The sequence below is a fragment of the Ruditapes philippinarum genome, unplaced genomic scaffold, assembly GCF_026571515.1.
Source record: "Ruditapes philippinarum isolate M1 unplaced genomic scaffold, ASM2657151v2 ctg569_1_1_1_1, whole genome shotgun sequence".
In the NCBI taxonomy this organism is placed as follows: domain Eukaryota; kingdom Metazoa; phylum Mollusca; class Bivalvia; order Venerida; family Veneridae; genus Ruditapes; species Ruditapes philippinarum.
Genome location: NW_026855503.1, coordinates 10,270 through 71,217, shown reverse-complemented (window position 1 = coordinate 71,217; position 60,948 = coordinate 10,270). Strand labels below are relative to the sequence as shown.

Here is a 60,948-nt window from a genome sequence, read left to right as displayed (position 1 = left end):
GTGATAGTACATACTCCTAAATCTATTAATGAAGCGCTGAAAGTCCTGTTTATAATTTATGGAGGTAACTTGTTGAGTCACTAGTATAGGGTATGGAGCCTATGTGGCAAAATGGTTAAGATCAGTGATTTTGAAAAAAAAAACAAAAAACAGTGGGATTTAATCCTTCTAGGTAATCTGAATGCTTTCTTATGATGAAACTATCAACATAGTTTACTGTGGAGTGCCAGTGCTTCTACATGGGTGATCACCCATGACAGACCCCCCCCCCCCCCCCAAAAAAAAAAAAAAATAAAAAAATAAAAAAAAAAATAGAAAAATTATTAACTTAGATAGATATAATGATACCTGTAAGGGGATAAATATTATTGAAAACATAGAATATATCTCTGAAGTAATCCGTCTAATAACTTGTAATATATTGGCCTTCTTTATCACATCGATTTAAATTTAGCAAATTCATGTTTAATTTATTCTTGAACTAACATAAAACACTTTGAGTCCTGGAACTTGGGGGTAATAATGGTAACTGGCTATAAAAACATAAGTTATTGTTTGAATAGGGCTTGTGTGGTAGACACTTTCACTATTTTCTTATTATTTAATTTATTATTTATAATACATGTACAATTTTTTAATACTACATGTATTTGTTTCTGGATTTGTTGATACTTATTTCATCTTTATAAGATGAGGAATATGTTGTGTAATTATGCTAAATTTGTACACACTTTTTTATTAGCTCACCTGTCACAAAGTGACAGGGTGAGCTTTTGTGATCGCTTTTCGTCCGGCGTCCGTCCGGCGTCCGTCTGTAAACTTTTGCTTTAAATGACATCTCCTCATAAACCACTGAGCCAATTTCATCCAAACTTCACAGGAATGTTCCTTTGGTGGTCACCTTTAAAAATTGTTCAAAGAATTTAATTCCATGCAGAACTCTGGTTGCCATGGCAACCGAAAGAAAAATCTTTAAATATCTTCTTTTAAACAACCCTAAGAGCTAGAGCTTAGATATTTGACATGAAACATCTTCTAATGAGTGTCTACCAAGTTTGTTCAAATAAAAGCCCTGGGGTCAAAATTGGCCCCGCCCCAGGGGGTCATTGATTTTCCCTATATGCATATAGTAACAAGGAACATCGCAATGCGATGCAACCAGGTTTTCAGCAAAATATTTCACAGAAGCTTTGTCATGAAGGGGCATTTGTTTTTAATTGAACTTTTAGGAGGAATTATGGCTTTTTTAATATTCCTCAAACAAAAATGATTGAGAAATTTTATGTTGTCTATTCGCCTTTTTTTCCCAAATATTTTAGAAAGGTAAACAGTACTTTATTTTTGCTTAATTTTTGCATTTTTGCGTCTCTTGTCATTTTCTTTTGTCAACAATATTGGCGTGTGGTGTTTTGTGCGATATCAAGAAAAGTATGTTCACAATTTTAAAAAAATACTTGAATGATGTCTTGGAAAAAACATGGGAATTTAGTGAGCGCCAGGGCACTTGATGACAAAGCTTCTGTGAAAGTTTAGTCAAAATCCATTGAGAAATGTAGGAGAAGTTGCGCACTGTAGAAATTGTTCACTATATATTCTGTATAAAAAATAAGTAAAAAATATACAAAGGGCCATAATTCGGTCAAATATTATCCAATCACAAAACCCCGACAATATGTGCCAGGCACTTGATAACAAAGCTTCTAAGAAAGTTTGGTCAAAATCCGTTGAGAAATGTAGGAGGAGTTGAGCACAGAAGAAATTGTTCTCTAAATATTCTGTATAAGGAAAAAATATACAAAGGGCCATAATTCGGTCAAATATTATCCAATCACAAAACCCCGACAATATGTGCCAGGCACTTGATAACAAAGCTTCTAAGAAAGTATGGGTCAAAATCCGTTGAGAAATGTAGGAGGAGTTGCGCACAGAAGAAATTGTTCACTATATATTCTATATAAGGGAAAAAAACAAAGGGCCATAATTAGGTCAAATATATACCAATTGCAAAACCCTGGCAATATGTGACAGGGCACTTGATGACAAAGCTTTTGAGAAAGTTTGGTCAAAATCCGTTGAGAAATGTAGGAGGAGTTGCGCACAGAAGAAATTGTTCACTATATATTTTATATAAGGAAAAAGAACAAAGGGCCATAATTAGGTCAAATATTATCTAATCGCAAAACCCCGACAATATGCGCCAGGGCACTTGATGACAAAGCTGGTCAAAATCCGTTGAGAAATGTAGGAGGAGTTGCGCACAGAAGAAATTGTTCACTGTATATTTTATATAAGGAAAAAAAACAAAGGGCCATAATTAGGTCAAATATTATCTAATCGCAAAACCCCGACAATATGCGCCAGGGCACTTGATGACAAAGCTTCTGTGAAAGTTTGGTCAAAATCCATTGCCCGTCCGCCCATCCGCCCGCCCGCCCGCCGACATACCTCAATCTAATAACCAGTTTTTTCCTTCGGAAAACCTGGTTAAAAACTTAAAAAATCTTCTTTTAAAGAACCGTAAGAGCTAGAGCTTAGATATTAGGGATGAAACATCTTCTAGTGAGTGTCTACCAAGTTTGTTCAAATAAAAGCCCTGGGGTCAAAACTGGCCCCGCCCCGGGGGGTCATTGATTTTCCCTATATGCATATAGTAAAAACTTAAAAAATCTTCTTTTAAAGAACTGTAAGAGCTAGAGCTTAGATATTTGGCATGAAACATCTTCTAGTGAATGTCTACCAAGTTTGTTCAAATAAAAGCCCTGGGGTCAAAATTGGCCCCGCCCCAGGGGGTCATTGATTTTCCCTATATGCATATAGTAAAAACTTAAAAAATCTTCTTTTAAAGAACCCAAAGAGCTAGAGCTTAGATATTTAGCATGAAACATCTTCTAATGAGTGTCTACCAAGTTTGTTCAAATAAAAGCCCTGGGGTCAAAATTGGCCCTGCCCCAGGGGGTCATAGATTTTCCCTATATGCATATAGTAAAAGCTTAAAAAATCTTTTTTTGTAGAACCCAAAGAGCTAGAGCTAAGATATTTGGCATGAAACATCTTCTAGTGAGTGTCTACCAAGTTTGTTCAAATAAAAGCCCTGGGGTCAAAATTGGCCCCGCCCCGGGGGGTCATTGATTTTCCCTATATGCATATAGTAAAAACTTAAAAAATCTTCTTTTAAAGAACTGTAAGAGCTAGAGCTTAGATATTTGGCATGAAACATCTTCTAGTGAATGTCTACCAAGTTTGTTCAAATAAAAGCCCTGGGGTCAAAATTGGCCCCGCCCCAGGGGGTCATTGATTTTCCCTATATGCATATAGTAAAAACTTAAAAAATCTTCTTTTAAAGAACTGTAAGAGCTAGAGCTTAGATATTTGGCATGAAACATCTTCTAGTGAATGTCTACCAAGTTTGTTCAAATAAAAGCCCTGGGGTCAAAATTGGCCCCGCCCCAGGGGGTCATTGATTTTCCCTATATGCATATAGTAAAAACTTAAAAAATCTTCTTTTAAAGAACTCAAAGAGCTAGAGCTAAGATATTTAGCATAATGAACATGTTCTAATGGGTGTCTACCAAGTATGTTCAAATAAAAGCCCTGGGGTCAAAACTGGCCCCGCCCGGGGGAGTCATTGATTTTCCTTATATGTGTATAGCAAAAACTTAAAAATCTTCTTTGAAAAAACCCAAATAGCTAGAGTTTAGATATTAAGCATGAAACATCTTTAAGTAAATATCTACAAAGTTTGTTCAAATAAAAGCCGGGGGGTCAAAACTGGCCCTGCCCCAGGGGTGTCATTGTTTTTAACTATATGTGTAAAGTAAAAACTTAAAAATCTTCTTCTTTTAAAAAACCCAATGAGCTAGAACTTAGATGTTTAGCATGAAACATCTTCTAATGGGTGTCTACCAAGTCTGTTCAAGTAAACAAATAAAAGCCCTTGGGTAAAAATTGGCCGGGGGGGGGCTATATACAGGTGAGCGACCTCAGGGCCATCATGGCCCTCTTGTTGTTGTTATAATGCCTTGTATTAAATGATAATATTGTAGTTAAACTACATGATATAGTGTTGTTAAACCTTTTTTAATACATTTTAAGCTGTCAATTAAAGATAATTGTTTATCAAGGATAAATGTTATTTGAGAATAAATGCTAGTAAAGGAAACTGTGTATAACTATGAAAAATGTTAATTAACTGTTAGTTGAGGATAACTAATCATTGAGTATAACTGTTCTTTGAGGTTAAACTGTTCATCGAGGATAACTGTTCACAGAGGATAACTGTTCACCGAGGATAACTTATCATTGAGTAAAACTGTTCCTTGAGGATAAAAGGAGGATAATTATAGTTTAGTTTCATTACAATTGGTTAAATATTGTAAACAAATTCTTTTGTGTCAGTGAGGGGACATTCAACCTTTCAGGCACAAAGAGTACATATGTAAAATACTGTAGAATTTTCATATTTTTATACCAGAATGTTGTTTTATGTTAAGTATTTTAAAACTGTGATATACATTTGTGTATGGTAGAATCAGGATGTGTGTGATTCCATGAAATGAGCCGCGTCACGACAAAACCAACATAATGGGTTTGCGACCAGCAAGGATCAAGACCAGCCTGATGCGCGCTGTCTGATCAGGATCCATGCTGTTCGCTATCAGTTTTTCTACTTGTTATAGGGTTTTTAAGCAAACAGCATGGATCCTGATCAGACTGCGCGGATGTGCAGGCTGGTCTGGATCCATGCTGGTCGCAAACTCATTATGTTGGTTTTGTCATGGCGCGGCTCAAATAAAGTTTAAACATTATTGAACAGATATAAAGGATTGGTTTGTAGCTAGGTTTATTAATGTAAGTAAACTAGACTATTCTATAACATATACATCATCACCTTAGTGCAGTAACAGGTTAACTCCTATTAAATTATATAAGAAGTTAACCGTTACTGCACTAAGGTGATGACATGTAGGCTTCAAAATACATGTATTTAGTAATTTCTGTACTTGTGATCTGCTCATATGATGTGAGTCAGATAAACAGTTAAGCATGCCGTTTTTACATTTTAACTACTTTTCACATTCTTCCCAAGTTTATTTTGCACTTCTTTATTAAACCATTAATGAAGGAATTTAAGTAAGGTTTGATTGATGATGTAGGACTGGAGAAACAAGTTTTGTATTTTTCTATTTGTTTAAAATACAATCCACTCCGGATACAACAAGATCGTCGCGACTTTGCATGGTACCTTGTTATAACTGGATCCTGTTATTACTAGGGCAGAACAAATTGAGAAATCTGACACGGTCATGCTTCATTTATTTCTTCTTTTCATTTCACATACTACCTTCATTTTGAAGAGCACATTAAGGGAGGTAATTATGTGCCAACAGTGTCACCTCATTCAAATTGGTGAAAAGTATGCATGGTGTGGCAAATATGTGTATGTTATAACAGATATTTTGCTATAAATGAAATAAAAATGAAAGGAAAAGGCCAGGACACAGTTGAATGTATGTTATAAGCGGTTCCTTGTTAAAATCAATCTTGTTTAAAGTGGAGTAGACTGTATATCACATACATTATGTACAGATATAAACATTTATTTATTGTATTCTTCTAATGTATTATAATTGTGTTCAATTAAAACTGTGAAGGAATAGATTATAAAGTATTAAATACAACTATTGTTGATGTGCTTGATTTTTTCCCTAATTGTATCTTTGTTATTCCAGATTCATCTAAAATGTACTTTACAGCCCAAGGTTTAATAGATCAGGAGGGTATATTGTTTTTGGTCAATCTGCTTGTCACAAAACTTAACTTTGACCATAATACATTATATAAATATCACATCCCTACAATGGTGATAATACATCATGTTAACTTAAGAAAAGTAGATCTACAGCATTTAAAACAGGCAAAGTTGCACAAAGTATAGAAATATTTATTATTGAACAACTTAGTGTGCTAAAACTTCATTTTATCAGCCAAATGTAAACAGTTTATTTCTTGGATAAAAAAATAATAGTTACAATTAAAGTGACTTATGTTGGTTCATCTACTGGTGAGCCCAATGTATACATTAACATCTTATATAACAATAAATTTACAGCTTATATAGAGACATATAAAAGACATATAGGCATATCTTGACTATCTCATAACTTTACTCATACTTTACAATAGCTAATGATTGACAATCCACTGTTAAAAGGAGATGAATAGTTAATGTATTAGTGTGGTCATCTTTATAAAACATATACAGTTACAGGAAAAGATACCATGAAATATCAGCAATGACAGTTATTGCTTACAGATTTGTTTTTATAATGAAAAGGTCTTTATGAATATTCTGAATAGAGGTCAAGCAACATGATAGTTTGGCATTATCTATTAATAGAACTGAACAAATTTAATAAAACGATGCCCTTTAAAGGGAGTTAATAAGAAACAAACATACTTGTGGTTTAGAACATTTATTTTCCCCAATATTATATAAGCATTTACACAACATAAATCACACATACATCACTGAAGTTGCCATCAAAAACATTTAACATTTTCTTATATTTGAAACATTTTACAACACATTGTCACTGTAAGTTGTGTTCCATTCAATATTGCAACATTTAGTGTTCAATTTTGTAGCATTAGAAAGATGAAATAATTAAATAAAGAAATATCATCTCTTTAAATAACCCATGTTAGGTTCTTTTTCTGTGAAATGTTTAGTAATGTATTTGGCAAGCATAGACTGAAAAGCACGAGAGTAAAGTGATTTTGGAAAATAAAGAAAATTTGAATATTAAGGTTTTAAAATTTCAAAAACAGTGATAATTTGAGTTGAAAATGATTTTTTTTCTGTGTCTGCATTTAAAGTCAAAAATACTTTCAAGCTGTATTTGTAAATAAATTCCTTGATACACATACTCAAACACAACCAGACTCTTACTCTAGGAGAACCCAAAACCTAGCTTGATAGCTTTCTCACATAATATATGTGTTGGAATTCCAACAAAAACTGTGGTTAAGGGCATATAATTTGGTCAGCTAGAATAACAACAAGTCTACCACTAATGCAACTTAAAAAATATTCAACTAACAATACATTTACATAGTTAAAGACTATATGAGATTTTTTGTTGTTAATTTTGCAAATGAAATAAGTACACTCGTTTGCTCCTGAAGAAAAAATCTATTTTAATGATCATCTATTTTTATTTATAAACAAGCAAAATTTAAACCCTTCCAGCAGAAAGCTACCACCATGGTATAAATTTATGTTTTACTATAACTACTATTATAATGTAATATATAGCCAATTAATGCATTACATATCTACAAATAAATAAGGCAGCACTAATGTTAAAAATCATGATATTGCACTTGTAATGTAAAACATTCTAAAGACTTGTGATCATATACATGTATCACTGCATACTGTCAGCATCTTATCCCGGTCAGTTTTCACAATACATAAAGCACATTTTTCATATTCAAACTTGTTTCCAGAGTGAATGAAAATTCCTTCACATGTGTCGTGTTCCTTTTAAATCTGCAAAAAAAAATCAAGAAAACATAAACTAAATACCTAACAAACAAATTTAACAATTCTGTATAGACATCAATTTGTTGAGGGAATACTAATGTGACAATAAAGCACAAAAATTATCTTTATTCTTTTTGCCATGAAATGGTAAACTTTTCAAAATCCATTGGAACAAACAAGACCTATAGATTAGAAGTGACTAGCTTTGTTAGTTTCTGAGAAATAAACCTTACAAAAACGTTAAGTTATGTCAAAAGCTCAACTTTTTCTTTGAAAAGTTGTGCTAAAACTCAATAATCCACAGCGGTCAATAATCTTAACCACTTAAACTTTACATATAATTATGAGAATTTATATGTATAGATAAAAACATGAATCTACAACAATTTTCTCTCAGACATCAGAAATTGTTTCATTATCATTATTAACTTTTCATTCACAAAAAAGCGAACAGAATTATATTTGGAAGAAATAAAAAGTTTTTTTTATCCTAAAAGACAGTGCATGTATCTATAATCATATAGTATAGTAAAAATACTATAGAGGAAGTACTCATTTTACATGATTTTTTTTTTTTTAAAAAGCACCCAAAGTGTCAAAATACATTGTAGTTTTGTTCAAAACAATTGATAATCTTACCTGAATGAAAATTCCTATTTACTGTTAGTTACTTCCCTTTGCCTTTACCAGTTGGTTTAAAATGTTGATAGTAACTTACTGTAAAGTCGACCATTAAATCTTGTGTGCACTCGGGCAGCTCACTAGTAAATGTTCCTGAAATATATACATGTACAATTTTTCAATGTTTTCTACACGTTTAACTAACACAATCAAATATATATGTGATTTGCTAATGTATGCAAGAAGGAAAAATGAAATTTCAATCAATTTTACTTTTTTCTTAAGTTTTACAAACAAATTCCCATGGATCAGGGTAGAAGGCTCAATCCATGCACTTTTACATAAAATTTTACTTCCTGTTGGCCTGCTTACCTGTGTTTTAGGGATAAAATTTAAAGGGGAAAAAAAACAACATAATTAAGTTTGCTTGTTAAAAATGGGAATAGTTTCAAGAAAGTTTTTACAGGTACCCAGCAAGTGACTTTAACATCTACATGTATTTTAAGCACATTGCTGAAAGTTGTCATGCTTAATAATTATAACAGAGCCGCGCCATGACAAAACCAACAAAGTGCGTTTGCGACCAGCATGGATCCTGATCAGACTGAGTGGATGCACAGGCTGGTCTGGATCCATGCTGGTCGCAAACACACAATGTTGATTTTGTCATGACATGGCTTAATTATAATATTACATACATGTACATATTGACAGACAATACAGATTAATAATACATATACTGACCTGGTGAGCCAGAAAATACAGTAAATGGTGGTACTACAGTTTCTGGAGGTAAAACTGTATTATCTGCTATTGCACAACAATCCTTCAATACACATCTTCTACCCTGGAATAATAGTTCAAATAATGTTAAATAACATTCAGGTGTGATGTACAAAACATGGAGTCATATTGAGACAAGTTTACTAATCTGTCTAGTGTATAAGGTATATTCCTGCTGCAATAATTACTGTTTGCCATCAAACAAATAAATACTTTCAAAATGCTTGTATAAAATATGACTAATTTCCTTAAAACCAAATGATGCATGCATAAAATCATTGCCAAATGGATAAAACCATACTTATTATAGTAAAATAATATTTTGTTCTGGAACATTTTATTCTGTTTACATTTAATATCCATGTGAACAAAGAAATTCTATGATACACCTTTTTCAATAATTGACCATAAGATTATTAGAACCTTTAAAATTTTATTGTCAATAAATTTTATAAAAATATTTCATATGATATAGCTTTATACTCTTTAAAACAAATTATGAAATATTAACAAAATCAAAATGTGATACTTATAACCACTTATAACATTTCACTTTCACAACCTAGCTAAATTATGTGACATTGAACTTGAAGGAAATTATCTCTATAAATGTGAAACAGCAAAGAGGTAGCAAAAAACACATACATTACACTTCAAGACTTGAATGGATAAATGCCTTTCATATGTGCCAGTTACATCGTAAGATCAGTCAATCAACATGTGAAAATTTCACAGAAAAAGATATCACTAAAAATTGTCTCGTGTTAATTCTTAAGTATACAGTGGTCTCTGTGGTTAAGGTTGCATACTATAAATCCCTTGCCTCTCACTGCTGTGGGTTTGAACCTTCAGAGAACTTTGGAATTTATGCGTAGGAACTATCCCTGCTTAAGGACATTGTTGGTCAATCGAGTGCTATTGTCAATGGCCTGAAATAATGCATGAGGGTCGTCAAGCGTCTTCCAACACATATGACCTCATATGTTGGTGTGAAATAAACAAATGTGAGTCACAGAGTCAGGATACATCATATATGATCTATACTTACAATAACACAGTTTTTGCCAATATGAACTTGTGATCCAACTTGTGCAGCATTCACTATAGAACCTTCATCTATAAACACATGGTCCCCAATATGAAGAGGGAAAAATGCAACTCTGGAAAACAAAATAATGCATCAATAAAGCAGCAGGATCATTCATATTTAAAGTTGCAAGAGATGTTTTGCAGCAATGTAGTAACTAGATTTTTGTACAATAAAGTAATGATATTAATATTCACTGAACATTTTATCTCAGACATATGATTTACTACTATAAGTGCCTATGTCCTGGCAGAATTTTTTTTTAACTAAACAGAATATTAGATAAGCTACAAACATATCAATTTGTTATTGAAACATATTCGAATTATGCATACAAAAGTTCTGCTCTATGTGGTGTAAGAGATAATGCATTTAAACACAAATTAACACATGTGGTGTAAGAGATAATGCATTTAAACACAAATTAACACAATGTTTCATGACCAATATGCCAAAGAATCAATTTTTAGATGTATTTTTTCAAGGATGTTCATGTACATGTATTTAATGTCATCCAGCTAGGTGAATTTCCAATGAGTTTCCAAACATGGTCTTACCCTTTACTAAATTTTTTAAACGGTGGTCTTATCACTGCTTTTCTACTGATAACACAGTGTCGTCCAATCCTAACATTGGCCAGATCTCCTCTTATAACACAGTCAGTCATGATTATACTCTGAAAATAATCATAACATGTTAAAGTGACATTACCCTTATTTTTTCTTTGTTAACATGAGCTGAAGTGACGTGACAATATATTTCAGAAGATTGACAGGAATAATCTTGATAGACCAGGAGATGAGTTGATAAGTAGTTGGAAACTGTTTATAATATATCAACAGAGAATTTAAAGAGTCAGCCAACAGTATAGAGCCAGGTCAGACTGCAAAGGCTTATCACTTAATTGATACTAAATTGTCATTATATACTATATTACATTAACACGCTGTAAATAGTCAAATTATATTTTCAACCACTAACTGGGATACTAGTGTTTTTTAAGTCAGCATTAAATAAATTAAATCTGTCTGGCATGGCACACTAACAAACACTAAGCTATAAATTAATTATAAATCCGTTAAGATATTTTAGAATTAATATATCACAAACTGTGATTTTATCGCTTAATAAAATCACTGTTTGGAGTTGAATGCAGAGAATTATACGACAATGATGCGCATCCGAACGACAAACTGATTTTATCAAGCGATAAAATCACAGATTTGGATATATTATTTCGATTCTAACACGACATTAATAAATAAATGCTGCCATATCTGATAGCTAAACTGCGCCAGATTTGTTTCCATACTTATTTCAGCGTGTCACGCTTTTTAGTGGGTATGTCACATGTATATAATGATTATGTCACATGTCTAAATATAGAATGTCAAGAGTGATTTTTTTGGCTCTTCTATACTGTTAAACACTTATTATTTGCGAGAGATTTATTTTCGCTAATATTCGCGAGTGTTCTAAGACGCGAATTCATATTTCTCGCGAATATTTCACTTTGTCTATACACTTGTCCAAAAATGAACACTATCCGAAAATGCGTACACATGGATATATATCTGCGGGAAAGTATCGAAACCAGTTCTAGTTACATCATGTAGCTATGCAAGTGTCGCAGCATATACATATCGTACAGATTACTAGTATGAAATATTTACTTGAACAATTTGGTATTATTGAGGAATTGGAAAAAAAATTTCTTCACTGCATATTACCTGTGTCAAGGAAGGTAACTGTGACTTGCACTAGAATTAAGTATAAACAAATTAATGCGTCTCACAAAATTTTAATGGTATTTCTACATATTGTTCTAATTAATGTGAAAATCTGTCCAACTTAATGGATTAATTAAATTTCCAACACAATTTATCAAGGTCAAGTCTATTGAACAATACCGGCCTGCACCCACCCACGCTTGATCATCTCATTCTCATCTCATTGGTACAAATACTTTAGCACCTGCGAGTTGTTTGTAACATTTCTATTTATTGTATCCTATTGTATTGTACTACAGTTTAAGCCGGAGGGTAAACATAATCGTTTACTACAGGTTAGGCAAATAACAGTACCATTTAATTGATTTTCGTCTGCTTGCCTTTGAATGGCTAATCAGTGAAACTTTAACACTTTGACAAACACAGTGAACACATATCAAATAATTATCAAACTTTATTGACATATTTTAAGACAGACGGTTTCACTTAACAAGAAGATTAGCAAGCTATCAGAAAAATCAATACAGATAAAATGCATTCGTCGCACAATAAACAACGCAAAGTTAGTGAACGGGCAGGACAGAAAATATCTGAATGACATCGGGTTTCCGTTTTCACATTTTTCGGGAAGACGCGAATTTATGTTGACGCGAAATAATTATTTTGGACATTTTGCCTCAAATTCGCGAAATAAGGTTCTTGCGAAAAATAAGTGTTTTACAGTATTCAATAGCGAAAAATACGGATTGTGTTAGAATGTTTCTTTATGCCCTTACAGTTGTAAGGCTATTTCTTTTTAAAATCAATCCAAGTTATCATACATACCTTGCCACTTATCACTATGTTCTGACTTCCACATAGTACTGATGAACGACTTACTTTATTCCCAGAAGCCTGAAATTTGAATGAATGCAACAGGCCTAGACATTAACTTTTGAATCAGGTTGTCCTGTCGGGCAAGAAGTTTTTAAAACTACTTGCCCTGACCTAAGACTTACTTGTCCTGACCTAAAAATGGTAAAAATGTATAAATCAGAAAAACAAACAAGCTCATACATTAATACTTCTTGTATTAGGTAATGTTAACATAAGGCAATAAACTGGACATATTGTTTATGAAATTGATTGTTAGTTAGACACAAATATTTTTTGTATTTAGTAGTTTTTCTAAAACATCGGTTCATCTGTTTATTCAATGTGAATATACTACGGTCATGTACATTTGTTGATATAGGAAACGGAAGGAAAAATATGTTCACATTATTGATAATGATTCATGGTGTATTTTTGTTTTAAAGATGTTTATAAATGAAAAGATGTTATTTCTATTCATTTTGTACATGCATTTTGTCAATGATGCTTTTTATTTTCACTTGCCCTGTCGGACAAGTGCTTTTCAAAATAACTTGCCCGGACCAAACTTTTAGTTGTCCCGGGCAGTCGGACAACCGTTAATGTCGAGCCCTGTGCAATGTAATATAACTTGAACAACAACATCATATTTTGTATCTAGTTAAAGTAAAGTAGTCTTGCATTTATGATAATCTTGAAATCATAACTTGACATAAAATAAAATTATGTCAGTCCCTACAGTTTATCAGGCATAATGCTTGGTGAAACAATGTTGAGCCTCTATTTAGGACTATAAAGAATTTGTCCCCCATTTGAAATAATTGCTTAAGTTACTTACTCACTTAACAGTTTTACTATCTCATTTCCAGGCAGTACTGGAATTCCTATTTTCAGAAACAATTTTCCAAATATCAATACAAAATAAAAAATATTTTGTTAATCTATCTGATGCAAAAGTACACAGTATAAGTCATGGTCTTATCATGCTCTAATCAAGCGTGCATCTTCAAGGTAACTTATTTCCTGTTTGATAGTAAAGTCGCAAAATGGAAAGTATTACCACTAAGAAAACTCATCTCATAATAAGCAATAGAATAAATTCAATAATCTCTTTGACTTAGGCCTTTTGGATCGAAAAAAAGCTATTTTTCACAAAATGAATTGGCCCAGGACCCTTCACAATTTGGTGAACAATGCCCTTAGTTCCCTTTAACAAGAGGGCCATGCTGGCCCTGAGGTCGCTCACCTGTATTTAGGCCCCCGGAGCGGGGCTAGTTTAAACCCCAGGGATTTATTAGAAAAAACTTGGAAGAAACTCATTAGAAGATGTTTCATGATGTTAAGTTTTTACTACACACATATAATGAAAAACAATGACCCCCCCCCCCCCCTTGGCAGGGCCAATTTTAACCCAATGGCTTTTATTTGAACAAACTTAGTAGACACCCACAAAAAGATGTTTCCTGCAATCTAACCTCTAGCTCATTGGCATTTTAAAAGAAGATTTTTTAAGTTTTTACTATACACATATAGTTAAAAACAATGACACCTCTGGGGCGGGGCCAGTTTTAGCCCCAGGGCTTTTATTTGAACAAACATTGTAGACACTTACTAGAAGATGTTTCATGCTTAATATCTAAACTCTAGCTATTTGGGTTTTTTCAAAGAAGATTTTTAAGTTTTTGCCATACACATATAAGGAAAATTAATGACCCCCAGTGCGGGGCCAATTTTGACCCCAGGGCTTTTATTTGAACAAACTTTGTAGACACTCACTAGAAGATGTTTCATGCTTATATCTAAACTCTAGCTATTTGGGTTTTTTCAAAGAAGATTTTTTAAGTTTTTGCTATACACATATAAGGAAAATCAATGACCCCCGGGGCCGGGCCAAATTTATGCATTGTTCAATGACAAAATAGAAATTGATTTTACAGAGAAAGTATGTTATTAAAATTAATGGTATCATGTAAAAATATTATAATATTTCACGATGTTATTTGCAAATATTTGATGTTTAATTTGGTGCATTTTCAAAATGGCGCCGATTATCGGCATATATTCTGAACAAACAATCTATGTTTTTTAACAAAGATGGCTTTAAACATCATTTCCTGAAATATTTATCCTTTTTTCAAAAGTTTTAAGATTTTTAAATAACATCATGTCCTTAAAATTTTCATTTTTGCTCTTGTATTTAATATTCGCCCTTTTCTTGAACACTTACATAATTTGCTTATAGCAAACTATACCGATTTATACAGAGACATGTTAAATTGTAGCGAGAAGGGTTTACATAGGGTGTTTCCAGACCATTCTATTTGAAAGACCCTGAGAAGTGTGACAAACTTATAATTTGAAAGCTAGAGATCTGAAATGTTACCACAGTACAGCTAGGTTCTTCTCCTAACTTACAAACTACTTTGTTTAGTTTTGATTATATTGACACTAAAATCTGAGGCCCGTCAAGGAGAGTAACAAAATTACCTAAATTGCCTACACTACAGTACCATGTGTCCGGACAGATATACATTTGATGGCATTTATTTATTTCAGAGATAAAAGCTTGCATGTTTTAAATTTTATTATTTTGACTGTAACATGATATGCAATATTTCACAACATATGCTGATGTTTTGGATATTCTATTGTTCACTCTCAGGGCTCATCCTGGGGGGAAATTTTAGGGAGAAGTGACTTCCTCGCGAAAATTAGGGAGAAGGGAAACAACCCAATGTGTATGCATTAACATGCATGGCTATACATCCTTTAATTATAATATAAACACAATTAACATCACTTATAATATTTCTCCAGTTTATTAATTAATAGCAGATTAATTAATAGTAGTATTAATTAAAAGTAGATTAATTAGTAGTAGATCTGGCAATGGCATCTAAATGTTTTTGAGCTGCAAATATGAATATAAAAAATTATTTTTGATAATTCTTTTGATCAGCTATTTATAAGCTTTCTCTAAATATGTGTTTATATATTTTCATGTACATTTGTTGATAATAATGTGTAAGAAAAGATGTGATGATAAAATCAATTTCATATTTTTTCTTTCCTCACATTAGAAGATGAAGTCACCTTGGATATTGATTAATAAAATCTGTTCTATTCTGTTCTGGTAACAGAAATTTCTTTGAAAGTCCTGAATGTTGTAATGTCAGATTTATATGCATATAATTATGCTTATAAAACAATTTTCAAACATCAAAGAATATGTAAAATATGTATTGCAAACATTTGTGCACATTATATTTGATCACTAAAATTACATACATTCATTTCTTATTGAAAAATTTGACTGAGAAATTGTAGAAAATTACTTTCTAATTACCTCCCTTTATTTTCATGAAATGTTAAATTCGGTAATATCTTTATAAATAATGCTTTTTAAAATTTACAATATTGATAAATCTTAATCTGAGCGTCATATTTACGACATTAAAACAAATTTCTTAAATTTTCGCGTAGGTGTATCAGAATCAGTAACTTTCTTTTACTGCTAGGTTTGGGCATTTCGCCCGGTAGCCATGACGTGAGCGACAACAATTTAACAGTAAAATTTTTATGTGAACAGACTGAAATCATTCAAAAATATGAGTACGTTTTTAATCCGGTCGCTGATCATTAATGAAATTGATTATTTTTAATTGACTAACAGTTTTGTGATAGCCATGAAAAATCCATTGCACATCGCCTTTACTCGAGTTAAAAACCCACCATCGAAGTGCATCGTGTATATCAATTAGGGAAGATTGCACGTGTTTTGATAATCGGGGAAAAAACAATGTATAATTAACGCCAAATCCCGTATTAAACTCGCAAAACTATCACACAATTATACCGTTTCGGGCCGATGCTCTCATTATTTACTGTTTAGAGTAGGCGGTCTATCGCTTCGCTTACAGGTAGAAGGGTAGTATAAAGCGACGCTCTGATTGGATAATGATAATTAGCGGTCGTCATATGGGCGGATACAATCTCTGCTCTTTACATCGCTAAGTAATTACTATTTGGGAATTAAGATTTTATCGGCGATGTTGACTTCTCTTTGATCAATCGGAAGAGCGAAATTGGAATATACACGGCGAAGTTTTCGCCTGAATCGCCCTTCCGGATGAGCCCTGCACTCTGCAAACTATTATAGCTATTGAAAGAGGTCAGGTATTGCACTCTTGATGTCCAAATTTTCAAAGTCAACATACTTCTATCTATCTATCTCTGGATACTGCCAACCCCTCTTACGAGTGTTAAAGGCAGGAATTTAGTGCACGTCGGATTGTTAGTAAAAGGTGAAGAGAAAAGCTAAAAAGAAAAGTCCAAACATTGACATGCTTGGAAGGTGAGACTGAAAATGTATTCTAGTCATGGTTAAAATGTTAATAGTGAAACAAGATGATAAGAGATAAAATAGTTTAAAAACACTGGGAGTAAGACTAGTACTGCAAACCCACCACTGCCTGTTTGAACTGACTCAGGTTGGGCAGGGTGGCAATGTCACTAGGAAGTTTATTCCATAGTATAATATGCTATGAGGGAAGAAAGAGTACTAATGGTAGTCGGAGGATACCTGTATTTGACGTAGGGATAAGGGATGCATATGTCTGGTTAATCTATGTGGGTTTGAACATAAGTTGGGAGATTAATTGCAACTAGGTTATGGTATATCTTATAAAACATTATCAGTCTACAGTCCAGTCTGCGATGTTCAAGGGATCGCCAGCCCAGTTCTTCCTGCATGGCTGTGACACTAGAGTGAGGGGAGTAATCCCTTTTAACCCATCTTATTGCACGTCTCTGGATCATCTCAACTTTGTCAATATTGGTTTTAGTATAAGGAGACCAAATAGATGAGGCATATTCAACCTGTGGGCGGACCAGGGACTTGTATGCTAGTTCTTTTACTTTCTCATTTTTAGTGATGACATTTCTTTTAATAAAACCAAGGGATCTGTTTGCATTGGAAGTTATTCGAGATATATGTGTATTAAATTTAAGGTCAGCAGATAGATCTAGTCCGAGATATTTAGCATTTGTAACAGACTCTAGGATTTGGCCATGGAGCATATATTTGTGTTTAATTATGGTCTTATTTTTGGTGATATGGATGACTTGGCATTTTGAAGGGTTAAACTCCATGTCCCACTGCTTCTCCCACAGAACCATATTGTCTAGATCATGTTGGAGAGTTGGGGGGTCTGAGGAGGAATTGATGGTTAGGTATACAGCAGTGTCGTCTGCAAATAATCTGACTTGGGATTTGAGGACAGAAGATGGTAACTTGTTGATATATAGAAGGAAACAGAGGGGCCCTAGGACTGAGCCTTGGGGCACTCCAGAGGTAACTGGGACTTCAGATGAGCAGTCACTATCCACAACTACTGTCTGTCTACGGCCAATAAGGAATGACTGTATCCAGTTTAGAATTTGAGGACAAACACCATGTTCTTGCAGGGTATCTAAGAGTTTAAGATGGTTTACTTTATCGAAAGCTTTGGAGAAGTCAAGAAGTATAAGATCTGTTTGTTTGCCATTTGAAAGGTTGTTCACAAAGTAATCAGTAAGTTCAATGAGTTGTGTCTCACATGATCGTCTTTCTCTGAATCCATGCTGAAGATCAAAGAGTATGTTTGTGGGTGGTAAAGTGAGAGGATAGTTGAGAGGCAACTATATGTTCGAGTGTTTTTACAGAGGATGCATGTAAGGGAAATTGGGCGATAGTTTGCTGGATCACTTGTATCACCTTTTTTGTAGACAGGGCATACGTTTGCACGGGTCCAGTCATTGGGAATATTACCGGTGGTCAGGGATTTTTGGAAAAGAACTGCAACGATGTCAGCAATCTCTTCTCTCAGCTCCTTCAGGACAATTGGTCTAATGTTGTCAGGGCCGGCAGCTTTGTTGGCATTGAGGTTGGCGAGGAGCTTTAGTACACCTGCCCTACCGATGATGATGTCATTCATTTGTGGGTACTGACAATACTTTCTGGGATCCATGAGTCTCAGTTTTTGTATACATTGATCTTTAAGTGTGAGTGGTATAATTGGTGAGAAAACTGATTGAAATTGTTTGTTAAGAATGTTTGCTTTTTCAGTGTTATTAATTTTGAGAGAACCTGACTTTTGATCTTTTAATGGAGACACACTTTGTGAATCTTGTTTAGAGTTTTTTATAAGTGAGTATAGTTTTTTGGTACAAACTTTACTTTGTGTATTAGTTTCATCATCATCATCTGCAAGGTTCAGGATGTTTTCTAAATTCTAAGTAAGATTCATATGATTGTTTAATTCTAGCTTTTATTTATTACTTGAAATAGACAATAAAATATTACTGTTTACACAAGTTGAAATAAATTTTATTACTAAATTATAGAAAAAATGTGCATTTATTGTTGACTAAAAAGTGACTGATAGATTGAAAACTATTGAACAAAGTAAGAAATCTAAATCAGGCATTTTTTGGGTTGTCAGGGTTTGGTGGTTGTCAGGTTTTGGTGGTCAACCAGTAAATACATATTTTGTAAAACAATATATTTATATATGAATTATGTTTAAAAGCTCACTTAAAAGTTTGAGGCATTACCTGTGCTTGACCAATACTTCTTTTTCTGTATCTGTGAGGGTATGTCGTAGTAACCAAAGTCTGGCTTTAACACGACGGTTTATTTTGGTGTACAATTTATGCATTAAAGTGAAAAACTTCAGTTTGTTTGTGCTATTTGTACCTGACCTGTAACCTCTACACCATGTACAAGTATCTTCAGGATAATTCAGTAGAAGTTTTGCAGACTATATTAAACTAAAATACACTTCCGGTGACTCTTCAATCTTTTCATGCTAGGGAAAGAAGAACTGAGATATGGACTTCATATCCCAGGCAGTACCTGAGGATTTTGTATAATCTTTAAAAATAAGATGTGCTAACTCACTGTTTCTATGTATTCTGGATTGTTGTAAAATGTATCAACAAGTTCCATCTTGGAGAAAAGTTGCTTACTGACCAATCAAAACTTGATTATTATAAGTTCAAACGAATAATTCTACTTTCGTGGTTTTAATTTTGCCGAAAAAATTTCCGCCTTTCTTTCATAGTTTGATGAAATACTGCTCTTTAATGGGTATACAATTTTATTTTGATAACCACAAATGATCGACCAATCAGTTTTTATGTTTTCCAATTTTACAGGAAGTGATGTTTGGCGAGCTTGATTAATATCATTTTCTTAATTCTCTCCCCTTTTTAAGATTCCAAATTTAATCGAACAAAGATTAATCCTATTGAAGCTGATGTTATTTACATCTACATCATACTGCTAAACAATCAATTCTGATTATGACTAGCAGGCGCATTGTCAGGGAACTGTTCATACAAGAGATTATTTATATGCAAACTTAAAAAGTTAAAAGAATAAAAGTTCTACAAGACAATTAATTTAAAAGACATAGCGTTCATAGAATTCATATAAATCTGGGACATACGATTATTGTATATCCCAGTATAAATATAATTATATAAATTATATAATTATACAATATATATAATTATGATGTTTAATTCTAGTTAGCGAAACTATGCCATTTACTGTGTCTGTTTGTTTTGTTTTTCTTTAAGTTCTTCATTGTTACTCTAATACAAATCAAGATTTAGTTTCTTTTACGTCTTTATTTGATCTTTGCATGATCTCATTATTATTATTGTGATTGACATGTCATTTAACATGACCCTTGATTGGAAATAAAAGTTATTCTATTCTATTCAAGCGTGCGATTTAGAATTTATAGAATGGGTCAAGCCTCTCAGACTGGGGCTAGACTGAACAGTTAGAGGAAGGCTATTCCAAAGACGTATGCTCCTAGGAAAGAAAGAATTTTGATGGTATTGTGTCCAAGAGTTGGGTATCAGGTGATTAAGATTTCTTGTTTGAGTGAGGTGTTGGTGGTCAACAAAAACAGTGTTGCATCATCTAGAACCTATTCACAAGAAGTTGTATTTATAAGTATTTTGAAAGACGCTTAAATTTCCCTAGATCTATATTCTGTTTTTATCCAACTTTTTCTTCCACTCTTACAAAATATACCATGTCATTTTCACCTGAATTGAAGGAAAAAGGGTACTTTCTCTTCATGTGAAAATTGTGCCCTTTTTCATATTTGACCTTTGGCTTGCTAGACCGGAGACAGCTAATATAGGTTTAAGAACAACCAGTGTACACTCAGGATCTAGGCTGGCTTAAAAATGGTGTTAATGATATGATTCGAATCAATTTTCACAATTTAATATACGATTTTAAAATACGATCGTGTAGAATTTATACAATTGTGTAGAACTTATAACGCCTTGAGAAATCCTTAACTTTTCGGGTATAAATTAACAAAACAAATAATAATAATAAAAATTAAAAAAAAATAATGCAATAAAATAATTTTATAAATAATCATTTAATTAGTATTTGATAACAGTTTCATTTAAGAATTAGGGAAGTTTTTTTTCTATGTGTGTGAGAGAAGTCCATCGCCTTAAATGGCTTCCTGTCAACCTGTCCAAACTTAGAAATAACTAAAGTCAATGAACATGATGAAGCCAGGTTTATTACGACTGGGTACCTTTGTTGCTGTACTTGTTATATAAAGTCTAACGCAGCTAACAAAATGTTTGCTTCATTTTGTCACCAGACCTTTGCAGTAAACACCCCAGTTACAAAGAGCCATCGGTGATTGGTCGGTAGTTTTTTAGCCAAATTATGGAGTGAACCGATGACAACGTATTTAACATCGATATCACCTATTGGTCACCTGTTTTCCTATTGGCGAAATATAAGTTTTATCGGTAAAAAAATATCGATTGGGGGTTTTAAGGCCCAGTTACACAGACGGTCGGTCCCCAATCGGTCATTTAATTTTAAATTTACTCGCTGTTATGATCGGTTGTCATGCGTGATTTTATTTCTGGTTTTCTGTGTAAACGGCCATCGGTGACAGAAAGCAAACTCAAACGGGAATGGGTCGATGATGAAATGCTGAAATACTTTTGTTTTTTTATCGTTTGTAAATCGGAGCTAAATCGGGCGTAACGCTGTTTAATCGTTGTTTGATAGCTAGTCATCAGTGGTTAAACACTTTCCGTCAGATATGGCCGGTGATTCATATTTGGTTATCTTTGTCCGATCGGCGATATCGGTGATTAAAAGCTTGCATATCTCGTGATATAGGTTGCCGTCGGTTATTTTTAAAATATTTTCACCGATCGAGAATTTTAAACGTGTTTAAAAATCCCAATCGGTAATTTTTCACCGATGAAACTTATCTTTCCCCAATAGCAGTTGATAGGTGGAAAACAGGTGACCAATAGGTGATATCGGTGATAAATACGTTGTCATCGGTTCACTCCATAATTTGGCTAAAATAACTACCGATCAATCACCGATGGCTCTGTGTAACTGGGGTGTTAAACATGTTTAAAACTCTCGATCGGTGAAAATATTTAACAAATAAGCGACATCAACCTATATAACGAGATATGCAAGCTCTTTTAATCACCGATATCGCCGATAACACCGATTAATCAGCGTTACGTCCGATTTAGCTCCGATTTACAAACGATAAAACCGATATGTAGTATTTCAGCATTTTTATCACCGATTCAACCCCGTTTTAGTTTGCTTTCTATCACCGATGGCCGTTTACACAGAAAACCAGAAATAAAATCACGCATGAAAGCGAGTAAATTTAAATTAAAAGACCGATTGGGGACCGACCGTCTGTGTAACTGGCCTTTTTAGTTTAAAAACTTTTGAAAAAGCTTATAAGGCATATTAACTCCCAAGGTAAAATCAATATTTATTTAAGAGCGACAATGATTTGTCATAAATCTTTATCCATTTAAGGAGGTCAGAAGTTTTAATTCCATAAAAGGTGGTCACACAATGTTTACCGAATGTAAACGGTTCATTTATATTTTTAAATAGAGCTCTTGATAATGCAAAATACGGAATAGTATTATCGCCATTAAAAGTTTGTTTCTTATTACACACAGCAATGCAAATGTTTTTATTTAAAAACTATCAGGTTTAAAATCATGTAAAATTAAATTAAATCTATAAACTTTAATAGGATAAAACTAATGATTATGAGTAATCAGCGATGTGTTCCGAATGACTAACTCATCGCGTTTGAATGAAAGTCCATCGCGAGTTTAAAAACCAAAAATCACGCAGCAAAGAAATAGAAATCTACATGTATGTAATTACATTACCGTTAGCGATAACCCTTCAGTTATATCGAATAGATTTTATGTTAACAAACTACATGTACTTCTAACGAATGTTATCAAAACAAACCCCGAAAATAAAGCGTTTCAATCCCACCATTCCCCCCCAAAAAATATTTTCAGATTAATGACATTTTTTTCCGGGAGATGGCCTTTATCTGCTGCTATAAATCACGTGTGCTATATTTTGAACTTTTAATACTTGCACATAACTTGAAGTGTGTTTAACTTAGATATTACTATATATTGGCGGAGAGGCATAATCCTGTGACATTTTAGTTTTAAACTGTTAAATTCAAAATATGGCACATTTTGTAAAAGGACTAACTATATTCCTGATTCTGATAAATCAATATCAATCTGCAGAAGTTCCAAGCGTTGCTTCGAAACTAGGATCGATAACTGGAGAAACGAAAAGTGTAACATTTCAAGGGAATAAGTATCAAGTTGATAGATACCTCGGAATTCCATACGCTAAACCACCGACTGGAGATTTAAGATTTCAACCTCCCCAGCCATTCGGTCCATTTTCCGAGACATATAATGCTGTCGACTTTGGAGCCTCGTGTCCACAACCAATCTATCCTTTTATGCCGGTGGAGAAAAAGACTGACGAAGATTGTTTATTCCTGAATATTTATGTTCCACGCCAGAAACCAGATGAACCTTCCGGTCACGCGGTAATGTTCTTTATACATGGCGGTGGATTTTCAATTGGATCAGGGGTTATTTATGATGGGGCAGTATTGTCGTCTGTAGGTAACGTAATCATAGTGACAATAAACTATAGACTAGGGCTTCTCGGGTTCCTTGACATAGGCAATGAAAAGGCGTCCGGAAATTTCGGGTTACTTGATCAACACTTGGCTCTTCAGTGGGTTAATGAAAATATTGATGCGTTTGGAGGTGACAAAGACAGGGTAACGATATTTGGGGAGTCAGCCGGTTCAATGAGTGTTGCCATGCAGATGTTGTATCCGTCCAATAAAGGACTGTTTAGAAATGGTATAACACAGAGTGGCGCCCTAAGTCTCCCATTTCCTGGCCTTTATGTTGAAAATAACATTGATGCTGCCAAATATTATGCTAAAAATATGAGCTGCACTGTAGACACGCTTGCTGATGTGATCAACTGCCTCAAAGAAGCATCACATGAAAATATAATACGCATTGTTCAAGATGCAATGGATTCTGGTGGTATGGATGCTGCTTATAGTGTCAGCACAGCCCCAACAATTGATGGCAAGTTTATCAGACACAGTCCTGAAGAGATGCTTCAGAAAGCGGAGACTGAAACTTGTGAGGAATTGAAATTCTTCCGATCAATTAGGCTGATGAACGGTGTGAATGGTAATGAAGGCGCATCGGCTTTATTAATGCTTGGAGATGCTGAAAATTTGGATGACTTAGAAATAACTCGCGAACAAATGAACACAGAACATATTCCTGGTACTTTAGCATTTCTTTATGGTAACAAAACAGTATCGGACGTGGTGAACCAACTTATGATTTCAGAATACACGGACTGGGAAAATCCGGATGATCCGAAAAGACTCCGCGAGCAGATGATTAATCTTTACGGGGATATTTATTTTAATGCTCCATGTGTAGAAATGAGCAGAGTTCACGCTAATGAGACAGATGTTGAAAGTTATGTCTACAATTTTCTTCCTAGGCTTGACAAGCCGTTGCTTCCATTACCTAAGTGGGTTAAATATGCGAACCATGGAGATGAATTAGGACCTGTATTCGGCTATAACTTTGATCCCCAGGTCCTTTTCAACATATCTGAGTACACGCCACCAGAATGGGAGCTTGACCTTTCAAACAGAATAATGAAATATTGGACAAACTTTGCTAAAACCGGGTAAGCCATCAATGTTATAACAATTAATTTATTACCGATGCTCTAATACTCATAAATATCTGATATTCATAAATTATAGTAAGATGTTAAGTATGATTACTCAATATCTATTGATATAACCATTCACACGAGTCACTTTGTACATATTTGTCCAATGCTCGTACAAAATACCTAATATTTAAAAATATTTGCTCATATTGCATTATTTTTTTAATTTATTGATGTCACTGCAAATCACCCAACTTAAAGTGATGTACAGTATAGTAAATTTTATAGTACGCTCATGGTACTTGCGAAACTCATACGACAACGGGAACCAGACTAAATTTTATAGTACGCCGGAAACCAGACTAAATAATACAGATCAAAATTTAGCACACGCGTGTATGTATGGTGCCATACGAGTACCATCTACATACTAGTAATCGGGAGTTATATTGCTTAAAACACTTAACTTTAAGAGAGGGGGAGCGGTGGCCTAGTGGTTAAGGTGTCTGCCTCTCAACCGGAGGATCATGGGTTCGAGCACAAATCGAGTCACGACCATGTTTCTTCATATGACACCAGTACTGGTTTGTTCCAGGAAGCAGACCGGAAAATAATTAATATAAGTTGCGAGAACTTGTTTCGCAATCGAGCTGAAATAAATATGTTTAAACCAACTTTAAGAGAGATTTTTGTAGGTTCAAGGATTTTAAGAAATTGAAAAGAAAATAGATTACTACTAATAGATCATTCACACTTTTATCAAATGCACATACAAAATACCTAATATTTAAAAATATCTGCTCACATTAGTCAGCAACTTTAAGTGATGTACAGTGAGTGTACAAGAAATGTGTGACTGGCACAAGAACCTTCATGGAAGTGATATACGTGCAACTTGAGCATATTCATATCTCCATCTCTATAGTAAAAGTCAAAGATAGAATAATCACTATTAGTTTTAGTGGTTGTTTTTTAATCAAAGCATCATTCCGGGGACAATGGTTTTGTTAAACAAAGTAACCGTCTGATTATTTTATAAAAATGTTGTTTTTTTGTTTGTTTAAAACTTAACGCATTAATCGATAATTGGTGATTTGTAATCACTTTGTTTCCAAATCGGACACCCGCTATCGCCTTCTTTTTATATAACTTTTTAAATGTTGCTTGCCTTTTTTTGTTTGTTTTAAAGAAGAAAAACACGTAACCATACGCTGGTACGCACCGGACTGTTATAAATGTAACTTCTGTTAAGTAATTCGAAAAACTAATTTGTTAAGCTGTCAAGTTAACATTTTAACAAATGATGGCCAATTTTATGGGAAGAATTTGTTAACTTACTAGTTTGAAACTCACTTAATGTATTTTGATCATTTCAGGGATCCTAATAAACCAGATTCGAAACTATTAGCGTGGCCAAAGTATGAACTCGATTCTCAGTCGTACATCAAGTTTAACAGAGAAGATTCCATTGATCAATACTTCTCTGCGAGACCAACGGAATTCTGGAAAAAGATTGTACCAGCTGTTATAGATGCTACTGAGCATGCTCAGACTGTAACAGAACAATTTGGAAAGAAAGAAGAACAAACATGTGATAAAGACGGAAATTGTGGATGAATGCAATTGTTTCAACTTTTATATTCAATGAACAACTTCTGACATATTTACCATTTTATTAAGTGAACAAAATTAAAACGTGATGCTGTATATATTAACATTCTTTTTTGCTTAAAAGTAAACTGAACTGAATTAATATCGTACATTATTTGTCTTTGTAATATGCAGCACTGACAATAAAAATACTCAGTAAAATTGCAAATTTTGTGTTGAAAAAAAATAAAAATAAAATATCACATACTTTGATAATCTGTATTAACTCCTAGACACTTCGTTATATGCTACTGAACAAGCCTTACGTGGTCCAGTTTATGTCAAGTTATCATTCAACATTTGCAAAAGAAATAAGAGCTGTCACCAGAAAGTGAGAAGCGTTGACATAAATTACCTTAGATATGTTCTTGAATATGAGCCGGAACAAAAAGAAATCAAGACGGATTTAATCTTGTTGGAGATGAAGCGTGGACGGACGGACAGTGCGATTACTATATGCCGCCCTTTGGCATTGTATTTTCGAAACCAAAATGACAATATAAATGCATTTTTGGTTCATTTTAAACAAAGAGTTTTGGATTGCTTTAAACAAAAATGGCATGCAGATTTAAACAGTATAATGTTTTAAATACTTTATATTCATCTAAAAACAGATTTTAAGTTTGAAAATTATTTAAATACGATCAAATCTAAATATCTAAGGAGTTATATTACACGTTTAAGAATTTCTTCGCATAATCTTATAATTCAAACAGGTAGATATGAGGAATAGAATAGATAGTCAGGAAAGATAATGCGAATTGTGTCAATGCTCTGAGATTGAAGACGAGTATCATTTTATTCTTATATGCATGCAGTGTTTACCATGATTTAAGAATTCCATTAATTATCATTTTTATCACAGAACTGATATGTAACAATTCATAGAAATGCTTAAGTCAAACAACAAATCAGTTCTAAACAATCTTAGCAAATTTATTTATTTAGCCAATATGAAAAGAAATGATTTATTGAATTCAGACTAGAATCCTAGACTTTAAAACTATAACAATGTTGATTGTATTCACTGTTAGACAGCAGTAGTGAAAATTTGCTGTTATTCAATATCTTATTCATACTTATTAGAGCTTATTCTCCATATTGTATAAACTGAAACATTAGTTATTCTCTTTCATTTGAATACCAACCGTGACAAAATATTTATATATATTTCTAGTTGATGAATAACGAGATACATGTAAATGTATAAGTTGAATAAAATTTTCTTCTTTCTTCTTCTCCATTAGAAAGTATGCATATGTTCAGAGTCCATGATCATGATGATGTGTTTATGAAATAAAAGAAAATATAAATGAGAATAGAACTAAATGAGAAGCTCTATTTAAATTGAAGTCCTATTAAAAACCCCACACACGGCTGAAATAAAATCATAGTAAACACGTCCCTCTAAATGTGAACGGTATTGCATGGGACAAATCGCACCGGTGTAAGAGTTGTTGCACTTCGTTTTTATTAACATCTGATTGCTTCTTTTGAGATGATTGAGATAGTGCTATGATGAAAATATTTTGGCTTCCAAAACTGATTGCCGCCTTTTATCTAGTAAATTTAAGCTAGGTATAACGTGTGCTTTTTACTTTGGTTATACTAGTAGTGAGTCGGGTGCCTTTTATGCACGGGGGTGGAACCCCATATGAATCTCAAAAATGAGCATCGGTAAAAATGATATGTGAATTTCCGCTGCACCAGATGTGAAGCATAACACCAGATGTGACTGGAAAAATAGGCCGATCGCAGGGTAAGTTTTCATCTTTTTAAACATTTATATAAAATTCAATCCTTTTTTTAAGAAAATCGAAATGTGATTCTACCCTCCTGACTCTCCTCTATATTACCCCTTGTTGTTTTGGATTTCTATGCAGTCTTCATCGAGATATTCTTTCCGTCGTGGGTTCTGGTGTGTCCAAAATTGCAATATGAATGAAGAAAATGTCACTAAACGGACTCGAAAAACATAGATTTTACGAAATCTCACTACAGGTCGATGCTAAACATTCAAACAAATCCTGGTTTAAATATTTATTGAGATTTGGCTTCATACAAGGGAATCGCTGCTCAAAATTGCATTTGAGCTCCAGATGTGCTGAAGAGATTCATATGTGCATAGCATGAAAAATTAGCAACAATCTAGAATTTATTCTATTGTGTATCATTCTGTAATAAATTCTATTATCCGAAATAGACACATTTTCACGAGACGAGCTTGAATAACATAGTATCCATATAGAAAGAGATATAAGACATTCTGCATATGAAAGGTTTTTAAAATACGTAGATATGTGGGAAGGCCTTGCTTATTTTCACTTATTGACGTCATGTGTACTGCAATCTTTCCCTATTATGCCACCATGCATTAATTAATTAGTTAATTAATTATTCACTCGACTGCACTGTCTGCTTAATAGGAGAGTAATGTGAAGCGTGTTTGAATTTGTTATGATGCTGTAAGAAAGTTAGTGATAAACTTTTTAAAAAAGATCAAAGAAGATTTTCATATTTATTTTCCACATTAAGAAACGTCCCTGCAGAATATTTACATGGTTCACTTCATGCCCACAGTCGCAATTATGGGTCATTGCCTATCTGAATTTTATGCCTGCTCTGTAATTCTTTGAATGGTTTTAAAGAAACTTTAACATATCTTAACAGTATTGAGCGGACATGCGTAGCTCATAATGCACATAGATTGTTTCCTGAAAATGTTCATATACGCAAAAAGATCACTGAACTTATTCTCCGCTTTATAACTGTTATTTCAGTGGGAACTGTAAATTATAAACACTTTCGTAATTCGTTTATTTTGTTATTTTTCAGGAAAATGGGTCGTTTTCTAGGCACAAAAAGGAAAGGTTTAAAACTTTCAAGAATAAAACGTCACGTGTATCGTGAAAAGAGGAAGTCATCAGCGCTTACATCTCCTTTTTCGCCTTTTAAATTGTCCCCATGTGTCTAAAGATTCCGCGTATCGCAGACTCCAAAGTCCAAAAATTCATCAGAAAGTGCACGTATTACTTTTTCCAATTCAAAGAAAAAAACGCTTAATATTCAATTAACAACTATTAAGTCCCATGAAATGTTCTTCACAGAAAGGATTTGCAAAGATAAATAAAATCAGTTACAATGAACAGATAGACATTAAGGATGACATGGGTTACATAAAAAGTAACCGAGGTTTCGGGTGGGAAATTTTATTTATGGAGAGAAGCCAATCATAAATTGAAATTTTATGTTTATTAAAATTCTCATTTCTGTTTATCATGCGATAAAACAGTTATAATATATCGAACTCGACTATTATGTAGAAATATCATGACCTGGGGCGGCATCTCGGGTTTTCCTTACAGACAATGTTCTCGGCCCATATCCTGTAAAGAAAAACCTTCGATGCCGCACCAGGCCATGATATTTACACATAACAGTCTGTCGCTATAACTATAACTTGTGGAATATTAAAGTGATAGATATTTTTATGAATGTAAACATTATTAAAGAAACATATTATATGACACGATAGCTTTACAAAGTTCAATACTCTCAGTTTGGTTTGTCCAAGTTACATATCATTTATTAGTGAATTGTTTATCATAAGAGTACTATCCGCTCTGCGTATACATTTTCATGTACTCGGGCCTTTTAGTATTTCTAATGCTATTATAAGCTAGTAAGCTCTGTCACTGTGGTAATCAAACACACTAATGTTACAATTAAACTTTCAGCCAAAGATGCAAAACCTATATTGTTTCTATACATTGGCTATTCAATGATTATATGGAAGTGGTCCGTAGTTTTGTAGATGGTTTTCTACATCACTTATGAATCTCTTCAGCACATCTGGAGCTCAAATGCAATTTTGAGCAGCGATTCCCTTGTATGTAGCCAAATCTCAATAAATATTTAAACCAGAATTTGTTTGAATGTTTAGCATCGACCTGTAGTGAAATTTCGTAAAATCTATGTTTTTTGAGTCCGTTTAGTGACATTTTCTTCATTCATATTGCATGTTTTGGACCAGAACCCACGACGGAAAGAATATCTCGATGAAGACTGCATAGAAATCCAAAACAACAAGGGGTAATATAGAGGAGAGTCAGGAGGGTAGAATCACATTTCGATTTTCTTAAAAAAAGGATTGAATTTTATATAAATGTTTAAAAAGATGAAAAATTACCCTGCGATCGGCCTATTTTTCCAGTCACATCTGATGTTATGCTTCACATCTGATGCAGCGGAATTCACATATCATTTTTACCGATGCTCATTTTTGAGATTCATATGGGGTTCCACCCCCGTGTTATGTCTTATCAACTATGTTTATGCTCAAATTACTTCGTTAAGACTTTATTGATGATCCTTTCCTTATTAAAGTGAAATTATGCTCATATTTTCATAGTCATGTTGAGCTGCAATGACTTTATATTTCAAAAGATTGACTGTCAAAATGGTGTTTGACCAACAGTTGATATTGAAAAATGTTTAGGATAAAATTATAAATCTGCCTAAATTTAAAAAGACTGCCCCACTCTTTTTATAAAATAAGCGTTAAAGGTAAATTCTAATGGATATTTACAGAAATTTTGTTTTGATCTGTGCGTTATTTATTGTTTATGCGAATTTATTTATTAAATTAAAAGGAATGATGGCAAAATGAAAACTTATTTTGATCTTGGATGGGCATAATGTCACTTTAAATGTTGATATATATCGTTTTATAATTGAGATATAATTAATTGATGTCAAAGGCATTACAATAAGCCATTACTGGCGTGTCAGCACTGAGAATAAGACATAAGCGGACCTGGCCTTATAAACGAGCACTAGTCTCGACGTAATGGAACTTCCGTGTCGTAACACTTCCCCATTAATTTAAATTTTCACAACTGCGCAGATCTAAACAGACATTTGTAAAGGTAGCATATTTTTAGGCTCTTCTCAATGTATACCATGCACAGCTGACCATTCATATTCTACATCATTTGCTGACCAATGAAATCGCTCCAATTTTCAACTAAACGACCACACAGGGTATAGCGGAACGATGCTTTTTTGAGCGCGATGAAATGGTGCTATACGGAATAATGGCGGAGGAAAGTGACAAATAATATAGGTAAGAACCAGTTTGTTCAAATTTTGTTGTATGTTGTAATTTTTGTTCAAATAATATTGTGCTCGTGGAGCGGAATATGTATTTGTATATGATGGTCCAAATAAAAGAATCTATTTCATTGTAAGGAGAAAGTTATTGAGGTACTTGCTACTTCGAATGCCGTCGGCAATCTGACATACATGTTCTTATAAAAAAGAATACAATAATAGATTTTATGGAACAGATATTTGATTAGTTATAGCAACAACATGTTTACTGTAAATAGCAAAGTACACGAAAAGTTTTAACTATCTATTTCGCACATATCTACAATATTTCTTACCGTACAGCACGATAACTGATTCGATAAACTAAATTAACTAACTGTACGCAAAAAGTTGGTTCTTTAAGATGCGTTTTCATGATCGCCTGATATCTGTTCTCCGCGCATTTGGCAATTAGTTACTGGTATAATGAAAATGAGTTTTCCTTTAGTGAACAGTTAACTATATCATACTAAAATTATGCGTATGGTCATAATAATTGACAATGGATTTAAGGAAGGACAGTTCTAATTCCTTGTGCTGATACAATGAAATTAAGAAGACTGTCTAAATCGCCATGTCTTTTATTTTCAGAAAAATAATTGTGGTGTACAAGTTTGCAAGTTTTAAGCCATTACCTATTGCCATAAGCCATAACCCGAGGCGAAATTTCTCCATGACAATAATTATTCTTGGACAAGGAAGGCAATTTTAGTGAACTTCCCGCTGAGATATTAGCACATTCAAATAAATATCAAATACAAAATACTACACATTATTAAAATAAACCCACCTTAAAGCTAGAGTTTTTGAACATAACGTTAATATTTTCTATTAGTTAATTGTTCAGGATAGTATATTTTTGTTCTTAAAAAAAAACGAAGTTTTTATATAGAATTTCCATTCATCCACAATTTCCGTCATTATCACATGTTTGTTCTTCTTTTTTCCCAAATTGTTCTGTTACAGTCTGAGCATGCTCAGTAGCATCTATCACAGCTGGTACAATCTTTTTCCAAAATTCCGTTGGTCTCGCATACAGATATTGACCAATGGAATCTTCTCTATCAAATTTGATATAAGACTGAGAACTGACGTCATACTTCGGCCAAACAACAGACAGGCCTGGATTTGGTTTGTTTGGATCGCTGAAATGAATAAGACACATTTGTTAAAAATATACAATTAAAAGCAATACTAATCTACAATACATTGCATGTATGTAACATTGCTTTTCATTGAATAATCGTGACGTATATAATATATATGACGTATATAATCTATATACACGGCTACCGTCAATTTATCAAATATTTTTCTTTTTCCAAAACAAATTAGTAAATTTTCTGTGCGATATATTTGTGATAAACATGCCTGACATGTTTTAAGGTCATATATAAACGACTGTTTATAATATAACACATTTTAATCGGTTAGGGTTAAATAAGGTTATATAACCGTTTAAAATGCGCCATATAACCTGCCAGGCATCTTTATACCTAATGGCTAGGGTTATATATATATAAACAACCATTTATATATCACCTTAAAATCTTTATATTTTCGTTTTGATATCGCCTTTTTCAAATCAAACCCGTTAATGTGCGACTTTGACAACTATTGCGGCTCAGTCACAGTGACTCGGCCCAGTGTTGGGATAATGTAAAAATAATTCTAGAAAAAAGTACTGTATATATAAAATAAAGACTATATATTATACATACATATTTTTTTTCTAGAATTACTTTTTACACTATTCCAACACTGCCGAGTCCCTGTGGCTCAGGTATGCACATAATTACATACATTTATGTTACATATACATGCATTTATAACTGAAAAACTTTAAAAAACATTTGTACTTAGAATATCATATGCATTAACTATTTACAATTGGATAAACAAGTATAAGACTATTTGACTAAAATGTGTTGCTATGCCATGGTGTAACTCACTTACCCGGTCTTAGCAAAGTTTGTCCAATATCTCATTACTCTGTTTGAAAGATCAAGTTCCCATTCTGGCGGCGTGTACTCAGATATGTTAAAAAGGTCTCGTAAATCAAAACTGTAGCCAAATACAGGTCCTAATTCATCTCCATGGCTCGCATGCTTCACCCATTTAGGTAATGGAATCAAAGGTTTATCCAATTTAGGTAGAAAATTATAAACATAACTATCTACATCCGATCCATTACAATGGACTCTGCTCATTTCTATAGCTGGGCTATTGTAGAAAAAGTCCCCAAAAAGATCCACTACTTGTTGACGGAGTCGTTTTGGATCATCTGGATTCACCCAGTCCGTGTATTCTGAAATCACGAGTTGTTGCACCACTTCCGGTACAGGTTTGTTTCCATACATAATAGCCACCGCACCAGGAATCTGCTGTGTGTTCATTTGTTCTCGAGTAACTTCGAATTCTTCTAATGTTTCGGCACTTCCACCCATCGTTAAGAACATCGCACCTTCGTCGCCACTAACGCCGTTAATTAGTTTAACGGACCGAAAGAAGTCAATTTCTTCAAAAGTCTCTGTCTCTGCTTTCTTAAGTAAATCCCCGAGGTTGTGTCTGATGAATTTGCCGTCAATAGTTGGAGTAGCGCCGACACTTGCAGCAGATTCAAAATCTCCAGAAGAAGTAGCATCAACAAATACTTTGATTATAGTTTCAGATGATGCTTCTTTAAGGCATTTGAGCACTTCATCTTTTGTTTCAAAGCTACAACCTAAACTTCTGGCATAAAATTTGGCAATATTAATGTTATTTTCATGGTACATACCAGGGATGCTAAGGGCTCCACTCTGAGTAATACCACCTCTAAACAATCCTTCATTTGACGGATACATCATTTGCATAGCAACACATGTTGAACCGGCTGACTGCCCAAATATCGTTACCCTGTCTTTGTCACCACCAAACGTCCCGATATTTTCATTAACCCATTGAAGCGCCAAATGTTGATCAAGTAACCCTACATTTCCGGGCGCCTTTTCATTGTCTATGTCGAGAAATCCGAGAAGCCCTAGTCTATAGTTTATTGTCACTACGATTACATTTTCTACAGACGACAATACTGACCCATCATAGAAAACCCCTGATCCAATCGATAATCCGCCGCCATGTATATATAACATAACCGCGTGACCGGAAGGTTCATCTGGTTTCTGGCGTGGAACGTATATATTCAGGAATAAACAATTTTCGTCTGTCTTATTCTCTTTCGGCATTGTCGGATAGCTTGGTTGTGGACACGAGGCTCCAAAGTCGACAGCATTATATGTCTCGGAAAATGAACCGAATGGCTGGGGAGGTTGAAATCTTAAATCTCCAGTCGGTGGTTTAGCGTATGGAATTCCGAGGTATCTATCAACTTGATACTTATTTCCTTGAAATGTTACACTTTTCGTTTCTCCAGTTATCGTTCCTAGTTTGGAAGATACGCTTGGAACTTCTGCTGATTGATACTGATTTATCAATATAAGAAATATAGATAATTCTCCTATAAAACGCACCATAATTTCCATTAGTTATTGTCTAAGTTCCGTCGTGTGAAAAAATTTATCTTGTGTGCAATGTGTTAGAATTACAGTGTTTAAATAGTATGATCTCCACAGGGAAGGAGCTAAAAATAGATGTGAGATCAAAATTTAGCACACGCGTAGGTATGGTTCAATAGTTACAACGAAAGAGCTAAATATATACATGTACATAACAGATCAAAATTTAGCACACGCGTATTTGTATGGTATCTTACGAGTACCATCTACATACTAGTAATCGGGAGTTATATTGCTTAATACATGAAACCATGATAACTCAACTTTGTAGGTTCAAACCAGCTCAATTATTCTGCAGTTACAGTTACCAGTATATTATTGAAAAAGATAAAAAATATATAAAAAAGATGAATGTTAACAGTGAGAAAAATCAATAAGATATTATATAATATCTAGCTCTAAGCAAAGATATCTTTGCAATTATAAGTTAAATTGGGATCTCGGTAAAAAGACAAAAGTTATATACATGTATATAATCTGATATATAATATGTTACGATTTATCTTTAAATTATAACCGTAGGGTCTTTTATTAAACAAAATAAGTTACTTGTGTATATAACAGCTTTTGATAATACTATAGATAACGTTGAACCATTTTATTTCACTATATATCATTTCATCATTTATTTGCCGATCCATTTTTTATCACCTTGTTTTATTTTCATCAATGTCTTGTGAAAGAACCAATTTCGAGTCTATTTGGTATTAAAACACTTTGGACAAATATGAACTAAATAGTGTATACTGATATTCCGTAGTTTTACGTATGAGAAAATCAACGATACGGAACACCTCGACCATTACTCATTATCTGATGAATGACATTGACACAATTGCCTTATAAGGTATGGTTGATGGCTTTATCACACGCCTACTAAACGGTGGCTTTTTCACATTTTTTTGATCTGTTTAAATGAGAGCCATCGACACTTCCGTTGCAGAGCCCTCGATGAAAACAAGGCTGAAAAAGGTAAGACATCTTAGTAAAAATATCAATTTAAAAAGATCATGCTTGTTTTTCAAAAATCGAAGAATGTCATGCCACGTAGAACATTTTTCTCAGCATGTTGGGTGCAGTTTCGATAAGAAATACCCTGAAATGACGTTGCTAGAACTTTTACCAAATATAACCTCGTGGGCTTTCTTTTACGAGGAGACACATTTTGAGTGATTTCCCTACCGTAAAGTAGATGCTGGCCCACTTAATCGTGCATATAGCATTGTCCCAACCTCCTCTTTGGACCAACACAAAAATAACTTGCAGAACTTCGTTGAAAACCAAATAATCACATTTTTATTATTGTGATAGAGCCATCGACAAGGTGCTGGCGCCATCGGCAATGTGAATGAGCCCTCGAAAATGTGATGGAGCCAATACTATCATTCATTTTGTGATAATATGATGGAGTGTAACAGTTATTATACCTAACTGATTAACATATACAATGTCATATACATCGTATCACTGGGTTGGCATATTGAAATCAAATACGCGATTTGATTATTCGAATTCATTCAAATTGAAGTAAAACCTCTTTGTATAAAATATTAACAGATTAGGCACACGAAAATAGTTTTTGACTTTTAGTCGGTAAAGTTTAAGTTTTTAATTTTGAAATTTATGTAAATTTCACGTGGAATATCGACATGAATAAGGGGATACAAATTTTTTTTTCATGTGATGTGTGTGGAAAGACGTACGCTAATATGGCCAGGGTTAAATTTCATATAAAAAACTATCATGAGCAGGCGGCGACCAGTACATTTTGTGGTTTATGTGATGGGCGATATGCAACACCATCTTCTCTTTAAAGGCACGTTGAACGTGTACATACACGGAAAGGGGAACTTGTGTGCACGATTGAAGAATGCTATAGTTTATTCTACACAGAGAAAGACAGGACGGACCACATACGGAAAAAAAGCCTTTGGACTACAGAACTGTTAGATAAATACTTGCATGTGTGGTTCTTTTTTATACTTTTCCGCATCTTTGGAGGTGTCGTTTTAAGTTGTGTTCATAAGCAAAAATTTTCTCACACTTCCCACAATTCAGCTTATTGACATTGTATTTTTCCGTATGTGGTCCGTCCTGTCTTTCTCTGTGTAGAATGAACTATTGCATTCTTCAAACGTGCACACAAAATCCCCTTTCCGTGTAAGTATACGTTCAACGTGCCTTTTAAGACAAGATAGTGTTGCATATCGCCCATCACATATACCACATAATGTACTGGTCGCCGCCCGCTCATGATAGTTTTTTTTATATGAAATTTAATCCTGGCCATATTAGCGTACGTCTTTCCACACACATCACATGCATTTTTTTTGGTATCCCCTTATTCATGTCGATATTCCACGTGAAATTTACACAAATTTCAAAATTAAAAACTGAAACTTTACCGACTTAAAGTCAAAAACTATTTTTGTGTGCCTAATCTGTAAATATTTTATACAAAGAGGTTTTACTTCAATTTGAATGAATTCGAATAATCAAATCGTGTATTTGATTTCAATATGTCAACCCAGTGATACGATGTATATGAAATTGTATATGTTAATCAGTTAGGTATAATAAATGCTACACTCCAGCATATTATCACAAAATGAATAATAGTGTTGGCTCCATCACATTTTCGAGGGCTCATTCACATTGCCGATGGCACTGGCTCGATCACAATAATAAAATGTAATTTTTTGGTTTTCAACTGAGTTCTGTAAGTTATTTTTTGTGTTGGTCCAAAGAGGAGGTTGAGACAATGCTATATGCACGATTAAGTGGGCCAGCATCTACTTTACGGTAGGGAAATCACTCAAAATGTGTCTCCTCGTAAAAGAAAGCCCACGATGTTATATTTGGTAAAAGTTCTAGCAACGTCATTTCAGTGTATTTCTTATCGAAACTGCACCCAACATGATGAGAAAAATGTTCTACGTGGCATGACATTCTTCGATTTTTGAAAAACAAGCATGATCTTTTTAAATTGATATATTTACTAAAATTTCTTACCTTTTTCAGCCTTGTTTTCATCGAGGGCTCTGCAACGGAAGTGTCGATGGCTCCCATTTAAACAGATCACCAAAATGTGAAAGAGCTACCGAATAGTAGGCGTGTATCAGGTAGGTCGCAAATTATGAATTAAATCATTTCAATTCAAAATAAGATTGTTAGTCTCCATAAGTAGAAAAAGATATTTTCAGTTAAATATATCAAAGTAACTGGTTTAATAACAAGAGCGATCAGTAATCACATCTGTCGCCTCATGATGGCCAATTTCATGTTGGGACAAATTTTGTGACAGACAGACAGACGAACAGTGCACAACTAGACTTGGTACTGATCATTCCTGTAAAGTTTGGATAAAATTGCACGAGTAGTTTATGAGGAGTAGTCCGGACAAGCTTTTGCGTATCTGGCAACACACAGAAAAAAAGACCTTTTTATCAAAGGGCCATAACTCGGCCAAAAATCATTCAACCGGAAAACCCGTGCAATATGCGCAAGGACTTGAGCTACAGATCAATCCTGTAAAGTTTCATTGAAATTGCATTAGTGGTATAAGAGAAGTAGTCCGGACAAACTTTAAAAATAAAAATTATTAAAGGGCCATAACTCTGACAAAAATCATTGAACCGGAAAATGCTGACAATATGCACAACTAGACTTGGTACTGATCATTCCTGTAAAGTTTGGATGAAATTGCACCAGTAGTTTATGAGGAGTAGTCCAGACAAGCTTTTGTGTATCTGGCAACACACAGAAAAAAACACCTTTTTGTCAAAGGGCCATAACTCGGCCAAAAATCATTCAACCGGAAAACCCGTGCAATATGCGCAAGGACTTGAGCTATAGATCAATCCTGTAAAGTTTCATTGAAATTGCATCAGTGGTATAAGAGAAGTAGTCCGGACAAACTTTAAAAATAAAAATTATTAAAGGGCCATAACTCTGACAAAAATCATTGAACCGGAAAATGCTGACAATATGCACAACTAGACTTGGTACTGATCATTCCTGTAAAGTTTGGATGAAATTGCACCAGTAGTTTATGAGGAGTAGTCCAGACAAGCTTTTGTGTATGTGGCAACACACAGAAAAAAACACCTTTTTGTCAAAGGGCCATAACTCGGCCAAAAATCATTCAACCGGAAAACCCGTGCAATATGCGCAAGGACTTGAGCTATAGATCAATCCTGTAAAGTTTCTTTGAAATTGCATCAGTGGTATAAGAGAAGTAGTCCGGACAAACTTTAAAAATAAAAATTATTAAAGGGCCATAACTCTGACAAAAATCATTGAACCGGAAAATGCTGACAATATGCACAACTAGACTTGGTACTGATCATTCCTGTAAAGTTTGGATGAAATTGCACCAGTAGTTTATGAGCAGTAGTCCGGACAAGTTTTGTGACGGTCGGACGGACAGACGGACAGACAGACAGACGGACAGACGGACGACGGAGAAGTGATCCCTATATGTCGCCACTACTCCGTAGAGGCGACACAAAAATGTTGTTTTTGTTTTAATTTTTTACGTTTCGTCTTGAAGTTTAAGTAAGACATATGCTTGGCATGTCATGAAAGATGCGGTTGTTACCTAGAAGAATGCTTAGTGTTACATATACGGTGGCACAAATATACGGTGGCACAAAACAAAGGTGACATGTGTGTGTTTTTATTTATCTCGTGCGCAGGAGATACTATGTCGTGGCCACGAGTTACTAAGTCGTGGCCACAAGATAGTTAAGTCGTTGGACGTGGGCACGTGTTACTAAGTCGTGGCCACGAGATAATTAAGTCGTGGGAACGAGATACTATGTCGTGGCCACGAAAAACTATGTCGTGGCCACGAGTTACTTAGTCTTGGGCTCGAAAGGGGACTAAGTAACTCGTGGACACGATATATTATCTTGTTCCCACGACTTAACTATCTCGTGGCCACGACTAAGTAACTCGTGGCCACGACATAGTATCTCGTGCGCACGAGATAAATAAAAACACACACATGTCACCTTTGTGCCACCGTATACATATCAACCCTTCAGTAAAATCTGTAAAAGTAATCAATATCGGTTTTATCTAATCGATACTAAATTAAAGTCCTTGATAATATTTACCATATATAAAATGTATAGAATTACGTCGGTACATTTTTATTTACTGTTCGTACAAATTCGCATCGCCAGATTTCTGAAAAAGTTACATATGTGTATATTGAATGTTTATAACATATTTCGACATCTATAATAATGATAAATTAGACGAGTACTTTAACACCGAACAAGACAGAGTTCTGATCTACTAAATAGACCTATTTAGCAGGTCTAGCGGCAACTAAAAGCCCTGTAAAAGCGTTAATGGGCACATTAACCAATGGTTTTTGTTTAACCATTCAACTGCCGATAAATTACAATTATTACAGTCTTTGCAAATGCTGTACCGCACACACGCACAAGACGCCTGGAGTACGCTCTAGCGGCCGGTCAGATATCGAGCACAGTGATATGGAGTTGCTGACCAATCTATTTACTTATCTCGAGAACATCAGACAAAAGTTTTTGAAAATATTTACAAACGATGAGTTTACAGACGATAAATTTTGAAACATGCAAATTATTATGTCAATAAAATTTGATCAAAGGATAAATGATAAAACTATTCGGAGCTTTTCTTTTAAATTTGTACGGCAGATGTAAATTGCAGGAGAAAGTATTTTCGTCTGCTACAGTTTCACTGTACAATATCTAGCGATATTGCTTTTTTTAAACAGATGCAGACAGGAATGTTAGTAGAGATATAATTTAATACTGTCATAATTAAAAAAAGAAAACATTATTTAATCGATAAATTAACAGGAAAATGAAAAGAAAATAGCAAATAAAAGTTACTTCATCAATAATATTAAACACAAAACAAAAAATAACTAAACATTTAAATTTATATCCTATTTCAGAGATGAAAGTTCACCAGGAAATACAATAACGTTCGTGATATTAACACGATATTGTATTCACATTCATTTTTGGTATATTTAATACAGAACGTTATTGAAAAAAGATACAACAAGACAGACACTTTTATTTCATGCTTTCCAGTGTTTTATTGTAATATATCAGACGATTACATTCTGATAAACCACTAGTGAAATTTATAAAATATAATTTTCACTGTAGCCGGACTATATCTGAATGCGGATGAAAAGAGAATCATAACTTAATGGAATAATAGGCAGAAAAAAATGCTGTCATGCGTAAATTTTGCTTCTTTAGGAAAAGAAAGTCGATGTCACCATACATCATGTTAAAATGTAACAAAATAAGAGAAATCTAACAGAACTATATTTCAAAATTGATGATGTGACGTCATGATGTGATGACGTCACAAAGGAGAATGCACAACGTTACGCGGCAAAATCAGTAAAAAATACTTAAAATCACTTTAAAAGCATGAAATAAAAAGAAAATTAATTTCTTTTACATATAAGATTGAAATATATTTCATTCGTGAACACCAGCTATTATATTTCACTCGTGGCTACGCCACTCGTGAAAATATTGCATCTGGTGTTCACTCAGTGAAATTATATTTCAATCTTACATGCCAAACAAACAAATATCCTCTATGTATTCAAAGAGGCATAACTCATACATGTATGTCACTAGAAACATCAAATTGTAATTCTTTCGTAATCCAATCTGTAGTAAGTCAGTATAAAAACTTTAACAAACGGCGAAAAAGACTTACAATATGTTCAGTTTTTCTTATATGTTTTAATCAAACAGACTCAAAATAAAACTAAAAAGTGCATTTAGGTTTAACCATTTTGAACATAATTTACATTTTCAGTAGATCTAGTTGTAAAAAGACAACGAATATTTGGTCATAGAATACACTAGTTTGTTCATAAAAAATATATAAACAGTTTTTTTTTCTAGTTTTTTTTCTGTTATCCACAATTTCCATCTTTATCACATGTTTGTTCATCTTTCTTTCCAAATTGTTCTGTTACAGTTTGCGCATGCTCTGTAGCATCTATAACAGCTGGTACAATTTTTGTCCAGAATTCCGTTGCTCTCGCATACAAATATTGACCAATGGAATCTTCTCTATCAAACACGAAATAGGATTGAGAGTTGACGTCATACTTTGGCCACGCTAACATTTCAGAATCTGGTTTGTTTGGATCGCTGAAACAATGAATTAAAGTTTTAAAAAGTCTTCATTATCTACATTTTACAATTCAATCATTTACATCTTGTCATGGTAAGTTATAGAAACATGTAAAACAGAGAATGAGTTAACTTTTGCATTGAAGGAAAAACATAGACAAGACTTGTTGTCAGCAATTTCACACATTTTTTTTAAAGAAACTTACCGGTCAATTGTTACCTTTGGTATGAAAAAGATATGAAAGAACACTTTTGAAGATACATGTATAGTTAAAGTCGAATTCAAAACGTACCGTTCATAATGTGCATTAGATAGATTTATACATAAACAAGACAAGATGACCAAGTATAAAAGACTTACCCAGTCTTAGCAAAATTTGTCCAATATTTCATCATTCTCCTTGAAAGGTCAAGCTCCCATGCTGGTGGTGTGTACTCAGATATGTTGAAAAGGACCTGGGGATCAAAGTTGTAGCCGAATACAGGTCCTACTTCATCTCCATGGTTCGCATACTTCACCCACTTAGGTAATGGAAGCAAGGGCTTTTCCACTTTAGGAAGAAAATGGTAAACATAACTATCGACATTAGATGCATTAGAATGAAACCGACTCATTTCAATACACGGAACGTTGCAATATATGTCGCCAAAAAGTTCAACTAGCTGTTCACGGAGTCGTTTGGGATCATCTGGATTTTCCCAATCAGTATATTCCGAAATAATAAGTTGTTTCAGTAATTCCGGTACAGGTTTGTTGCCATACATCATTGCCATGGTGCCAGGAACCACTTGTGTGTTCATTTGTTCTCGAGTTATTTCCAAGTCTTCTAACGTTTCAGAATTTCCAAGCATTATTAAAAACAATCCCCCTTCATTACCATTAACGCCGTTTATCAGTTTAATTGATCGGAAGAAGTCAATTTCCTCACAGCTGTCTGTGTCCGCTTTCTTAATCATATTAGCAGGGTTCTTTCTGATGAATTTGCCATCAATGGTTGGAGTGACACCGACAATGGCAGCAGATGACATGCCCCCAGATTGCATCGTATCTAGAATAACCTGGATTATATTTTCATGTGATGCTTCTTTGAGGCAATTAAACACTTCATCAACTGTTTCAATATTACAGCTCATATTTTCCGCAAAAAATTTAGCCGTATTAATATTATTTTCGAGGTATATACCCGGAAGGCCTAAAGCGCCACTCTGTGTTATACCATTTCTAAACAGTCCTTTATTGGACGGATACAACATCTGCATGGCAACACTCATTGAACCGGCTGACTCCCCAAATATCGTTACCCTGTCTTTGTCACCTCCAAACGCACCAATATTTGCATTAACCCATTGAAGCGCCAAGTGTTGATCAAGTAATCCGAAATTTCCTGACGCCTTTTCATTGTCTATGTCGAGAAATCCGAGAAGCCCTAATCTATAGTTTATTGTCACTACAATAACATTTCCCTCAGACGACAGTACTGCCCCATCAAAAATATTACTAGAACCTATTGAAAATCCACCGCCATGTATAAAGAACATTATCGCGTGACCGGAAGGTTCATCGGGTTTCTGGCGTGGAACATAAATATTCAGGAATAAACAATCTTCGTCTGTCTTTCTCTCCACCGGCAAAAAAGGATAGCTTGGTTGTGGACACGAGGCTCCAAAGTCGATAGCATTATATGTCTCGGAAAATGGACCGAATGGCTGGGGAGGTTGAAATCTTAAATCTCCAGTCGGTGGTTTAGCGTATGGAATTCCGAGGTATCTATCAACTTGATACTCATTCCCTTGAAATGTTACACTTTTCGTTTCTCCAGTTATCGATCCTAGTTTTGTAACAACGCTTGGAACGTCTGCTGAGTGATATTGATTTATCAGAATCAGGAGAATAGGTAATCCTCTAATAAAATATGACATTTTTCCCATCTAAGTATATAACCAAAACTTTTACACAAGTTTGTTCTGTACTCGTGATTGTTTACACTATTACAACCTAAGATAAAAGTTACGGTGTTCAATTGAGGTCATCATATCGCCGTTTGCTATACGACTAAGGTTCAAGAGTGCGATGCAAAGTGAGATATTGTCGTAAAAAGTAAATAGATATTGGCAGTATTAGTACGCTTGAATGATAAGTACTTACTTTACAACTACCACAACTTTGTTCAACACAGAAAAGAAGGGATTTCATCACTTTGACAAAGTTGAATATATTTATTACATTCGGAACACCTCAACAGCACCTCAACGGTAATTCATATTCTTCTCGCTATATTTCAGTGGAAACAAAAACAAAGACAGGCGGGGATAAAGTGGGGGATGGGTTTTGGGGTGGGGGTGTGGGTGGTCACAACGAATCTGATATTTCCCAATCAAACCCTCAATAATATTAATGTTAAAAGATTTTTTGTTATTTCTAATAAAATTTGAAAATTTTAGATAAATAATAAATTAGCTATACTGTAAACTAGATACTCGAGTATATCATAACTGCCGCACTAACGATTTGTGAAATACCGTAAACTCTTGTTTTGTTTTAGATTTTCATTATTACTTATAAAAATGGAACTAATTTGAGGGATGGGGACAACACTTACTCTGAATATGGTTCTCGTGCTTGATGTGAGATATTTCAGTTTAAAATGAAAATCACTTGACTGTGTGCATTCATGAAAACGCCCCAAAATGCATCTGAATGCACCACTTTACATCTTTATTTTTAGACTTAATCAGGACACCCGAATCCCATCTTGTTATAATTTCCCAAAAATTACACATTTTTATTTCTGTAGCATTTTTTGGCAATCATTACAGTAACAGTGATTCAGCATTTTGCATGGAAGTAAAAAAATACTCCCCTTTCTTTAATGACAAATAATTTGACATTCAGCGCCACTTTCTTTAGGTGATAAGCACCTAATATTCAAACGTTATAAAACTCCTGTTTGCCCTTTCTGAAAAAGGTAGAATTTATTAGTTATTATGCATAATGTGACTGAGTTATTGTGTTCCATAAGCAATCATGTCTTCGGTTCAGAACAATAGCTGCTATATAAAATGTTGTTGAAAATGATATTCATTATAATTATAATAGTCTGTTGTATTTAAATCTTAGATAAAATATCGTAATCAAATCTAAGAGTTTGAATGAACCGTCAGACCAAGATAATTTTTTTAAAAAGTTTTGTCAGGTCAAATGTTTAAATAGATAAAATATTCGCACATATAGTAAACTAAATATGTAATAAAATATAGAGATATAATTGTATAGATGGGTTTATTACTTTAGACAATAGTATTGATAATTATTCTTAAGTGTATACATGTACATCCTTTTATGAAATTAGTACGTGTCATTTTTATTATCAACAATATGACAGGATTTTTGTAAATGTGTCCAAACAAATCCTATAAAAAATAGTTTCCTGTTGCATCAACTGATATTGTTATACCAGATGAATTAATTATACATGAAAATATAACATGTGAAATTGCAAATAACTTAATAAACTTAATAAACAATACTTGTAAACATTGAAATTTAAAAGTTTAAGACTGTAGTATCTTTTTTTTTACAAAGACTGTGCGATTTTCTGTGTAATTTACGATTGTTACCGAGTTAAATATAATCTAACGATCAGAGGATATAATAAGAGCCCTGCATAACCCAATTGATAGAAATCTTTAGGGTGATATTAGTATTCCGTAGTTTGTTGTTGATCCATATTTACTAATGCATGTTACATTGGCAAAAATTTATTCAAATTTGTACGTAATTATGATGTGGTTTAAGATATATTTCAAAACTGATTTTATTTATGTTTTATCTCACCAGCTTATTAAGTGAATGTTGTTAGTTTGCCACTATACACGTGTGATTTAAATGATTTTTACAGCCATTAGATATTCTATTTAAATTCACATTACCTTATATCTAGACATTTTGGTATTCATGAAGGTAATTTGAAAGAACCTATACACATAAAGGATATAGATTTGTATATATTATTTCATATTATTTGTATGCTCTTTCGGGCGATGAGATGTTGTTTGAGTCTTCATTTTGGTAAACAATAAAAAGCAGCCATGGCCCATTTGTTAAATAGAACAAAAGTGGTAATGCTAATTAAGCTACACTGGGTCTGTACAAAAAATGTCCATCGGGTGATGGTCGAAAAAAAAAATTCCGGTAAACTACAGAATAACCAGTTTCCAACTTACTGATCATGATTTTAATTTTCAAAGCTACGTGTTGGATGACGTAACTGGGTACCCTCTATTAAACTGGTCCCTTGTGAACGGCCCCTTGTGAGTGTCAGCATATCAAACCATAGACATCAGACTTCGATAATTTGTAATACATGGAACAATAATTTTGAACCTCCTTATAGATGAACCTTTTACTTATATCTCCCAGTAGTATTCTATAATCATTTGCATTTTACTTTAGTCATTCCCAAACTGGAATGGTATAAATTTTGGTGATTCCAGTGTTAGGTGTCTTCCCTCCCCGTGCATAAACGGATAATTGTTAAAGATATATGTAAAAGGAGTGTTCAAAATGACGTATACTTTAATTATATAAGGCAAAGTAGTCAACATAGAGACATAAAACATATACTGTTACTCATCAAGATTATATCAATTTTTAATGAGGTTAATGAATACTTTCTGCTTTCTGCCCTACGCAGAATTCACATGCACGAAATGCTACTTCCGTTACTATTGTAATATCATATTGTGAAAAGGGCTATATTGTTTTTTAATTCGTATGTAATCACAGAATGTTTGTTTTGTACCAATTACATCGATACTTAGAAAACAAATCAATCCCTCTAAAACAGCACGTTCTCTACCCAAATGATCACAACGTTCTTGACGTCCTGTCAGTGTAAACCCTGTTGATGTGCTCCGAATTCACTCTCCTTGAATGCCTATTTCTTTACGCAAAGAAATTAGAACTAAACCCTACTCTATGATAAGAATACACCGACATGATCGCTATTTCCATATTAAAGAGTAGGTGTATTGTAATGTTATAGAGGAAATCTACCTAAATTTTAAAGTTTGAAAACCCTTCGTACAGTGGCGTTAAATAAGTCGCTTTCTCATACAGTTATATTTATCAATTAATTTCAAATTTCATATCACACAAAATTGTATTCATATTTGAGAAACTCTTAATTACTGTTTAGAACCCTTTTAATCCAATCCTCATACACGAAGATTGAAGAATAGAGTCACAAACACCCTCTTAACTTTTTACAAGATTCGAACAAGTGATTAACTTAATTTCAATAATGAACTACATGTTTGTATGTCGGACCAAATGTATGAAAGAAATAAAAACGTCAGACTAGTATGTGATTTCGTTCAGACATTTGACCATGGAATAAGTCAAAATAAACTTACAGATTCCACTTTACATTCAGCTTTATTTTTTTAACTTTCATCTTTAGGGAAAGATCTTTCTCATTTAAAATGAAAATAAAACTGCCAAATTTCATGAACACACCAGAAACAGTAAGATCATTTGTCATTTTCTTCTCAATGCAATTTAATTAACCCTTTTTCAGGTTATCATGTTGTATCTGTTTGAAAGTGGATTGGTCGACAATAGGCACATTTACCATAAGAATTTCAAATATGAGAAGAAAACAATATAAATGAACCATTTGGATATTCTTAAAAACAATTGCTTGAAGAAAAATGTTGATAAAAGTGTAAGTGATGAATATATTGTTCCAGAGCATTTTTTTTTTTTTTATGAAGTTGCTATATATAAATAATATTATAAATATAGTATGAAGTATAAATATTCGTTATTATTTGGATCATGTCTCACACCCTATAATAGCATACTAATTATCGACCAATTCACTTTTTTTAAAACAAAGTAAACTCAACAAATGCCATTAAAACACATGAAAAACATGTTGCAAGACAAACACAATTTACATAAAATTGGACGCAAATGGAAATGTCACGTGTTCACGTGTTTTATTGGAAAATAAATCAATTATCAAAAGTCTCATTATAAACACATTATATAAATATTTGTAAACTTGAAATAACAGTTGATATAAGCATTACAGTGAAGCATTGTATTACTAAGGCAGATGCGAATCAAAATAACAAGTATAAAAGTAGGATGCCATAACAATGAAATATAAATCTACATGTAAATATATATATAGTAATTGGGTACAAAATGATAAAATATTAGGCTGAGAAACCTTAAACCTTTATACTTCTCTCTATTAACCGTGCCCCTTATCTCCAACACAAATCAAACAGACAAACTGTTTGTTTCTATCCCCCAACCCCTTACGTTTCATTGTTCGTCACTAAAGGTAGGTCACGTGGCACCTTTGAAGTATTATGCATAGATCCCTGACCTAATACTAATTATCAGATAAGTGGACATAATAAGAATTTCACCACAACATATTTTTTAACAAAATACCTCATGTCAATGTTTGTAGTTAAATCAATTGTTATTCAAATGAAAGGTCAGAGTAGGGATCTATCAATTGGCGGAGGACCCTTTAGTTTCCCCCCTAACATTAGTTCCATCACGGACATACTGGAGTGGACTAGACTTAAAAAACTCACCCACGTAAAGTTTCTCACACATTAAAGTGAAAGCCATATACTCTAAATGTTAAAATGTCAGCTATATTACCAAGAGATTACCTTTCCTATAATAACAACCCAGCAAGCACACTATAACATGGCATGCAATTAAATTTAGGAGACAGACATAGTTTCAGATCATCCTGTTACATGTTTATTACTTTTACACTAAATTAAAATATTTAAGATAGTTAAGTCATACAAATAGTAACTTTGTGATTCCATAAACTGAATTACGATGTATATTTTGTATATTTATATATATGAGAACAAGTAACACACAAGAAGAAAGTCAATCACCATTTTATGAAAATGTTTGAAATTATAAAACCCTACACAAACATACAATTGTATTTACACTATACTAGTACAGCCATTATTTACAGTGGAATTCATTATAAGTTTCTTGCCAAAGCTCCCCAGATGATCTTAGCGACCTGAAAACAAACAAGATGGAATGAAATTGTATTTTTTACAGACTAAAATTGATATCTATATAATTTTATACTAGTATTTAATAATAAAAAAAATGTTATTTAAGAAATAATGAAACACCAAAAAATACCCTAACTATAAGTCATAATTGTACATAATTATCATTCAGGGATTTTTTCCAGGATTTTGGGAACATGACCCATACCCATGGAATTGGAAATTTCAACGATGTTTGTTAAAAATTGGGAAAAATGCATGACTGAAATTTTGCAGTGATTAAATGAATGCAAACAGTCACTGTCTATGATAGCATCTTCAAACATTTTAACACTTATTACAGTGAAGAAGCCCTTATTTTCAAAGATTTTAGGATTCTTTATTTAATATTTTCATTTTGTAACTTTCAATCGGGATTCTTTTCCTGTGAATTGGGAAAATAATATATTATTTTTATTTGGGAATATGACCCAATAACTGCTATAAAATAAGATAAAAAAAATCCCTGTCATTTAAATTTAGTAGGAAAAAGCTGTTTTTCCATAAAAAACCCTCGTGTGAATTTTGTAGGAAGTATTTCCGTTCATCTACCACATTTGCATTAATATTGCCGATTGTTTAAAAATTAATGTATTTCTAAAAAAGCCTTTTAAATGGATACAATGTAAAAAGTAAGTATTGATATGTCTATATGAGAATGAAAGAAAGAAAGAAAGAGTAATACGCGCATCACGTGCACTTACTTGACTATGTCAGCAAATGATTGCCACAGTGGCTTTACTATATACGGTACGTCATGTTTCTCACATAGGGATTTCACCAGTGGTGCTATCTTATATAAGTTATGCCGAGGCATTGTTGGGAATAGGCTGAAAACACGATAAAATTATCATTCATTAAATGATTAACAATTACCAACAATAATTTAATATTTCTGTTAACTTTGTGAATAATCATTTAACGATCTTTTCTTCTAATAATAATAATTACATGGTAAGCTGATAAATAGATAGATAAACACTACATCAATGATGTGTACTTCAAGTCACTGTCACCTCACTGTCACAGTGCTGCTGTCATCAGTGACGTCTGTGTCATTTCATTGTCACGGTGCTGTTACATTTTCATTGTCACGGTGCTGTTACATCAGTGATGTCTACGTCAAGTCACTGTCACGGTGTTGTAACATCAGTGATGTTTACATAAAGTCATTGTGACGGTGTCGTTACATCAGACATGTCTATGTTTAATCACAGTCATAGTTCTGTAACATCATAAAGTACATAAAGTCATTGTATCGGTGCTGTAACAGTTCTGTAAAATCAGTCCTGTCTACATAAAGTCATCGTCACGATGTTGTCTCGTCGCTGATGTCTACGTAAAGTAATAGTGAAGTTCTAACCATATAATCACAAATAAAATAAATTCTTTCAATGATGTTGTTAAATGATATGTCACTTACTGGTGTTCTATTTGGAAGTTTAGATGCCCTGTAAACCATTGAAGAAAGATTTTTCAATGTCACATGTTGCATTGAGTTGTAACTGTAGCCATGGACTCGCTTCATCCGTCTTTATTGTCATAGGTATATGGTTTGATTGTGACACCCATGTGAACCAATGACTCACCATGCATCTAAAATATAATGTTCATTCATTTAGTTTATATAAATACAAGTGACATATATCAAACTGTATTATCATAAATCTAGTTTCTTTTAAAAGGCAAAGATCCAGAGTGACATCACGTGATATCACATAATATTGCTTACTTTTTCATAATACTTGAACGATTTAGAAAGTTCAGAATAAAATTTTATACATGTAAATGTCAAATGGCAGACAAACTGACTTTTTTGTAAAATGGCTTTAATGGACGTTATTCAGTGTGTGTGAGTAAAGTGACCTTTAAATATAACTAAGTATATACAATACAGCAGTAAAAGTGAGTAATACAAAAAGAAATATACAGGAAATGATGTACAGAAAGTAAAATTTTATATATCACGACATAGCAATGAATGAGTAGAATACAACAAGGAAGATAATATATTAACATCGTAATAGCGCAAGGGAGATAATGATAAAATCACCTCATTGTAAAGTAATGTGCTATTGCTCCTCCAACGCCAAGTAACGGTATATGCAGGTAAAATATTTAGGTAATACATTAAACATATACTCAACTCCTGTAAGAAACAAAAACAACAACATTTTACTTAATTATTAACATATATTATATTCATTTAACTAATACATGCAGGTATCCTGATCTTACTATAGTTATCAGCCTCACGTACAGACAAACAGACAGACAGACAGCTGAGTTGGTCTATGTCACAAGTTCTGAAGATTTTGACTGGATAAATACATTGATGTTAATTACTCGGCTGGTCCATTTTTACCCGTGCAGGACGAATCTCGCCTGAAACGCCTAATTTTTTATAGCAAATATCTTAAATGTAGGTAAATAAGTTCTTTAAAGAAAATTGAAATCTAACTGCCATGGAACAAAATTAAACACGAGATTTTCTTGCATAAATGGATAACTTTATAAAATATTTTCAGTCAACGATTTAAAACTTGTATCAATTCAATGATTAATGTCCATGCTTACATGCAGTCATGATTCAACAAAGATAAAAGATTTATAAATTAAGGTTTAAACAAATGAATCATGGCTGGAAGAACGGTACAAGAAAATTGGAAAACAAAACTTGATGAACAGAGCTCTATAGGTGTATGGTGGAAGATAGGCGAATTCAAGTATTTCAACTGAAGACGATGACAGTACACTTTTTGTCATGTATATATGACTTCCCATGTTCTTAGGAGAGCAAATACATATATTTTGAAGAAGGCTTAAGCCATAAATTTTCAAAACCGGGTGACATACAGTAGTTAGAAAGTACATGTACTTGTTTAAATCAAACGGACGATTTTATTTTAAAACAGGGTATCAAGATTACTGTCGACCATCTCTCAGGCTATAAGATGGCGCTTTAAACATTCATAGGTACATGAATATTTTATAGTCAGAAAAGCTACAGATTAATTCAGGCAGATAATTAACTAGGCAATGCAAGTATGCATACATGTTTATGAACGTTAAGTAGTCAAATATTTCTGGAAAAAAAAGTGTTTCCTTAAATAATTAAGTTTATTCTGAATAAGAAAAGGCCGGACTACAAACGAAACTACACGGCGCAAGGAGGAACTGCAGAAGACGTCAACCTTCATCGATGTGGCCGGCCTGAGATTGTAGAGGAGAACGAGAAGAAGAAGAAGAAGAAGAAGAAGAAGAAGAAGAAGAAGTAGAAAACATTAAATACAGTCAGACTGGAGTCAATTACAAAAATCTGTATCAGACTGTGGCAATGTAAAATGCGGTTGTTTCAGGTGTAAAATCAATTCCTAATTCATCTCCATGGTTCGCATGCTTCACCCATTTAGGTAATGAAATCAAAGGTTTGTCCAATTAAGGTAAGACATTATAAATACAACTATCTACAACCGATGCATTACAATGGACTTTGCTCATTTCTATAGCTGGGGTATTGTAATAGACGTCCCCAAAAAGGTCAGCTACTTGTTGACTGAGTCGTTTTGGATCATCTGGATTCACCCAGTCCGTGTAGTCTGAAATCATAAGTTGTTGCACCACTTCCGGTACAGGCTAATTACCATTCATTATATCCACAGCACCAGGAATCTGCTGTGTGTTCATTTGTTCTAGAGTACTTCGAATTCTTCTAATGTTTCGGCACTTCCACCCATCGTTAAGAACATCGCACCTTCGTCGCCATTAACACCGTTAATTAGTTTAACGGACCGAAAGAAGTCAATTTCTTCAAAAGTCTCTGTCTCGGCTTTCTTAAGTAAATCCCCGAGGTTGTGTCTGATGAATTTGCCGTCAATAGATGGAGAAGCGCCGACACTTACAGCAGATTCAAAATCTCCAGATGAAGAAGCATCAACATATACTTTGATTAGAGTTTCAGATGATGCTTCTTTAAGTCATTTGAGCACTTCGTCTATTGTTTCCACGCTACGACGCAAACTTCTGGCATAAAATTTAGCAATATCAATGTTATTTTCATGGTACATACCAGGGATGCTAAGGGCACCACTCTGAGTAATACCACCTCTAAACAGTCCTTCATTGGACGGATACATCATTTGCATAACAACACATGTTGAACCAGCTGACTGCCCAAATATTGTTACCCTGTCTTTGTCACCACCAAACGCACCGATATCTTGATTAACCCATTGAAGCGCCAAATGCTGATCAAGTAACCCGAAATTCCCTTGACGCCTTTTCGTTGTCTATGCCCTAGTCTATAGTTGATTGTCACTACGATTACATTTTCTACAGTCGACAACACTGATCCATCATAGAAAACCCCTGATCAAATCGATAATCCGCCGCCATGTATATATAACATAACCGCGTGACCAGAAGGTTCATCTGGTTTCTGGCGTGGAACAATAAACAATCTTCGTCTGTCTTTTTCTCCTTCGGCATTGTCGGATAGCTTGGCTGCACATGTTGAAACGAGGCTCCAAAGTCGGCAGCATTATATGTCCTAAATGAAAATGAACCTAATGGCTGGGGAGGCTGAAATCTTAAATCTCCAGTCGGTGGTTTAGCGTATGGAATTCCGAGATATCTATCAACTTGATACTTATTTCCTTGAAATGTTACACTTTTCGTTTCTTCAGTTATCGTTCCTAGTTTGGAAGATACGCTTGGAATTTCTGCAGATGTATGGTTCAATAGTTACATCGAAAGAGCTAAATATATACATGAACCTTTGATAAAAGCGGTCTAGTTAATCACTTACCGACGCTTAACAGGTCTGCAAATATATTCCTACCTGTTTTTGTTCTTTTGTTCTCTATACAATAGAAAATATGTGAAGTCGAGAAACTCGTGCATTACACAATATTCAACGTATACACAGAAATTTTGAAAAACGCAATTTAAATGGAAGGGGGGAAAGGTAATTACCACTTCGAATAGGAAAAAGTGTCGATGTATATTTTAAAGTACATTTCTTCACATTAATAGAAATAAAACAGCGCGTACGGCTGTAAGGACCCTCATAACATATATTCTAGATTATTTGTAAAAAAAACGAACTGGCGTTGAAGTTTATGTTGTGCCGATATTAATGAGTACCATAACGCACATTAAGTTTTTCTTTATAGTTTGCTTTTTGTTATATCTAACACATTTGCCGGACTATATAGCTTACTAGTTTTCGTCATTTATTTCCACAACTATGTTTGATTTTGCACAATCCAGCATTATTGTAACAATTCTGCATTATGTGATATATACGACGATTATATTATTGGTGCATATCGAATCAAAGTCAACTTCTGCATCTTTCTTTCCCAAAATATTACTGTCAGTGAAAGTATAGTTCATCTTAATTATAAGACCGTTTTTTTTCTCTCATCCCCCCTCCCCGTTTTTTACATTACGATTTGGATTTTGTATCGCCTATACGAGTTGCGCTTCCATTCTAGACCGCGTGCTTACATGCGGTCTTATCAAACACATGAATGACGGATGATGCTAATTAAGAAAACACCGAAAGAAAATTCTTCCCAACATGAATGAAATTCAAATAATATTTAAAATCAGCCAACATAAAAAATCCAACAAAAACCAAACTAACAGTATAACTACATGTATTACTAATCTTTATTCATAGAACCCTGTCTTTTTACTTTAGTTTAAAAAAAATCGTATGTTTTAATTATATTAGGAATAGCCTGATCATCTATTTACCAAGATATAGTGTTCCTTTTTTATGATTAGAAAACTTTTTTATCTTCCTCAATATTTGTATATATTATTATTATGTTATGTATTCATATACATGAATCAAAATAATGATCTTACTTTTGTCTACTCGAAAAGTTCTGTAAAATCAACAAGTACATTACCTGACCTTATTTAATATTTCACGCGTTTCGATAGTAATAGCGTGAAATTATTGTCTATCGCGTTACGCATTCAAAAGGGTGAATACTGGTCAGTCGTGTTTAATGAATCGTGACTTAACTCAATATGTATATTGTAATGTGTAAAGAGGGTCATTCTACCAGACGATTTCACAGAGACACGTTGTATAGATTTTTTACCATTTCAAATTAGCACGTGGCAGCCGTTGCGACTTGGGATGGAAGAAAGCAGTATTTTATCGAGTTTAGAGTCTTTGTTAGATTTTAGACTGCAGACATTTGAGAAGAAAATATACGAAATATCACAACATCAAATTTCGGCGTGTACTAGTGGTACTTACGTTTGGCCACGAGCAACAGTTTATGGTGAGCGCTAAAGTTATGGAAAAAATGAGACAAGCAGACGGTTATATTGCCCCCATTATTGAGGAAGATTCGAATTCGTCTGCAAGCAGTGCCAGGGAAAAAAATTCAGAAGGTATGGACATTTTGTCACATCGTCAAAAATGTTTAAAATTAGCCGACAGTTCAGAGCATGCTTGGCGTGTCGTACAAGAGTACGAGTCTCATCCATTGGCGGAAAACTCCGACGATGAGAAGAAAATCTACAAGACACAAATTCAAGCAGATAGGAAGGTTCGTCAGGAACGTTGAGTACGAGCTAGAAGTTGTTTTCCCCTACCCTGCTACTAAAGCGTCACCAGCGTCAGATGGTCGTCCTCCGAATCAACAAACATCAAACAGGAAACCAGGGCTATGCTTCAAGTGTGGGAAACCCGGGCATTGGCGGGCAGAGTGCCGCATGGACTTGCAGGCTGATAAGAATGGCAATACACAGATAAGTATAAATTATGGTTCATTTTTGTTCAATGAAGCAATGAAGTTGAGGAGTCTGATAACTTTAGTATTATGAAAATGAAGTTAAGCTATAAATGCTCTAATGTTTTGATAAAGAATGTTTCACATACGTATGACAACGATAACATTTTAGATTTTAGATAAAGTAGTGTCTCCGGTTGGGAGATTGCATAATTGCATTAAGCACTGGCAAGAGGCGGAGCCAGGTGAATGTATTTTAAGTGTAGTTTCAGGATATAAGTTGCCTTTTAAAACGTTACCAAAATCTGTTGAACTTACAAATAATAGGTCTGCCAGAGAAAATGCTGTATTTGTTTCGAGTGAGATTCGAACCCTTCTCACTAAAGGTTGTATAGAAGAAGTTGCAGAGGCACCTTTTGTGGTAAACCCGTTAACTTGTGGCTTATAATAGGCATGGTAAACCGAGGTTAGTCTTAGACTGCAGACATATTAACCCAGATTTATTCAAGTACAAATTTTGTTATGAAAGTCATGACTTGGAGAGACAAATCTTTTCAAAAGTTGAAGTTTTTGTATACGTTTGATATTAAAGGGGCGTATCATCATATTATGATTTTCCCCATCATGCTACTTATTTAGGTTTCTCATGGACAGAATTGGGAAAGAAGAGATATTTTGTGTTTCGGGTTTTGCCGTTCGGTATATCTACCGCCGGATATATATTTACTAAGGTATTACGGGTAGTAATCAAGAAGTGGAGAAATTTGGGGATGAAAATCATTTTGTTTTTAGATGATGGTTTAGGTGGAGCTAGCTCTCTTGAGATGGCCAGGGAAAACAGTATTTTTGCTAAAAAAGATTTAATTAGTTTCGGGTTTCTGTTAGCCGAAGATACGTGTCAGTGGGAGCCGACCCAGCAAACTATTTGGGTAGGCTATCTTTGGAATACATTGAGGGTGTGCTGAAAGTAACGCAAGAAAGAATAGATCGGACTGAATCATTATTACAGTTTTGTATTACTTCTGTATGCAAGGGCGTAGATTTGTTTTCGGTCAAAAAGGTAGCATGTTTAACGGGTCAGTTGATATCGATGATGAGTGTTTTTGTACCCCCACAAATGAAGTTTAGGGGGGGGTATATAGGAGTCAGCTTGTCGGTCGGTTGGTCGGTCGGTCGGTTGGTCGGTCGGTCCACATCATGGTTTCCGGACGATAACTAGAGTTTGGAGTGATGTATTGTAATCAAACTTGGTATATAACAACCTTATGTGGAAACCCTGGTTGGTATTGCATTTGGACCCCCTGGGGCCAAGGTCAAGGTCACCGATACTAAAAATAGAAAAATGGTTTCCGGACAATAACTAAAGTTAGGAATGAGATATTGTAATCAAACTTGGTATATAGCAAGCTTACATGAAGACCCCGGTTGGTATTGCATGTGGACCCCCTGGGGCCAAGGTCAAGGTCACCGTTACTAAAAATAGAAAAATGGTTTCCGGACAATAACTAAAGTTAGGAATGATATATTGTAATCAAACTTGGTATATAGCAAGCTTACATGAATACCCCGGTTGTTATTGCATCTGGACCCCTGGGGCCAAGGTCAAGGTCACCGTTACTAAAAAAAGAAAAATGGTTTCCGGACAATAACTAAAGTTAGGAATGAGATATTGTAATCAAACTTGGTATATAGCAAGCTTACATGAAGACCCCGGTTGGTATTGCATGTGGACCCCCTGGGGCCAAGGTCAAGGTCACCGTTACTAAAAATAGAAAAATGGTTTCCGGACAATGAGATATTGTAATCAAACTTGGTATTTAGCAAGCTAACATGAATACCCCGGTTGGTATTGCATCTGGATCCCCTGGGGCCAAGGTCAAGGTCACCGTTACTGAAAATAGACAAAATGGTTTCCGGACAATAACTAAAGTTAGGAATGAGATATTGTAATCAAACTTGGTATATAGCAAGCTTACATAAATACCCTGGTTGGTATTGCATATGGACCCCCTGGGGTCAAGGTCACCATAACTAAAATAGAAAAATGGTTTCCGGACAATAACTTAAGTTAGGAATGAGATATTGTAATCAAACTTGGTATATAGCAAGCTTACATGAAGACCCTGGTTGGGATTGCAATAAATTGAAATAATTTTTTGTACACAGTGCTGTTGATACTTTATTTACTGTAAGTTGAGTTCAAATTTTTCTTCAGACCACCAATTTTTCAAAAGTCAAAAGTTGCTGGTGGGAGTATTAATCACCTTCAGTGATATGTCTAGTTGGTTCTGTAGTAAGACTCAGAACCAGATATTTATATGAATGTGTAAATAGCAGAGCAAGCTGGAATGCTCCAGTCAAAATAAGCAGTGGTGCATTTGATGAGCTTATTTATTGGCGTGAACATATTAGAAATTTGAATAAGGGTTCGTTATTTTCTGAAATAGGCGATACAGCATACGTCTTTGTTGACGCCAGTGGAGCTTGAAGTTGTAATTATGCAAACGTCTTTGTTGACTCAAGTAATGTAGGTTTTGGGAGTTACCTACAGGGTATTGCAGACAGCGATGTTATCGGTTCTTGGTTAGAATCAGAGAACATTTTGAGCTCCACCTTGAGCTCGAGTCTGTATATAGGGTAGTATACACAAATTTACCTTATCTCCATGGTAGAGAAGTGTTGATAAACACAGATAATAAAAATGTGTGTAGTGTGTTGCAAAATGGTAGTAGCAAACCACAATTGCAAGAGATAGCGTTAAAGGTAGATAAATTGTGCGATGACAAACAAATTAATTTACATTCTCGTTGGTTACCAAGAAAAAATAATGTTGAAGCTGATTTTCTGAGCAGATGTTCGGACAGTGATGATTGGTCAGTTGTTGACTGGATTTTCAAAGTATTTGATGACAAATGGTGAAAGCACACATTTGACCGTTTTGCGTGTCATTAAAAAACACTAAATGTAAATGCTTTAATTCAAGATACTGGTGTCCGGGTACAGCAGGTATAAATGCTTTTGAGCAACTTTAGGTCGGTGAGAACAATTGGTTTGTTCCACCGCCAAGATTAATAGTAAGGTGCGTCAATAAAATTAATAGCGACACATGTAGTGGTACTTTAGTGGTGCCATGTTGGCATTCGGCACTATTTTGGCCATGTCTTTTTCCAGCAGGGAAACCAGCGAGCTTTATCAAAGATGTATTTATGTTTCAGCCTGGAGTTCTTACGAAGCGTGGTTTTGGCAGAAACGGTGTTTTTGATGAGCGGCCGTTGAATTTTAGATTAATAGCTATAAGATTTTGATACAGGTACAGGTGTGTGTTATATTTTGTGTGTGTTTTCCTTCAGGTTTAAACTTGAGACGGTGCATTGAGGATGAGATACAGAAATCAGGCGTTTCAGACAATTCTTTTAAAGATACCGCTGGGAAGATGGCTGATTATCTTGTTAGCTCTAAAAACGACAGCACAGTGAAAAAATATTATTATTTTCTGAAATGGGAAAAATATATTAAATCGAAGGGAGGCAACAGTGTTCCAGCTTCGCCAATTCTATTAGCTATGAACTTAACTGAGTTAATAGATAAAAAGTGTTCTTATGCCATGGTTTCATCTACGGTCTACGGAATTAAAAGGGTTCATTCACTCCGTAATCTACCAGATCCTACGGACCACTTGTTTATAAAAAACTTGTTAGAATCGTCTAAGCGTTTGTACTCTAAACCGGTCAACAAAAAAGAACCAGTTTCTACAGAAATGATTACTGAGCTTTGTGCAAAGTATGCAAACTGTATTGACATTTTCGTACTTCGAGATTTATGTATGATCTTATTTGATTATGTTGCATTTTTAAGGTTTGATGTGATAAGAAATCTCCGTTGTAATGACATAACTTTTCATGACAATTATTTTTCTTTGAAAATTAACAAAAGCAAGACTGATCAGTATCGTTTTGGCTCAGAAATTGTTATTGCAAAAGGGGTTTCCGAAGCATGTCCATACGTAATGCTACAACGGTATCTAAGAATTTCAAAACAAAGTATAAACAGTCCTAAATTTTTATTTTGTTTTTTGCAAAAACTTTGTTGCACAGGTTGAGAGAGGTAACTGGAGATTTGAACTTGGGATTGCATTCCTTACGGTCTGGTGGTGTAACTGCTGCTGCTAATGCAGGTGTAAATGATCGGTGTTTGAAACGACACGGTCGTTGGAAGGTTGACAGTAGTAAAGATGGCTATGTTGCCGATTCTTAAGACAGGAGATTAGAAGTATCTAAGCTTTTAGGATTATAATACTTTTTGTTGTTGTTTTACAATCCGATACAACACCAGCCCCTTCTTTTTGATTTTCTAAACGTTCGTCTGGCCTTGCATATGGTGATGTGTTGTTATTTTAGTTTAGCAAAGACTTAATATTTCACGCGTTTCGATAGTAATAGTGTGAAATTATTGTCTATCGTTACGCATTCAAAAGGGTGAATACTGGTCAGTCGTGTTTAATGAATCGTGACTTAACTCAACATGTATATTGTAATGTGTAAAGAGTGTCATTCTACCAGACGATTTCACAGAGACACGTTGTATAAATTAAAAAAAAGACTTTAATGTAATCATTATTAAGTTATTCATATGTTTAATTTTGTAACAAAAACATACGTCGTCGCAAGTTGAGGTCCAACATTAGCGAACCGACACTTGACAAATGGACACAGGTTTCCACACGATGGTTTTTCCTGGGCGAGTCGGGTCGCACTGCGAGCCAATGTAGCATTATCCGATTTCGGCAAAGACGTATGTT

The 60,948-nt window shown here is 34.1% G+C and overlaps 5 protein-coding genes across 5 annotated transcripts; 1 reads left to right on the top strand and 4 right to left on the bottom strand.

Moving 5' to 3' along the window:
- Positions 1–6,456: 6,456 nt before the first annotated feature.
- LOC132743569 (dynactin subunit 5-like) lies at positions 6,457–19,800 on the bottom strand. The gene is made up of 7 exons (XM_060732099.1): positions 19,560–19,800; positions 12,593–12,661; positions 10,595–10,713; positions 9,999–10,110; positions 8,912–9,014; positions 8,186–8,320; positions 6,457–7,552 (listed from the first exon to the last, which is right to left on the bottom strand). Exons 1-6 carry the CDS (start codon positions 19,605–19,607, stop codon positions 8,214–8,216), a joined length of 558 nt encoding a protein of 185 aa, XP_060588082.1. The 5' UTR covers positions 19,608–19,800; the 3' UTR covers positions 6,457–7,552; positions 8,186–8,213.
- A 3,296-nt stretch (positions 19,801–23,096) lies between these two features.
- LOC132743568 (cholinesterase 1-like) lies at positions 23,097–26,600 on the top strand. Its single transcript, XM_060732098.1, has 2 exons — positions 23,097–24,764; positions 26,129–26,600. Exons 1-2 carry the CDS (start codon positions 23,200–23,202, stop codon positions 26,367–26,369), a joined length of 1,806 nt encoding a protein of 601 aa, XP_060588081.1. The 5' UTR covers positions 23,097–23,199; the 3' UTR covers positions 26,370–26,600.
- A 5,821-nt stretch (positions 26,601–32,421) lies between these two features.
- LOC132743567 (cholinesterase 1-like) lies at positions 32,422–35,180 on the bottom strand. Its single transcript, XM_060732097.1, has 2 exons — positions 33,510–35,180; positions 32,422–32,698 (listed from the first exon to the last, which is right to left on the bottom strand). Exons 1-2 carry the CDS (start codon positions 35,075–35,077, stop codon positions 32,455–32,457), a joined length of 1,812 nt encoding a protein of 603 aa, XP_060588080.1. The 5' UTR covers positions 35,078–35,180; the 3' UTR covers positions 32,422–32,454.
- A 5,811-nt stretch (positions 35,181–40,991) lies between these two features.
- Positions 40,992–44,298, bottom strand: LOC132743566 (acetylcholinesterase-like). The gene is made up of 2 exons (XM_060732096.1): positions 42,644–44,298; positions 40,992–42,300 (listed from the first exon to the last, which is right to left on the bottom strand). Exons 1-2 carry the CDS (start codon positions 44,209–44,211, stop codon positions 42,060–42,062), a joined length of 1,809 nt encoding a protein of 602 aa, XP_060588079.1. The 5' UTR covers positions 44,212–44,298; the 3' UTR covers positions 40,992–42,059.
- Positions 44,299–48,317: 4,019 nt separating this feature from the next.
- LOC132743574 (acyl-CoA Delta-4 desaturase-like) lies at positions 48,318–51,504 on the bottom strand (the record flags this gene model as incomplete). The annotated part of the gene is given in 5 exon segments (XM_060732109.1): positions 48,318–49,358; positions 50,097–50,222; positions 50,816–50,855; positions 50,858–50,988; positions 51,446–51,504. Coding segments are annotated over 5 exon segments (417 nt in total), but the record flags the coding sequence as incomplete, so codon positions are not given.
- Positions 51,505–60,948: the final 9,444 nt, after the last annotated feature.

What these genes read in the sequence shown, in the direction of transcription:
- LOC132743566 (XM_060732096.1), bottom strand. Translation starts at nt 44,211, where the DNA reads ATGGGAAAAATGTCATATTTTATTAGAGGATTACCTATTCTCCTGATT. An exon ending in ACAAATTTTGCTAAGACTGG is followed by an intron (nt 42,301 to 42,643) that starts GTAAGTCTTTTA and finishes TCATTGTTTCAG; the next exon opens with CGATCCAAACAAACCAGATT.
- LOC132743568 (XM_060732098.1), top strand. Translation starts at nt 23,200, where the DNA reads ATGGCACATTTTGTAAAAGGACTAACTATATTCCTGATTCTGATAAAT. An exon ending in ACAAACTTTGCTAAAACCGG is followed by an intron (nt 24,765 to 26,128) that starts GTAAGCCATCAA and finishes TGATCATTTCAG; the next exon opens with GGATCCTAATAAACCAGATT.
- LOC132743567 (XM_060732097.1), bottom strand. Translation starts at nt 35,077, where the DNA reads ATGGAAATTATGGTGCGTTTTATAGGAGAATTATCTATATTTCTTATA. An exon ending in ACAAACTTTGCTAAGACCGG is followed by an intron (nt 32,699 to 33,509) that starts GTAAGTGAGTTA and finishes TATTCATTTCAG; the next exon opens with CGATCCAAACAAACCAAATC.
- LOC132743569 (XM_060732099.1), bottom strand. Translation starts at nt 19,607, where the DNA reads ATGGAACTTGTTGATACATTTTACAACAATCCAGAATACATAGAAACA. An exon ending in TTGGCAAAAACTGTGTTATT is followed by an intron (nt 9,015 to 9,998) that starts GTAAGTATAGAT and finishes CTATTATTCCAG; the next exon opens with GGTAGAAGATGTGTATTGAA. An exon ending in TGTATTTTCTGGCTCACCAG is followed by an intron (nt 8,321 to 8,911) that starts GTCAGTATATGT and finishes TATATATTTCAG; the next exon opens with GAACATTTACTAGTGAGCTG.